The 72,089-nt window shown below is 30.9% G+C and overlaps 3 protein-coding genes and 1 long non-coding RNA gene across 5 annotated transcripts; 1 reads left to right on the forward strand and 3 right to left on the reverse strand.

Annotated features, from left to right (window-relative positions):
* Positions 1-7,240: 7,240 nt before the first annotated feature.
* LOC124934311 lies at positions 7,241-11,859 on the forward strand. Of its 2 annotated transcripts, none has more exons than XM_047474822.1 (11): positions 7,241-7,435; positions 7,637-7,765; positions 7,860-8,014; positions 8,135-8,228; positions 8,400-8,470; positions 9,229-9,335; positions 9,668-9,789; positions 9,996-10,084; positions 10,988-11,047; positions 11,241-11,348; positions 11,467-11,859. In XM_047474822.1, exons 1-11 carry the CDS (start codon positions 7,315-7,317, stop codon positions 11,584-11,586), a joined length of 1,176 nt encoding a protein of 391 aa, XP_047330778.1. In that variant the 5' UTR covers positions 7,241-7,314; the 3' UTR covers positions 11,587-11,859. The 2 variants fall into 2 exon arrangements, with proteins under 2 accessions (XP_047330778.1, XP_047330779.1); XM_047474823.1 differs by having other exon boundaries at positions 7,242-7,435; positions 7,640-7,765.
* Positions 11,860-26,973: 15,114 nt separating this feature from the next.
* LOC124934969 lies at positions 26,974-36,917 on the reverse strand. The gene is made up of 2 exons (XM_047475447.1): positions 36,775-36,917; positions 26,974-27,607 (listed from the first exon to the last, which is right to left on the reverse strand). The coding sequence occupies exons 1-2, from the start codon at positions 36,915-36,917 to the stop codon at positions 26,974-26,976; spliced, it is 777 nt and encodes a 258-aa protein (XP_047331403.1).
* A 7,378-nt stretch (positions 36,918-44,295) lies between these two features.
* On the reverse strand, positions 44,296-45,125 carry LOC124933436. The gene is made up of 2 exons (XR_007098965.1): positions 44,791-45,125; positions 44,296-44,708 (listed from the first exon to the last, which is right to left on the reverse strand). It is a non-coding gene; the product is annotated as an uncharacterized LOC124933436 (long non-coding RNA).
* Positions 45,126-62,169: 17,044 nt separating this feature from the next.
* Positions 62,170-62,950, reverse strand: LOC124934970. The gene is made up of 2 exons (XM_047475448.1): positions 62,946-62,950; positions 62,170-62,803 (listed from the first exon to the last, which is right to left on the reverse strand). Exons 1-2 carry the CDS (start codon positions 62,948-62,950, stop codon positions 62,170-62,172), a joined length of 639 nt encoding a protein of 212 aa, XP_047331404.1.
* Between the last annotated feature and the right edge of the window lie 9,139 nt (positions 62,951-72,089).

A 72,089-nucleotide genomic window follows, 5' to 3' on the forward strand; every position in this document is an offset into this window, starting at 1 on the left:
TTTATCTTTCTCTCCAGCATTTGAAGAATCTCTGTAAAGCTTTATGGCAACATCAAATCTTTTTTCTTGTTCTACTTGTATTCTTCATTATATGCATTAGTTCTTAATCAGTTTTCACTAGTAAAATATAGAGCAATAACGACAGTAAATACCGTCGTTATTGCTTAAACTATTGTCGCTAAAGGTTAATGGCCACAGTAATTATACCTGTCGCCAACCGACGCTATTACTTCCGTAGCTAAAATATAGCAACAGGAACCAGAACTGTTGCTACTTCAGTAGCTAAAATATGGCAACAGGAACCAGAACTGTTGATATTGACTGGCTACAGTAAATAATTACTGTGGCTAAAGAAGTGACTAAGGGATTTATTTACTGTCACTAAAGAGTAGATACATTAATTTAAAATAATTACTAATTTATTTTATAATTTACTAAATTTAACATAAATGAAAATTTTCAAATATCTTGAAACAAGATTTTTTATTAGTAAAACAAACCTACCTAATTTCTATAAAATACAAATATTGTTTTTCAATTTATAAAATAAAAATAAAATACATCAAATATAAGTTTGAACATCTACTCTCCATTTATTTCTAAAAAATATCACTGCATAATCATCAAATTAGTTGACTTCCCAAACACTTAAACCTGTCAAATATTAAACAATGAATGAAAAGATACAATTATCACCCTATCATCGAAAGAATATTATCATTTACTCAATATAGTCATAATCATGTTCAATCATTTGAATCACAATTAAATCAAATTCAAAACTCAATTCAATCTAATTTAAAACGCAAATAAAATTAAGTTAGAAGAGTTTTGATCAGTCTAATGCATTTTAAATCTAATTTTGTGTTCACACGAATTACATACCAAGACTAGAAAGAACTTTTAGACATATAAGTTAAGAAAAGATCACCCCATCATATTCATCACCATGGTCACTACTTTCTACTGTAAATAATGATTTGAAGAATAATAAAAGACTCACTTCAAAGTATTGTGAGAATTTTTGTGGCTTTCGTTTCACTAGCCAAAACTAAACAACATTATGCTCATCTTTTGTTTACAACAAAAATGTTATCATCACTAAATCAAGTTTATTTTTCCTACAGTCTAGTTTTGATAACAAAACAACTAAGGAAACTCACCATCTTCACAACCAGTGCATCTAACAATCCTTTTATCTGTCTCCAATGCATCAATGTTCTCTGATCTCTATCATTTAGAGATTATCAAAATAGAATCCATTCTTGTACATTAACATATGACAGAGGAGACATTAACAATCCTTCATTCTTTTTGGCTTTCATGAACTGTCTTCTTCATGATCTCCAACATTTCATTTGTCAATAGGATATGACCTAAACAAAAAAGATAAGATTCATTCTAAAATTCTCTAACAGATTTCTCATTCAGATGTGGATTTAAATAGAACCACAATCACAAACTACAATCAATAAAAGTAAGTTGGACACAAACCTAAATGATTTGTGGCAAATTGTAATTCAATATTATCTTGGGAAAGCGTGAATAGAGGAGTCATTACACCTGCATTATTACTTTAAACCAGGGAAGAATAAAATAAGACATACGAGAAAGAAAGATAAGTAATGCTGTCCTAATAAGATTTTTTAATATAATTGAATATTGTTTACCCAAATCAAAATAAACAATAAAATAAATAAGCATATATTTCTCTTTTAACTGATTAATCAAAAAAGTAGTAGTGTACCTCTTAAAAAGTCATTGACGATGAACTATTAAAATATAAATCAAATAAATTGGGAGATAAACCATCAAATACTTTTTGAATGTTTCAATTAATAACGAAAAAAAATGTCCACCACATTATTGATTTTCATATATAATCTGCACAGTATTTGTCCAACCAAATTCAATTTCAATGCCTAACAAACAAGATTATACTAAAAAAGGCTTCATACCAAGCATTGAACTTTCACCTTTGATCTGAATCAATGACTAAACCTGTATTACTCTTATAATAATTCTTTATTTCATCCAAACTACTCAGTATTAGTACCAACAACATGTCATCTCTTTCCCACCGCCATCCCATATGTAAGTTGATCACTTCTCTTATAATTAATCAAAATTCAAGGTTTTCTAGATACTCACAGAATTTGGGGGGAAAAATATAATTCTTTTAAAATGTAAGTGATTCTTACATATGGTTGAAGACAAATTATCCATATTTGAATACATTATCTTTCCTGTCATATATCAGAGAAATGTGATGTCGGATTAAATCCAAATTCAAACAACATTAACATTTGAATAATAAAATAGTCAATAAATTCAAATGATTTCACTTCAAAAGGTTCTTAATTATTCTGCAACTATCTACTTAGAGTAATGATGGAGCTCTCAAGTTAGAATAATTACTAGAGTAAGTGTGTGCCATAAATTTTTAAATAACCAATATAAGTAGTTAAAGACATGGATAAATCTAAATCATGACCAACAAATCAATAAGATTAATGTATAAAAAATAAAAATATTGTGTTTGTAGTTTAAAGAATATTAATAATGAATAACTCAATAGTTAAAAGAAAAGGAGCAAATGATAATAAAAACGGATATCCCATAGAAATTGATGTGTCTTCAATATAAATTTCAAAGGATAAGTCATCATTTATATATATAAAAAAGATTTGTATTCATTACTCAAATTAGATTACTCACTTTGAGGCCTCGACTAGAGCCAAACGATCCCCTTAGCATAAAAAGTATTAACAAAACATTAGTATCATAAATAATAGAACAATGATAATGAACAAATAATGATTCTCATATATGTCTTCTGTAAAAAGACCAACTCTACAAACTAAGTTCAATATAAACAACCAAAATCTGATAGTTATGTCATAAAAGACCTCTCAAACTTCTAAGAAACAGAGCCATTAGAAAGCGGTCCTCAAATTGGACTTCAATTAATAATCATACTATAGACAAAAAGGCCACATTGTTTTTCATACCATATGATCCATCAACGTGTTGCTGAAATTTGCACCTGAATATTCATTCAATGTGCACACAAACCCATGAGAATCAACTAATTTTAAGTTTAATCTGATTTTTTGAATTTACAAATAAAAACAATGCATATAAAGTACCGTAAAATTGACATTGAATTTAGTTATTTTCTTCATGTATTTACCAGCAAAGATGGATCCAATTTCAGATTCTCTCGTGTCTGCAAATGTGAAATTCGCGCTTATATATCATGCATACACAATTCCACATTATAACTTGATAACTGCAACATTGAATATTTTCATAGAACATGGATTGTTTTTCTACGAGAGATAATTTTTTAATGTTTAGATTTAACACACTATTTTGGCTTCAATGAACTCTCAAAGTAGAATTGTTTAGATTTGTAATACCATGAGTACCTGGTTTGTGAATGTACGAGGGGATTGAGATGCAGCAAATGTAGGAACATGGCAGGATTTGAAAAGGCCTCCGGTTCAGAGAAACATACCAATGTGACTAGTACAACTGTCAATTCATCTGTTGAGAAGATTTCAATTAGAGATCCCAACAAGTCAATTTCAGCACTATTTGAGTATCTAGAAGGGGCTCTGTTCAAATTCAAATAAAACAAGTGAGTTTTCAAATGAAATGTGCTGACAGTAGGAAAACTACTAGTCTACATTCCTAGAATGATAAATTTATTTTGGAGAAAACATAAACAATTAGACTACCAAAGATCAACACATAGGTCTTGTTTCATATGGGTTATTTGTGATTAATTTCCAATAATCCACTATCCAATCAACAATACACTAATTATTCAACCAAAATATCCTATCCCTCTATTTATACCCCTAATATAATTTTTTATCTAAATAAATAACTTCATTTTTAATAAACAGCATCAAACAATATTATTTAAAAGTAACCAATTGATTATTCAAATAACCCTATATCAAACATAATAGAAGACTCAGTATAAATTGGTTTTCTTCTAATTAGCTAGAGCAATATATTACATCAACTTAAGGATAAAATAATTTAAGGTGATTACTCCAAGAAAGTTTTGACAAATTTAGATTATTAATAGTGAGAGAGATCAATTGTACAGTTTATTTATTCCTACCCAATATCTAATTAGTGCAATTATAGAACATAAATATATCTCATCACCGTAAAGCAGGAGTGACAGATTCCACAACTACTTGTTCACTTACAGGAGAACTTGATGTTCTAGGAGAAGATGCTGCTGAAGTTTCTCCACCCCTTCAATAATTCAAAAAATTTAAAACTAGTAGTTAAATCAACTCCATCTAGCAAAGTTCAAATATAACTTATGTTGAATTTTGTAATAGAAATTTATCTTTGTCTTTCCATTTGAAAATCTGGTCTTAATTACCTAAGTCAAATCTTGAGTATTTCCGTGTAGTCACATTTACATGGAAATAAATGTCTAATAATGTAAAGATGGTTTACTAAAGCAGGAGAGACCGATTCCACAACTAGTTCACTTACAGGAGAACTGGATGTTATAGGAGCAGATGCAATTAAAGTTTCGTCACACATTCAATAATACTAACATGAGAGAAGCATTTACCTTACTTACAAACGATTTGATGTGTTCTTTAATTACCCTGTCTAAACCATGCACAAGAATGGAATTTGATAGATTTGAAGCAGGACAGGAAGGGAAGTGTCACCTCTAGTCCAAAGAGATTTGAAATTAACCAAAATTGGACTCTGTGAAGAGAGTTCAGTATCTGGATTAAGTAGAGGGCTTCTCTCATTTACAGTGACAACAATCTCCTTCTTCTTCTTGAAGCTATGAGATTGATGTAAATTCTTGCCGCTATGGTTACCGGAAAAACCGAAGCGTCTGGGCGGCACCTAAAGAGAGGAGAGGCCTGATTGTCTCGCATTGAACATTGAAGTTACAAGTTCAGACTGTTCAGTTTGATCGATGTGCGAACTAGTCTGCATTAGTTGTGAAACCGTAGAAACGAAGAAAATAACAGTGATTTGGTGCGATTCGGTAAGCTAAGCTAATAATCTAGGTATTCTGAATAGAGAAATCTGAATAACTGGGGAAGAAAAGCATCTGTAGCTGCAGAATCACATGCAATATCGACGGCGTCTGCATTATTCCTCTTCTCTTCCTCCTTGGATGAATTTCAGTTCAGAGAAGGAGCGATTACACAAAACCTAGCAATATATACTACTATAAGTAACACTTATTCAGGATCATAGCCCTACATTCCTTTCAAGTAGCAGCATCTAGAGCTTCCTCTTTCTTCAAGTAGCAGAATCGTAACTTAAAGAAGATATTGCTAGCTAGGTTTTCTTCCTTACATTTATTTAAAATATAATTTATTGATAAAAATACAATTTGGCTACCGAATAAAAATCCCGTGGCTATTGAGGTATATTTGATGTCCTACAGTTTTTTCTTTTATAAACAACGACGGACATATTAAACTGCCATCATCATTTTTACTAGTAATTTCTTTTTGACAAGATCGTGTATCACATGACTACCGATTCTTAAAAAGAGGATGCCGAACCACATCGTTGACGTACTTGTGCTAAATAAATTTATTAAAAAATAAAGTCATGTTGCTAACTCAATTCAAAATAAGTTTAAATAATAATAATAAAAAACTAAAAAAATTATAATTCTTTTAACAAAATATTTATTAATTATTTAAATATAAAATTATAAAATTATAATAATTAATATTTTTATTTTTAATATATATTTAAATATGAGAAATGATTAGGAATAGAATTTGGGAGAGGATTTTAGAGGGAATGATGAACTGAAAAAATAACAAATTCATTCTGATATATATATTAAAAGTATTTATTATATTTTATGAAATTTTTATTTTTGTAATAAAACTACTTAACATTATTTAAATTAAAAAAATTTTAAAAATAAAAAACTTAAACTGAGTTTATCTAATTTATAAAAAACAAAACAACAAGACAAATGAATTACATCACAAACAAAGCATACAATTCAAACTAACATAATTTTATGAATTTATATATATATATATATATTAATTAGATAGAATGATTAATAATTTTAAAATATTAATAAAAAATATAATAATTAATAATTTTAATTTGGATTATTAATTATGAGGAGGGATAGAGAGAGGGAATTTGGTGAGAGAATGACTTAGCATCACCACCTGATTTGAAAATGTAAAAGTGGGAGAAATTGAAAATGTAAAAGTGGGAGGAAAGAGAGAAATATTTAATTTTTTAAGCGAATAAATTATGCCAAGTCATTACCAAATTGTGGGTCAGTATACCTTAATATTTTATCCATACCTTATACCTTACCTAAAATTTCGGTATGCAAAAAATGCATACTTTTACCTTACCTTGATTTCGGTATACTTTGTTTTGATATACCTTAATTTATACTTTAATTTTGGTATAAAAAAATTTTATACCTTTACCTTACCTTAATTTCGATATACTTATCGGTATTATATACTTTGATACCTAAAAAATATATTAATTTAAAAAAAATCAATCCTATTTCAGTATTTCGGTATATCTCGATATACCAAAATTTTAAAAATCTCATACATTTATTGTACCAATAATTACGGTATCGGTATCATACCTTAACTTTTTTCGGTATACCTTAAAAGTCGATATTTTCGATATATTACGGTACAGTATTTTTGATATATTACGGTACAGTATTTTCGATATACCTTCAATATATGTAATTTTCACCACCATTCATAATAAAATAATTAATAGTATTATATAAATATATATATATATATCTAATTTTTAATTTTAAATAATTTATTATATTTTAAAAAATGAGAATTTTTTATTTATAATGAAATTATTCCTTACAAAATCAAATTTAAACTATTAATTATTTTTTATAAATATATAAAATAAAAATAATTTTAGTGAATTAAACCTAATTTTTTTATTTACAAACATAACATAGAAACAAACTTTATTACTTAAATTATAGTGATCCTAATTAAAAATACATTTTATTTATTTATATATTATGCATATAGATTCAAAAAATATTTAATATATATTTTTTTAATTTACAAAAAACTTTAAAATAAAGATAATAAAAATGTTGGACCAAAAAGAAATATATGTTACCCAATTGACACATTTTATATAAATCAGGTACAGATTTATATAAAATGCAAAGTTGAATCCTTCCTTCTCCTTCTTTCTTCTTCATCTTCCCCGCCGTCGCCCAAATCCGACCTCCATCCTCCCTTCATCGCTCGTGCTCTCTCAAGAATGCAAGTCCTCTCGAGAGCTCGCCGCCTTGCTCCGGCACTCAGACAACCACGGCTTCTCTTCTCCGGAACTCCTTCCGAAGCCTCGCAATCTCCCAAGCGATCCACCGATGTTTTATCAGGCATGTATCGCATTTTCTCTCTTTATTTATGTTAGGACGTCGTTTAAACTGATGTAAGAACATTTCAATCATTCGCGGAAACAATGACTTTCTGATTTTGATCTTATACATTGTAAATGTAAAGTGATACTTATACATGAATGAACTGAAGCTGAAATTAGAAAATTAATAGGTAATCAACTAAGATTAAGGAATGTGTAGTAGGTATTCATCATAATCGTGGTTTGCCGTGCTATACAATTCAAAGTGTTGCAAGTTCATGGACAATGATGCAGAAGTCATTTTACTCATCGGAGACGACGACGAGTGTAATTCCTGGAAATTCAACTGGTACTTTTTCTTGTTGTTTGGATTCAATTTCAGTTTCTAGGGATTTGAAGCGAGATGATAAGAAAAAATTGTTGTATAAATAACTTTACTGCAGACTCTGTGAAGGAAATATATGATAAGATTTTTAAGTCTGTGGTGGAAAAAAGAACTATGTCTCCGAATGCTTGGCTGTGGTCACTCATGGAAACTTGTGCCAACCGCGATGATATCAAGCTTCTCTTTGACATGTTACAACGGCTTCGAGTCTTTGTGAGTTTGTTTCTATGTAACCTTGTGATTATCTTTCTTTCTTTGTACATAATACGATTGGACATTGTTCTTGTCTGACAGGGAGTTTTGCAGCATTTCTAACTTCTGTTTTCTGTGCAGCGCCTGTCGAATCTTAGAATTCATGAAAATTTTAATGAAAGTCTTTGCAGAGAAGTCACCAAGGCTTGTGTAAGAGTAGGGGCTATTGACTATGGTATGCTATGTTTCTTAGGTTGCACTTTTTTTCTTTTTTGACATCAAAGAGAAGTCCTCACTTTGATGGCAGCGTTTTATTGATCCAGTTAGCTTCAGATTCCAAAATGTGTTCTTTATGATCCAGTTATTCCTGATTTTCATATTTAAAACCTATTCAATATGTCTACAGGCAAGAAGACCTTGTCAAAACATAATTTATTTGGGATATCTCCTAGCATTCCATCTGCTCACCATTTGTTGGTACTTTTCTCATATTCTTCTAATGATATTTGGATAGTTCATAGTTGTCAATAGCGCCCGTAGCGCTAGCTATAGCGAATAGCGTAGCGTAGCGCCCCCTTGTAGCTATAAGGCGCTATAGGCTACACACTTTCAAATAGCGCCGCCTTTCTAGCTATAGCGCCCATAGCGCCAATAGCTATAGCCCTCTTATAGCGCGCTTTTAAAATATATATATATATATATATATATTATTTATTTGACTTTTTCAAATTTCCCAAATTATCTTATTTTATTTCCTTATTTTATTATTTTTTCCTTATTTTTTTTATGACTCTTCGTCTTCTCAATGTTCTTTTCTTTTATTTTTATCTCTTGTTCTTTTTTCTCTTAAGACTTTTCCAATTCTTCTCTTTCTCTTCTCTTAAAAAAGTGAAGAAGAAAATGATGCCAAGCATTATGCAATTTCAAATGAAGAAGATGATCTCGATCTTGATGAAGAAAATGATGACAATGAATTTTAGATTATGTTTTGAACTTGTTGTAGTTTAAGAATTAATGGTTTTTATGTTTTAAACTTTTAATTTTGTGATGTTTTTTATTTTTGATATTTACATGTTTTAGCGCTTTATTTTCAAATAGCCCTCGCTACGCTATTCGCTTTACGCTATAGCCATGAGAAGCTTTGGCGCTATTTAGCGCTATACGCTATTGACAACTATGGGATAGTTGATTCAAATTTGCATGCCTATTTTTATTTTTTATTGTTTTAATTGCAGATGTATGCAAAACAAAAGGATGATGTCAAACTAATGGAAGATGTAATGAAGCTTATTAAGAGAAATGATTTGCCATTGCAGCCTGGTACAGCAGATATTGTCTTTAGGTAAATATGGAGTCTCCATTTGATATAAACCCCACCCAAAAAGTGAAAGAAAGGAGATTCTTGAAGTATTAATAAATAAACTTTCATTATTGTTCTTTTAGAAAGGAAAATCCTGAAGTTGACTACTTCTAAAACTTCTGCGGCAATTTCTGAATTCTTTTGTTTGTGTTGATTTTGATGAATTCTACACTAAAAAGGAAAGAACAACCATGAGGTATTCTTCATGTGATGGTTGAATGTGCAATTTGACGTGCAATTTGTCTAATTCCATGAAATTTGTGAACTGATTTTCATTTCTTATCTAAAGGAAAGAATTTTATGAATTATGGCAGTATTTGTTCCAACACGGATAGCTGGGAACTAATATCTAAATATGCAAAGAGGTTTATCAAGGGTGGGGTGAAGCTAAGAAGGACCTCATTTGATACATGGATGGACTTTGCAGCAAAACGAGGTTCTAAACACACTTCATTTTCTTGAATAACCATACTACAGATACATCCGTATTTTGTTTTCTATTTGACCCTATCTAATCATCTTATGTTCGCATAATTTTTTTTCTTATCTTCCATACCTTCATGATTGATACCCTGAGATCATCATATTTGTCATGCTCTGTTAATGGATCTATTAACACTTTGAAGTCCACTCAATTTATAGGAGATGTTGATTCTCTGTGGAAAATTGATACCTTGAGGTCAGAGACCACAAAGCAACATACTCTCGTGAGCGTGTTTTCTTGTTCCAAGGTACCTTACTGTTCATGAATCATAAGATTTGTTTCCAACATACATATAATGACAAGATCATTTTTAGTTACTGTGACTCTCCTATCAAGAAATCATAGGCCTATTGTAATTAATATATCTTCTTCCTATTTACTACTCCATCTGTTCAATTTTGTGGGAACCTTACGGTTTTGGGTGAATTTCAAGAAAGGTTGATATGAGATTTTACTTAGTACGTACTAAAATGTTCTTAAAAAGTAAAGAGAACGATAAAAAGTAAGTAATGGTTATAAGTGGCAAGAGACTTGGAATAAGGGGCACTAGCTTGGGCTATCATGTTCGAATCTCAAAAGAAATTACCCTGATTAATATTGGGGTTAATGAGATAAAATATTATTTATTTGAAAAAGTAAAAATAGATGATTATAATAATTTGAAGATTGTCTTATTAAATTGTGAATGAATTCATTGAAGAGATCAAATCATTTGGGACTTGCTTTCTAAAATTAAAGATGCCACAAATGGGACGCTGAGAGTAGTAAATATGGATTTCTTTTATGGCTTTTCAGAGGTGATGCATTATTATGTGCCATGATGAAAGTTGTTTGTATGATGATGAGCTTTTTGTGAAAATTTTGAGAGAAATAGGGAAAATTGGATTGACCTATGGTGCACCTGCTAAGTTTAACAACTTATCATATGTAATTAGGGTTTGTATTATCATTATTATTTCTTTTTTGTGACCCCGGTTTATTCTTGTGGGTGATCCCTCTTTAACTTAGAGGAATTGAACTTGAGACCTTCGATGTCTTAGGTAGGAGGGTTTGTATTATTATAATGTATTACATATGCTTATTTTGAGATTCGATGTCCCGGGAGCTTTTTTATATGGAATAATGTAACAACTTTTTCTTGCATTTGCAGGGTATGCTACTTGAAAATAAGCCGCAGGAAGCTGCTACTTTGATTCAAAGTCTCAACCAGGTTTCAACTAAGAACAATATTTTAGATAGAATTTATGAACAACTAGATAGTTTATGGTTATTTTCTGTAGTTGCTACTTTCTAAATCACAACATGTTACAATTGATGGATATTGAGGCACTCTTAGTGTTATATCTGTTCTGTTGGTATACTGTTTTCATTTTCTGAGATTTTCTGGTTATTGAAATATGCAGATATTACCAGATTCCAAGAAGCCTGATATAATGCTTGAACTTCAAAAGCTGGTTAACAATTGGCCTTTGGATGTTATTAAGCGACAAGAAGACGACGAACACAGGAAGGTAATCAATTGATGCTATTTCCCCATTTTGCATGAACCGAATAATATTGAATGTCGAAAAAGAGATTCTAATTGAAAAAAATTCTTTCCATTTTTTTGTCCATTTTGGTATGGTCCAGGCCTTGGCAGTTGCTTTACAAAACACCATCACAACAATGCTTAGTAGTCTAACAGGCATGGGTGTAAAAGCTGATGTAAAAATGGAAGATCTGACCCAGAAAGTAGCTATTCTTGGTTAAGAGAACGGTTATGGCCAAATTCAAACAACAGCTCAATCATTTTTCAGTTAGGAAGCAGGCGATCGACGTTATACGCTTAAGGGTAGCGTTAACTTTTCTGATTTATGTAATTTTATAAATGCTAGCTCTTTTCAAGAACATAAAACCCAGTGCAGATGGTTTTTGATGCATCAAATGAAAATGTTGTGTCTAATGTTGAACAAACAAAAACATTTCAGTTCATTTGCTGAGTTAAACAATGTTCATGTCACGTATTCGAGACTTTGTATTATTTATTAAAAGTCGCTAATACAAACTATTAACTTTTTTTTATTTAGAATAATTTAATGATCTATTGCTTTAGAAACATTTAAAATATAATTAAACATATTTTAAGCAGGTATATCTATATATTTACTAATGTAAAAAAACAGAAAATAGATAGATTTTTCTTTTAATTATTGAGAACTAGTCCCCTTCATTCGAAATGATTATACAACATTTTGATCGCCTTTAAATTAGATTTTGTGGGTAATTTTTTTATTTGAAAACAATATTTCTTTAATATAATTCCTTCCCAAATTATTTCTCTTGTTTTTCTTTATTTGAAATATAATAATCAAAATAAAATATTCAAAAAGAAATCAAAATCAAACAAGCCCGTGGCAAACGGTGGGTGCATGCAGAGAGATGTTTAGACACGTGCAGTCCGATCCGATCAGCCTTAATAAATAATCGTCGGAAAATGGTGGGGCGGTTGGTAATTTAATTACTCTCTCTTTCTCTCTCATAAAAATGAGTTGGTCATACGGTGGATGGGAAAATCAATATCCGGCGCCGGCGGTGGCGCCGGGAGGAGGAGAAAGGGGATGTTTACTGGGTAACTTTGTTCATAACATCTGTTACACCTTTTATACATGGTTTTTATCTCTTTCTCTTTCATATATACACAATTATTAATCATGTATGTATGTATATATGGATGAGATTTGATTATTAATTAATTTGTTGCAGCACGAACTGCATATGTTGTTGCTGGTGCTGGCTGCTGCAAGATTGCTTCCATGTCCATGAACCAACGCCGGCATACCCTTCTCCGCCGCTTCTACCTTCTCCTCCACCACCACTCATCCCTGGCCGTTGGCAATAGCTAGCTAGCTAGCTTTATCCAGACAATTTTAATGATTTCTTAGTTGGCTCTTGTTTTTACTAGAGCGAGCTAGCTAGGCTTGCTTGTTTGATCTGGGTTTATTTTCTGAAATTTTCTCCTTTTCGATCTGTCCAAACATGTATAGTTCTGAATATCAAATCAATGGAAGTATTATGTTTTCCTTGTGTAAAATCAAACCCAAATCCATTTATTTTATAGCTTATCAAGGTTTATTACAAGACCTAACTAGCTATCAACCAAAGTATCATTAACTGCCCTTTAATATTGGTCCTTATTCTATAATAGTCTATGTAAAAATTCACATTTTGCTGTAATTAGGATCTTAATCAAATAGAAAAATCAAATTTGTATTTCTTTTTGTTAATTTACATAAGATTGTTTTTAGACTTATGATCTATGTGATATTATTTTACATACATTATTTTATCATTTATTATTAAACATTTTCATAAGTAAGAGAATATCATCTTTAATGTGAAAAAGAGGTAAAAACTCTCGGTTTTGACCTTATATCTTTCGATACAGACTCAATATCGAAAGTTTAGGTGACTCTCGCCATTCATCGGTATTGATTCTTTCGTTAAAAACAATTGGGCATTTACCGAGAGATATCGTAGAGTTTTCGGTTTAGATACCCGAGAGAAAAACCGAAAGTTAATTGGAAAATTTCGATTTTTCCATTTGAAGAAAACCGAAAGTTAATTGCAAAACTTTCGTATTTTTTCTTTTAAAGAAAAACCGAAAGTTACCTAATTAACTTTCGATTTTTTCCTCTAAAGAAAAACCGAAAATTTCCAATTAACTTTCGGTTTTTCTATCGGGTATCTAAACCGAAAGTTTTCCTCATAACTTCATCAATTATCCTATCAATCTCTTTTCTTGCAACATTCTCAATTTTTTCCAGAATAAATTCTCTTATTTCTTTATATTTATTACTTTTGTTCTTCATCTTCCCCATGATGACAGAAATAGAGTAATAGAACAAATAATTATAAAAACCTTAAGAAATGATCACAGATAAACTACAATCGAAGACAAATTTCAGCGGCGCTAACAAATGCACAAGAAACCCTAGATTAGAAACACTCAATGGCTGACTTACGGCGTAAGACTATATCGTGCCGATCGTGCGACACATATCGTGCCGCAAGTGCCGATCGTGCTGTGTCGTTTGTGCATATCGTGTCGCCTGTGCTGTGTCGTCTATTCCGATTGCGCTTCCTTTAATCAATGGTGATTTTGATGACTTACAATGCAAAACAAATCGTACCGCCCGAACACTAAGAGTATTATGTATTATTATATTAGTCAATAATTTTAATATATTGAATTTTATAATTTGATATATATTAAATAAAAAATAATTAAAGTAGATACTAATTTTTTTTTAAGATTGTATATTAAATTATTAATTTATAATTTTTTATATAATTCATGAGAAAAAAAGTTTATTTTAATTGTAGATCCAAAAAAATGGAAGACATAATACAATTATATATATTGCAATAATTTTATAAAATTTAGAAAGTATAACTCCAGAAATCTCTTGTCCCGAAAATGTTCGAGATTCGAACAATTTTAACCTCATTGTGTGTGTCAATTTTTTTTCAATAAAACATTATTTTAAAAGATTTATAAAAACATGTTTTTGATAATAATTAATTTTTGTGACCCATTCAAATAAATTTTTAAATTTAAAATAATCAAATTATAACTTTATTTTAAAAGAAATCTGTATTTTAAATTAATTTAAAATAATTAATTTAAAAAATTATTTATTTGATGAAAACATGGTCAATTGATTTTTAATTTAAAATCAATAAATATTTTGTTTACAAACTTATTTGACTAGAGATTTTTTTTAAATTTGGCTTTTTGTTGATACTCGGGAAAGATTTTGCAATATTTCCTCTTTAAAAACTGTCTACTTTATAAAATTATGGTTTTGAAAAATTGGTTTTATTACGTTTTTACTTAACCAATTATTCTTCAAGTCATAAGCATGCATAAAATATTAGAAGTCAAAAATAAATCAAAATAGGGCCTTTATCAAAATATTTTTTTATAAAAATATTTTGAAATTGTTTTCTATTTTTTTTTTATTTAGAAAATGATTTAGGACTTTTAATTTAAAAACAAACAATTTTTAAAATTTCAAACAAATGGACCCTAGGACAATTCCTCTGGATCGAGGCTAAGACCTCTCGGTCGAATCTTCGGTCGAATACAGGGGAGTCCTTAGTCGAGACTAATATCTCTCGGTCCGATGTGAGAGCTCTAAATCGGGACTAGAAATCCTCGGTCGAGTGCAGAATAGTCCTCAATCGAGGCTAAGACCTCTTGGTTTGATACGGGGATCTCGCGGTTGAGGTGCGGGGAGTTCTCGGTCGGGGATAGAAATCCTCGGTCGAGAACCATGCCAGACTTGTTTTCTCGATCAGGTGCAGGGGATGGTTCGATTTTCTCGATCGGAAATTGAACTTAGGTCGAACCCTCGGTCGAACGTTAAGAACATCAAAGTGCATGTTTGATGTTTTTGACTAGGGCCTTAATCATCGATCTACATGCATGAGGAGGTTCGTCTAGTCCCGATGATCATATATAAAATCATCCCAATGCATCATTTGAACGAGATGATGTTCCATTTGTTCAAACAATTTCTTGAGTAAAACACGTGTTTTTGATTTTAAGAGTTTATTAGGGTATAAGGAACTTGCCAATAGTTTATGTTAGATAAAATTAGACCGGTTCACAGAACTTAACATAAATAAACCTTCCATGCAGGAACAAGGAACCGGACCGGTCAAACAAATGAACTGGCTAAGAAGACTAATCGGTCAAGCTATTAAACCGACCAGGAACATTTGGAACATCACCGCACAAAGAAAGGATCGGCCAGAACTAAAAACCGGAAACACCAGACAGCCGATCAGCCACAAGACAAAGGAATAACCGGAAGCTGTCCGGTTAAACCAATCACACCGGAAGCCATTCGGTTAAGTCAAATGACCGACCAGTATAAGAAGACAATTCAGGTATCTGTTGAAGATGATACCAAAGGAACAGACTGAACACCTTCATATCCATACAAGTCTGAGGAAAGTCTGCAGGCTGCAGAAGACAGTCCTACAGGATCTTTCCACTTCGGGATAAGTCAGAAAGGAGATCTTCCAAGTACAGACAACTGTCTAACCAACAGTTACCACATTGAGTAAAAGACAAACCTAGCAGGTTTGTCTTACACACCGGAAGAACAGACTGCCAAGTCTGTGAAATTGACCGTCAGGTCTGAACAATTGACCGCCAGGTCTGTATCAATGAACCTCTGCTCAGCCAATCAAATTCAAGGAAGTGAAATATGACCGTTGACATATTTCACCTATAAAAGGAGCAGTTGAAGAAGAGTAAATGTGGGACACAACACGAGACAAGTGAGATAAAGCGGGACACAAGCAATATAGCGAGCATTTAATTTACAAGTGAAAACAGTGTGTTCTATCTCTAGAGAAAGCCTAAGTGCTAAAGTTGAAGTGTGTATTTTACAATTTCGGTGTAAATTGTAAGGGTGTTATCGAGCAGAAAATAAATCTCGATCGGATTGTATTTGTATTCCTTAGTGAATATCCTTCTCGCGGTTTCGAGAGGAAGGGGTGACGTATGAGTTTTATCTCCGAACATCTATAAAAATCTGTCTTGTTATTTCCTTTCCGCCGGTTCTATTTTCTAACCGACCTGTACTAACTTACCGACACCGCCCAAACCTAATTGACTCTATCCAAACCGGATCACCAGGTTACAAAAACCGACCCATCAATTTTTAAACCTTCATCATCCGAAACCGGTTCTGCCTATCATACAAATGTGCTGCTTCAACCTGAAACAAACCTCTTTCGCGCTTGAACCTAGTTCAAGGGTTTGTGACAGTTTGTGTAGTATTGAAACCCCGGTGTTAATCTCTAACCGGATTAATCACCACCCTTTGCGTGAAACCCGCTAACCGGCCCAACCCCGGTCCTCCAACGGCGACCTAGATTTTAACAATTGGTATCAGAGCAGTTAGTTTCAATACTCAAGCAAGCATGTCTTTCGATAGGCCTCCTATGCTAGAAGGTGATGATTTTGCCAACTGGAAGGCACGCATGCACCTACACTTAATCACCTTGGATGATGAGATGGAGTCCATTCTGGCCGAAGGACCGATAATCATTGATAAGGACAGAAAGGAATGGACAACTGAAGACAGGAGAAGAAATAACCTGGATAATCATGCCAGAAACCGGATCTCCAACAGTGTGGACAGAAACACATACTGCAAGATCAGAGACTGCAAAACCGCAAAGGAGACATGGGACACGGTTATTTAGATCTTTGAGGGAAATGAAAGAACCAAGGAAAACAAGGTAATGGTGGCTACCTAGAAGTTTGAGAGCATCAAGATGAAACCGGGAGAAACAATAAAAGAGTACAGTGACCGGTTCACTGGTGTGTTAGATGAGCTAGCAACTCTTGGCAAGAGGTATGACAACAAGGAAGTCATCATGAAAGCTTTAAGATCTCTTCCAAGTGCATGAGACATAAAGACAATGGTGATGAGAGAATCAAACTGCCTAAGCAAGATGAAGCTGCATGATGTATTCGAAGATCTTAAGGCATATGAGTTCGAAATGAGATCTAGAACTGAAGAAGAAGTCTCGCCCTCAACCTCAACCAGAGCACTAATCACATCCACAGAACCGGTTGCTCCTGCACCTGCACCGATCAGAACCTCCGAACAGTTCACCGAGGATGCCATGGACCGATGCACCATCGTGAGACCGCGAGCTCGGCTACAAAAGCTAACCGTACGTATCCGGAAGCTTAAGGAAAGGTACGTCGAGGGGACACCGGAGGCTAACTTACAGCTCTTGGTGTTAGAAAAACTTGAGATAGCGAAAGGAGAATTCGCAGAAGAAATTAATCGGCTTGAGGCGGTGGTCAGACAGCGAGAAAAACCGCACTCTCCAGCCCCTAAGACCGATGACGGCCAGAATCATGGTGCAACACCTCCTCGGGCGGATCCGGTGATAAACGAAACCAATGAAAGGACGGAGACTCCTCTCGCCGGACAACTTGAAACTGAACCGGCGTCACAGAAGAAAGGTTCAAGACCCTTATTCAAGAGTTCGCAGACTCAACAGTTCACCCATTAGAGGAGAAAATCAAGAAAACCGTGCACCTAGCACTCCGGTTCTCCGAAAAGACAAGGAATGATCTCGTAAAGGCACAGGACCAGATCACAGCCATCGAAGCTGATTATCGGGACGAAACGGTTTTGCGCAACAATCATCTTCGGCGAACCGAGGCCTTGGAAGAAAAGACCTCAGGGATAGTGGATGACTTGGATCAGCTTGAAAGGCAACGATTAACAGAGGTCACTGAGGATCTGGTCGGCTCGACACTCGACAGGGTCTCAGAACTAGAAAAGAAAAATGCAAGCCTTGAAGACCGCAACGACAAGCTCGAAGCCGACCTCAAGGCGCTCACTGCACAAGTAGATGAACTAATCAAGGCCAAGATGAATGCTGATACAGCGGTTGAGGAGGCAAACGCCCGAGCGGCTAAGGAAGTCCAGGATGCGCTGGACGAAGAAGCAAGAATAGCAAAGGAGCCACCACGACTTTCTGAGGAAGAAATAGCCGCGCGCGAACAACAACTAGCGGCTAATAACCCGGCACTTGCAAGGGCCATTGCAGCTCAAGAAGCGGAGGATGCAGAGCGGTTAAATAATGAAAGACAAAGACTCGCTGACTTTGCAAAAGCTCACAAGAAGAAAAAGGAGGCCCCTTCCTCCTCGGTTCCGGCAAAGCGGAAAAGGAAAACATCAAAGAAGGCTCAAGTAGCCGGGCTGCTGGAAAGAATCACTGACACGGTTATTGAAAATCAACCGGACCCGGCTATTCAGAACGAAGATGAAGATGAAGAGCAACTAGAGCAGCGTTCTACAAGACAGCGAGTCTCCAATACGGCCGGTCAACCGCAAGCTGGAGGTTCTTCCTCAAGACCGGACCAACCAAATAAGAAAAAGCGGACCAAGGATATGATGGACGGCTTCAATTTCTCCGATTCAGAATAGGGGCTCCCTTTTCTTAAACTATGTTTATTTCAATGTCTATTTTCGGTTATTTTTCTATATATATAAAGCTATTTTTGAAACCGGCCTATATTTACTTTCTCTACATGGTTTTGATAATTTTAAATAAAATAATCAAAAAGGGAGAAATTGTTAAGATAAAATAAATTCTTCCAAAATTTTTCTCAAAATTTTTCAAAAATTTTTCGAAAAATTCTCCCAAGTTAGTTTCAAAAATCCGGTCAAATAAAGAACCGGCCACGTTTGCAAACTTACAGGGTTTTGATAATTTTAAATAAAATAATCAAAAAGGGAGAAATTGTTAGATAAAATTAGACCGGTTCACAGAACTTAACATAAATAAACCTTCCATGCAGGAACAAGGAACCGGACCGGTCAAACAAATGAACTGGCTAAGAAGACTAACCGGTCAAGCTATTAAACCGACCAGGAACATTTGGAACATCACCGCACAAAGAAAGGATCGGGCAGAACTAAAAACCGGAAACACTAGACAGCCGATCAACCACAAGGCAAAGGAATAACCGGAAGCTGTCCGGTTGAACCAATCACACCGGAAGCCATTCGGTTAAGTCAAATGACCGACCAGTATAAAAAGACAATTCGGGTATCTGTTGAAGATGATACCAAAGGAACAGACTAAACACCTCCATATCCATACAAGTCTGAGGAAAGTCTGCAGGCTGCAGAAGACAGTCCTACAGGATCTTTCCACTTCGGGATAAGTCAGAAAGGAGATCTTCCAAGTACAGACAACTGTCTAACCAACAGTTACCACATTGAGTAAAAGACAAACCTAGCAGGTTTGTCTTACACACCGGAAGAACAGACTGCCAAGTCTGTGAAATTGACCGTCAGGTCTGAACAATTGACCGCCAGGTCTATATCAATGAACCTCTGCCCAGCCAATCAAATTCAAGGAAGTGAAATATGACCGTTGGCATATTTCACCTATAAAAGGAGCAGTTGAAGAAGAGTAAATGTGGGACATAACACGAGACGAGTGAGATAAAGCGGGACACAAGCAATATAGCGAGCATTTAATTTACAAGTGAAAACAGTGTGTTCTATCTCTAGAGAAAGCCTAAGTGCTAAAGTTGAAGTGTGTATTTTACAATTTCGGTGTAAATTGTAAGGGTGTTATCGAGCAGAAAATAAGTCTCGATCGGATTGTATTTGTATTACTTAGTGAATATCTTTCTCGCGGTTTCGAGAGGAAGGGGTGACGTAGGAGTTTTATCTCCGAACATCCATAAAAATCTGTCTTGTTATTTCCTTTCTGCCGGTTCTATTTTCTAACCGACCTGTACTAACTTACCGACACCGCCCAAACCTAATTGACTCTATCCAAACCGGATCACGAGGTTACAAAAACCGACCCATCAATTTTTAAACCTTCATCATCCGAAACCGGTTCTGCCTATCATACAAGTGTGCTGCTTCAACCTGAAACAAACCTCTTCCGCGCTTAAACCTAGTTCATGGGTTTGTGACAGTTTGTGTAGTATTGAAACCCCGGTGTTAATCTCTAACCGGATTAATCACCACCCTTTGCGTGAAACCCGCTAACCGGCCCTACCCCGGTCCTCCAGCGGCGACCTAGATCCTAACAGTTTCCTTATATACTTATAGGGATTGAATGAAATCAAGACATGAACACTCCTTATTCATCTTATTTAATTATGACGATGACTTGGTCTTAATTTTAATTATTTTGAATTTTATTTATTTAAAATAATTCATAATTCTTTTAAAATTTATAAATTAGGTAACTAAAATTTTAGTACTTATAAAAAAAGATAAATTCATCTTTTTAGGTGAATTTTACATATAATTTTAATGAATAAATTAACAAAAATAAATAAAATAAAATAAAATGTATCTAAATATGAATTTTAAGTATTCAATGATTATAATATTTAAAGGTAAAAATTAAATTAACAAATATAAATATCTAAACTTTAAGTACTTAAAATTTGTTCAATATTATCTAAAACAAAAAAATATATTAACACTATTATACACTTATATATTAATTATATTAATCAATAAATTCAATATATTGAATTATATAATTTAATATAATAAATATTAAATAAAAAAATATTAATATTTTTTAATTTATATATAAAATTATAATATTTTAACTTAATATATATATATATATATATATATATAAATAAATGAGAGACTGAATACATATATTTATTTTTAATTCATTTTATTTATATTATATAATTATATTTTTATTTTAGCCTTGAATTTGAAAATATGTTATACTTGTATAATATAATAAAAATGATAAAGAGAATTGGAGTGAGGAAATGAAAAAGAATATGACGGTGAGGCCAATATGATTTCTCTCTTCCTTCTCCTTACATTTATTCTCCCATTTTTTCAGCAGCTAATAACATTTATTCTCTCTTCTATTCCATTAATTTTTCTCCTTCTATTACATCTTTTTATATATTATTATAATTTTATTAAATTTATAATAATAAATTAATTTTTTCGTATTTTTTTAAAAATAACTTATTAAAAAAAATTATTTTAAAAATATACTAAAATTAAATAAATTTTAATATATTAAATCAAAGAATTAAAAATTGTACGTGAAATAATTTAAATTATAAAATTATATAAAATTAAATAAATAAATTCATATATTATATTAGGAGAGACGCAAGAATACATGTCACAATTTTATGATTTTGAAGATGGTCGTATTGAAGGAGAGATACAATATGTGTGTATTAAAATATATTTTTTTAAATAAAAAAATTTAATCAGGTTGCTAACTAAATTAAAAATGATTTTACATAATAATATTAATAATAAAAAAATAAAAATATATAATTCTCGATAACAACAAGAAGAATACCTTTAAAAAGTACTTTTCTTTTAATAATTAAATATAATTAATCATATATTCTTATAGTGTTATAAAATAATTTATAATTTTTAATAACTAAACTTATTAATAGCACTTGTTCATTTTCAATTACTTATTTAATTAGAATATTTAGTGATTTATAATTTTTTCGATTCATTTTTAATTGCTTATTTAACTAGACTAGAGCGATTTATAATTTTTTTCTAAAAATAAAAATATTATAATTAATTAAATATATAATTATAAATAAATGATTATATAACTACCCTGGTTGTTTCTTTATTGTCATTATAAATAAACGCAAAACCCTAATAGTTTTCTCTGCACTCTTCTTCTTCACATCTCTATCTATTTTCCTTATCTTCTCTTATTTATCTTATAAGTTAATTTTTATTCTATTTATCTTATATCATGCATTTGATTGATTGATCTCGTTTGTTTCTTAGTTACAATTCTCTTTTGATTTGATATATTTGCAGATAATCGTAAAGGAACCAATTTTCAAACTAACCTTGTTTGAGGTTCAACTTCCCAAACTAACCTACTTTGTTCATTTATTCCCAAACTAACCTACTTTACTATTCAAACTCAATTTTCATATTTTAATTTTATTTACTTATTTATTTTTATTATATTTAAACTTATTATTAAATATATATATTTAAATTAATCTTTTTATTAAAATATTTTTTTTTTAAATTAGATTATTTATATTTTGACATATATATTTACATTATTATTTATATTTTAATAAATTTTATAATTTTAATTTAAATATATATATATATATATATATATATATTTCAATTCTTATTTATATAATATAATAAATATTCATTCCACGTCCTCACAAATAATTGATAAGTATTAATATATTTTAACCATAACCATATATAATAGTTTTTATATATATAATAGTTTATAAAAGTAATTACAATCATTCTTTTCTAAATTATTGACAATTTTATTTAATATATATTTGTCTACATAGAACGTCCAATATTGATTTTTTTAAGCACATCTAAAATTGAAATCGTTAACACTATATTTTATGTTATTAGGTTTATTCGTTGATAAACATTTTTTATTTATGTTTTTATTATTATTTCTCAAATACTTAATCTATTTATTTTCCTATTTATTTGTGACACATTGAACAATCATGTTTTTTTATAATGTTTTTGTCATTATATTTAAATAATTCTTATTTATATAAAATAAGATTAAACTTTTTAAAATAAAAATTATATAAAATAATAATTAAAAGTAAATATATATTAAATATAAATAATTAAATTCATAAAATTAATAATTTAAAATATTAATTTAAATATATAAATTAAAATATAAATAATCAAATTTATAAAAATAATAATTTAAATATTTTAATAAAATAATAATTTATATATATATATATAATAATAAGTTTAAATATAAATAAATCAAAAAAATAAAAATAAATAAGAAAACTGAGTTTGAATAGTAAAATAGGTTAGTTTGGGAATAAATGAACAAAGTAAGTTAGTTTGGGAAGTTGAACGAATAAACAAGGTTAGTTAGGGAATTGGTTCTATTTGAAGCATATCTATTGCAAACTAGATAAGTTATTTTATTTTGTTTTCCTTAATGCATGTGAACTATCATTACAGATCTGTAAGATGTGTAAGATTATAGACTAAAACTCTTATAATCTTACAGATCTGAAGTCAAATTATTTATTTTTATGATTTACTAAACTTTTGTTTATGGTTGGTTTTACTATTACTTAAGGTTTTTTTTTAAATGATTACATATTTCAAATTTTACTTGGCCATTTGAAAGGTTATATTTTGAGATTCTATCTATTTCTTTATCAATGAAAAAATATCTCTCCTATTTCATAGGTATAAGGTTATTTTTAAAAAAAAATTCTTGGATATATATAGAGTTTTTTTTTTTAATATTTAAAAAATATATTATTTGATAAAAAAAAGGGTATGTTATTATTTTAGATTTGTTTAAGATATTGTATTTGAAGTGAATAGATAATTAAAATGCTAATAAGATGTAGAAAATAATTTATAAAAAACACACACAAAATATATATATATATAATCCAAAATAATTCAATATCAAACTGAGATTTTATTGGACTGTTCAAATCTTTACATAATCTAGTAATTTTTTGTTTTGTTTTGTAGGAAGCTAACATGATAGTCTTTTATCATCTTTAAGTTCATCCCATTTATTATTGAATATTGAAGGTATAGTTCCTTTATCTTCCTTCCACTAACTCTAAATAAAAAGATTCTAATGAAAAAATATATATTTATTGTTATCACTTATTTAATTGTATTTTAAAGTGGTAAAGAAAGCTGTAACCTAGTTAAAATAAATTAAGATAATAAATATATACATATTTAATTGTCTTTAAAGTAGTAATGAGATGATAAACTTATTTAAAAGCATTTAAAGTGGTAAATAAGTAATAGTTAAAATAAATTAAAATTAATATATATATATATATTATAATACAAAATAAATAATTAATATTAGTTTTAAAATTAATATTATCATCATTGAAATTTATGTGGTAAAGTTTATTTTATGAAATATATATATATATATATATATATATATATATATATATATATATATATATATATATATATATATTATTGTTACTATTTTTTTATTTTATTTTTTTATGAATTTTACATTTACTAATGGAATTCAGCATATATATTGTTTTATCTTAAAAAAAAATAATGTTTGGTTATTTGAAATTTGGTTAAAATAAATGATTGTAATGTTCTCTTATATTTAAAATTTAAATTTAATAAGAGTGAAGTAAGATTTTTTTTTATATTTATTGAAAATTAAGTAATTTGATAAATATAATGACAAACAAAACTATAAACATGTTTTTTTGAAAAACACAAAAGAAAAACATAATAAAAATCTAAAATAACTCAGATCAAATTAGCTCCTTATCAGCCACTTCTAAATTGATCATAGATTTAAAGAGAAGAAAAAAACTTCAATCATACAGTAATAAATAAATGTGATGAACATGAAGAGCTGCATCTAGATTCATCGGAGAAGACCATTAGTGAGTGTTTCAAAGATTCCCGAAATGAAAAGTAGAGCAAGAGAAATGGATTAGAAGCTGATATGATTCCTGGTATGCATTTGTACTATTTGATAAATGACAATATAGGTATAATTTTCTTTTATTTTTGAATTTGTTGTTGCTCTATTAATTTGTTGTATGGCAGGTTTAGTAGGAAGAATGATATGAGAAAACCAAATATCTGATAAGCTGGCAAATTTATTTGTAAGTTAGATCTTTTTGTCAAATTTTCATTTGTGACACTTCTGAAAAAACATTTAATTTGTGGAAAAAAATTACAGATACTACTTTCTTTTGAGTTTGGAAATAATACCAACGTAAGAATGTAGAATGTCTTCCATCCATGTTATTAAGAAAGTGAGTCGTGATATCATTATTTTCCTGTCTTTTTTGTTTTGAAATCTCTTTGAGATTGTTTTCAAACTTCACGAAACGGAAATTCATAGTGAAGATTGTTATTAAAACTAAGAAGGCATGAAAATAATGAATTCGTTACTCACTTCCTTGCTAACATGGATGATGAAAGACATTTATTTTAATTTCTAGACAAACATTGTATGTTTCTAGACTAATGAAAGATGATGTTTCCAAGGTTATTAATATGTCATCTCAATCCCGGAGAATTGTGATATTTTACCATAATGGAGTGTCTTGCTCATAATATCCTAAGATGTACAATGATATTATTAGTAGGTCAAAACATCTCAATTGAGATCATCAAGTCTCCAGATGTTCTAGATGCAGCTATGAATATTGGCTTTTCTGCAACTATAAGCTGGCATGATTTTGATCCAGCCGAGATTTACAATCCTGTTTGAGATGATTGTGGTGGAACCGTGCTGCAATTATCTGAAATCCTTTCCTCTTCAGAAAAAGGTTCTTGTCAGTAAGATCCTTAACATTGATCAAAACAAGATTGATCAACTCAGGAAAGCTCTTATGGAGGGTTTTGCCGAGCTGCTATACTGGAAAAGGCTGGTGAAAATAATGCAGCTCAGAATCAGGCTGGTTGATGATATCAACAACTTGTAAATTGAAAGGTATATTTTGAGACTAGTGTTTATCTTGTTTTCAAATGAATAACAAAGAAAAGTGACCGGGTTTGAAAAGTTCATCACATCAAAAAAGAATCCCATGAAACTATACAATCAAGGAGGAAGAATTATTATTCATCTTAGTGTGTGAATTATTATAACTGATTTTATATATTTTATTATTATTATTATTATTATTATTATTATTGTTATTGTTAATTTTGAGTTATGAAAGTTGAATATTTAACAAGAGGCTGACAATAGACTATTTAGCCATTATATTCAGACGCAGCTATAGTCGAGTAGTTCGTGGGCTTCAACACCAGCTACATGCAGAATCCAACGAACCCATCAAGTTCTAAAAAACGCTGTAAATCATGTTAACGATTCGAATCAAAATTTTTTATATACGTGCATACATGTTTTAAATTGCCCATATATAGACTAAAAATGGAAATCACATCATCATCAACTATGAATGTAAGCTTAGTTAACAACAAAAGTTCAGATCGTTTTTAATACGAGAAGAATGGAACTAAATGAAATCAGCCAACAACCAAGATATCACGTTCTACTTTATTAAGTTTCAAAACAAATATACATAGATGTTTAGTCAAATTGGAAGGCAAACACTTAATTATCAAACTGTCATTTTATCAACACTATCTATCCAAACATACACTAAAGTCATATACAAACCATTAGACTCTTAGAATTTTGCACATCAGGTTAAGATTGAAATCAAACATATATAACATTGATGTGCACTCAAGAACTCAATAACAGACCCTCAACATTTGGAAATACCCCTAATGATTTAATTTATATTTTTTTTTTTGAAAAACGACTTATCGGTATTTTATTAAAAAATCCCAAAATAGGAGAAAAATATGTTCCGTCTATCTTTCTAACAACCTATAAAGATAAAACCATAGTTTAAAAGAAAAAAAACAAACAATCCAAATAACAAGTTCATGACTTTAACAAGTGAATTATAAAAACAAACATATTAAACTCTTATCTCGCTTTAATTTTTTTTAAAGAAGTGACTTCCTCGTATGATATCTTTCAATCCCGAAAAAGATTCCATGCGCGTTTGCCTTTGGGGATCCTCCTCCATGCCCTCATAAGTGCCCCGCAATCAAATACAATATCACTCCAAACTTGGTCAATACTTCGACGCACTCTTTCAAACACCCGTGCGTTACTTTCGGCCCAAACATGATACACGATAGAGGCAAAATTGTACTTAAAAATATTTGCTGGAAATTTATTTGCCCTAGTTCTATCTTGGGCAGCAACTATAATTTCCTCCCACGCCTCCAACATCGCCGAAGTGAACTTATTCCACACATGCCTTGTAAACGGACAACCCCCGAGTAAGTGATCAATCGCCTCCACATTTCCATCACAAAGTAAGCAACTAGCATCTGGAATGTCCATGTAAACTTGAATTCGATCCCGAGTGCTAAGTCTTCTACGGAAAGTCAACCAAAGAATGAAACGATGCATCAGGATGACTTTAGAAGACCAAACAAGAGCTGCCCAATTAACAACTTGACCTCTTTCCCTTATGACATTCCAAATCTTGTTAGACTTTAACTTTCCATCCTCTTCGGCATTCCACAAATGAACATCAGCCCTATCGTTCAATTGGATACCACTCAAATGATTAAATACTCTTCTTCCCTTCGTAGTCCGCCTAAAAATAGAATTTCAAAGCCCACCGTGTATATCTTTAACCGTGGCAGCCACATAATCTCTCCTAATCCTCATCCCTCAAAACTCTTCTCTATCAATAAGTGGCCGACTCTCAAACCACGGATCATGCCAAAAGAGAGTACCTCATCCATCCTCGAGTCGAGTGTCAAAGATTGAAGCAACACTATTTTTCAATTTCAGAATCTTCTTTAAAGACCATGCCATTTCATCCTTCACTTTGCTTGTGCATATATAAGTTCGTTTTTCATGAACCTCGAGTGAACCTATTTAACCCACAACGACTCTTTCTTTCCTTGGATCGCCCATAAGTGCTTATATGTGACAACTTTATTCCACTCCACGCAATTCCCAAACTGATTCCCCCTTCACTTTTAGGCATGCATACATCGGTCCAATTAACTTTCTTACCCCCGCGGCCTTGGATGCCCCAAATAAAATTATGTATCAAGGTCTCAAGCTCTTTCATAAGAATCATAACCTTCTTCGGGAGGACAATCTGTTGAGACCAATTCCAATGAATCCCATAACAATGCTATCCACCAATTCAATTCTGTCCGCATAACCAAATCTCCATTATATTCTTTTGTTCTTCGGTACAATTACACTCCTGAAAATAAATGTTATAAATAAATACAAATTATTTTATTTTTTTAACTTATTATCAATAAAATTAAATAAATAATTTCAAAGAAAATTATATTATTATTCTCATCCTTTTTTTTATTCTAGTACCCCCAACTAAAATTAATTTTCATGTTAATAAATAATTGTGTACTTGCTATTAACCAAAAAAAACATATAAATATATATATATATATATTTTAATATAAGATAAAAAAAATTATTGATAAATAAACAGAGAAGTTCTTAATATTTTTGATAATAAAAATACAAATTTTATATTACTTATTAATTTGGTACAAAAAAAATTATAAAATCATTTACATTACTTGTTAATGTTTTATAAACTTGTATTAAAATCTAAAATTGTTTTAAAAATCAATATTGAAAAATGTCTCAAACTAAGTTTTATTATCATTATCTTAATCTAGAATGAGAAGAAAATAACAGTCTATGAGTTTTTTTATAAGTCTATAACTAACCTTGTATTGCAGATGGGACGAATAGTTTTTCAATCATTAGTATGCTTAAAATATTATGTTAAATGTCGATTACATTGTGAAATAAATTAAGCATACACATGATATTCACTTGAGGATAAAGTAGTGTTCTAAATGAGAATAATTAGAAAGTTCACAGGCCGACAAAGTAATGTTCGAAATGAGAATGATGAGAACGAAGTGTGATTGTTGATCTTTGGGTCTCACTAACTTATAAATGGATGTTCTTGAATAATAATAATGCATTTTTCTTTCAACCATGATTACTAGCTAAAGAAAAAGCTGTGCATGATAACGATGCATGATTTGTTAGTAGTTAAGAAATAAATATAATAAAAGACAATTATATAAAAAAAATATACATACATTCTTCTTGTTCAGTTTACAGATGATAAAAAAACATGGTATTCTTTTTCGAGAAGAAGAATAATAATAATATAAGAAAAAAACCAGGCATGTAAGTAGTTATATATCTAGGGTCAAATATAAAGTACTTTTGGCATGAATTTTGGATCATTCATTCTTCATGTCTATAATTTGTTAGGTTTATGTTTTTCTAATTTAATTTTAGAGATCTTATTAACTAACTATTAGTTTGATTAATTACATTTTTTAAATCTTTCATTGCATTTGGATGCATATAAATAATCTCACGGTGGTATATTTCACTACTTATTTAGTTTTTTCTTTATTTAAAAGTTAAATAGCAGCTAACTATCTATTTTTAAACATTAAGCTATATAAATGTATTTAATTCTAATAACAAAGATCTCTCGGTTTAAAATAATTATATAATAATCTGATAATTAAAACATTAATATATATCATTAATCTTAACAATAAACCCTAATGAATATATATTAATTATAAAAAAATTAATTTGAATATAAAAAACTAAATATGTATTCTAAGCTTTGATAAGACATATGAACAATTAAATTTGTAGAAATGAGTGTTTTTTGAATAGTTAAAATCCATATGTTGTTTGGTTAGGATATATTAAATATATAAATATTTTCATTATTAATTTTGTTAATAAATTATCTTTAATAAAAAATATATTAAAAAAAATATTTGTTCTTTTTTCAAGTCTTTCATTGATTGTACGATATTCTCATCATTTTGTTGACACATAAAATGTGTGTTCTTTATAAAAGGAAGGGACAATTTTTTTTTTATAAAAGGAAAGGACAATTCTTTTAATAACACTTGTAAAAATTTAGTTAAATAATAATATCAAATTAATCGATGTATAAATTTGTGAAGAGAGGATTAATAATAAAAAAATATATTTGGATAATTTTTATATTTTATTTTTGTTCTTTCTTAATATGACATCCATGATATATATAAGTAGAGTAAGGACACTTTTATTTTATTATTAAATCATACCATATATTAACTTTGAATTGTACAACAAATAATATACTTAACATTTTAAAAAATATATACAATTTATTTATTTATTATTTTTAATGATATTGATAAAGAAAAAGTTGTTTTGAAATTAATTATTAACTTTTTTTAAAAAGTGATTTGTTATAATAAAAAGTTATATTGATCTTGCAAGTAATTTAAATATTGTTTTTAAAAAGGATTATATTGATCTTGCAAGTAATTGGTAAACATGTTTAGTTTTCTAAGAAAAAAATATTATTACAACAATTGTTAATAAGATTAATTTTTTTTATTTAAATATAAATTGATATAAATCACTATATAAAATATATTAATTAGGTAAGAAACATATAAATTAATAAAAAGAAAATATAATACTAGAAAATCAAATTTTGAAAGTGTAAGTGAAAACCACGTTTAGAAAGTGACACATACAATCATAAATTAAAACTATATGTAAATTAATTGATTAAAAAAATAATTATTGGAAATTTATTTAAAATAATTATTATTTATTTAAAATTTAAATTTAATAAAATAAATAAAAATATGTTAGTATTTTAATTAATAAATTAAATAATTATGTAATATATATATATATATTTAATTTATAAAAAAAAATCAAAATACCACATGCAAGCAAGCACCATTAACTATATCAAATCAGATAAAACAAAATTATGGGCCTGAGTTAGCCCAGATAGCACAAATTATTAATTACTCATATCTTAATTTATATATTTTCTCTTAATCATAAATGTAAATTAAACTAAAGAATTATATATTTAAAGTCAAAATATAATATAAAAGTAACAAATATTAATAATGTATAATTAAGATATTATATTGATATATATACGATGCAATTAATTAATTAATCTTGAAGTTTAATAATCTTTATGTAAAATATATAATTACTTTTCTATATATATATATTTGTTTACATTTTCCTCTGAGTCATTTATTATTCTTTTTCTTTACCCTCCCTAGGTCATATTATTAACTTTATTACTTATTTATCTATTACCTTTATAATTCTCTACTCTTTAGCATCTAAATTTTAATTTAGCTATTCATTATTTTCTTTATTACTTAAAAAAATAAAAAATATTGAATTTCTCGGTCTTGGATTAGGAATCCTCAGTCCGGGTGTGAGATTCCTTAGTCGAGGTGTGGGAGGTCTTCGGTCGGGTGTGAGATTTCTCGGTCGGGGTGTGAGGAGAGCTCTCGGTCATGTGTGATATTTCTCGATCAAGGTGCGAGGAGCTTTCGGTCCTCAGCTGAATTTTCTCGGTCTAGATTAGAAATTCTCGGTCGAGTTTAGGGAAGGGTTCAATTTTCTCGGTCGAAAATCGAACTCAGGTTGAGCCCTCGGTTGGACATCAATAACATCAAACTACAAGTTTGATGATTTCGACTAGGGACATGGTCTTTTGATCCAAGGGCATGGGGAGCTTTGTATAGTCCCTGTGATATTTTATAATATCATCCCGATGCATCATTCGATAGGGATGATGTCTCACTTAACTCAAACAATATTGATTAAAAACCGTGTTTATGAGCTTTAATGTTTAAAGATGTGTAAGGAGCTAACTAATAGCTTCCTTATACTTCATATGGTTTAATAAAACCAAAACATGAACACTAATTATTCATTTTAACCGATTCAAGAATTGAAAATTTTATTTTTTTATAAAAAATAGTTTTTGATCAAACATGATCGGGATGACGTGGAATTGGCTTGAATATGCTTGAATATGCTTCTAATATCCTTAGAAACGTATTGAAAATATTTGTGAGTTGTTGTTCTTGAGTAATAGAAACCCGATTTTGATAAAATTCAAAATTAAATTTGAGTATTTCTGATTTAGGTTGATTGATTCAGTTTTGTTTCGATAGAAAGCTTATAAATGATTATAGGGTCGTTTTCCAATCAAAAAATCAGATAAGCAAGTTGTATATGAAACTGATCAAACTGAAATATAAAAAAAAAATCAATTTAAACATGTAAATCAAATTACAGTATGTTTTTCAAATTACTATGAGTTAGAGAACACTCATGAACACTTTAAGAAACTTTCTGAATGTCAGGTCTGAGTTCTACAACCTTACACAAAATTTCCAAAATTTTAAAAAAAGCTTGAAAATCTATAATGACAGATTTCTCTTGGGATTGATTGAGGGATTATGATTGGATTCATTGCCTTCAGTTTGCCAAGGGGAAGCTATTTATAGCCTCCCAAGTCGGTTGATCAACAAAGTGACTTCAGCTTAGTCAAAAGGTCATTAATGGTCTTTTATTTATTCTTCAGCCAACTGTCCGTATATGCAATGATATTGCCCTAGGTTGTAGGTGAAATGATCACCGGAGTAGGGTGATTATTTCAACGTTTAAACGGAGTCAAATAGTGGAGAAATGACAAAGTTCCATCTTTGAGAAATCAAATATGAAAATTGTTCTTATCTAGTTCGTCGTTGCGAGGAAGAAGACAAAGTAGGCCGAAAACGGCATCGTCTCCTCCTTCAGCATTTGAGCGCCGATGAGGGGCCAAAACGACATTGTTTCGAGCCTAAGCGCGGATGTTGGGCAATCCATTAGCGCTTTATTGACGATGGGCGATCCGCGCGCGTTTGGATTGAGGTCGTTGGAGGCATTTGTCTACTGATTCACTATTGCGTGGAAGCGTTATTGGCTACGCAGAACGTTCATGGGCGTCGAATGGAGCATGGGTGCTCATCTCATGGATGTAACGTCTGCTACATTGAATCTTCTAGATTTCAGTTGTAGTAGATTATGTCCCATCTTCAGCCTTAGGGCTTATTAGACCTATTTGAAATTAATTTTAAAGAAACATTCAATCTCCCACCTTATAATGCTTCTTGTGTTCAATGTATCACTTTATGGACATTAAAAATATTTTCTATATAAACAAGATCAAAATATTGTAGGTAACTCAAATATATTAGAAGAAATTATTAAAAGTGTTATTGGAATTAATAAAGATGATATCGATGAAGAAGATGATGAAAGTTCTACAATAGAGCCCCATTCGTGAAACGAAGCTATTAAAGCAGCAATCACATTGAACAATTTCTTGTTGAGCTATAAGAAAACAACACCAGAAGTTTTTTACCATGCTAAGGAAAATTAGAGACGAGATTTAAGGGGAAATTGATTTCAACAAAAAAACACAAGACAATTGAGTCATTTTTCAAGAAACCTTCATAAATCATTCATGTAATATGCTATATATAAGGAATTATTAATTTATATTTTATATGGGGTATAAAGAAATTATCAAAAATGTATTATCTTATAATTTTAGCGAATTATTTATTTAGCACCCTATCCCCGAGTCGGGACCGACCAAAAATATTATCTTAGAGAGTTTATTAAATAATCGAGTATTAATTTATCGAATTTCTATTGTATAGAAGTATAAATTCATATTCCTAGTAAAAACTTTACAAAGATGATATTAAATACTTTTGCTAAAATATTACTTCTATAGTTGTATTAACTATTAAATAATATGATAATCCAAAAGGATATATTTCAGAGAATGAATTGAATAATGGACTATGGTGTGTCTCGTGCATTTGGGACAGGTTGAATATAATGGCGGGGTTAAATGTCATCCGTTTTAAGTGTTTAATAAATTCAATGTCATTTTTTCGTACAAATAAAATAAAAAATTACATTTGTTACAGATTTATTTAATTAAGTTTATTCGTTTTAATGATCATTTACGTATAATAATATTCAATTATCGTTATTGTTATCCGCAATCGTTTCAAGTTGTCATTTTTATTTGTTTCAAATTATTACACTTATTCACTAAATATTCAAGTATATTTAATTTTATTTATACAAGATAACTTATTTATGTAAATTAGTGTAACAACTTATTATATAATCACAATTTATTTGTGCTTAAATCAAACTAGCCTTATAATAGATGGGCCTAGGCAATAACATATGTTTTATTAAAAAAAAACAAGGTATATATTTTTAATCATATATTTATTTTTTAACTCTCTTTTACTTATCTTTTTTGCTAGGGAAAATTAAACCCCAAAAGTTCTATCCATTAGAAGTATCACCACTTTCTTTGTATTCATTTGGGAAGACTTCTTCAGTTTGAGTTATATCAATAATAAACACTAAACATATCAATTTACTCTAGTTCTAGTATATATTATATGATCACTCAATGTATTAATCAAAATATTAAAATAATTTTATTTTTATTTTTTTTATATTATCATCATATGTTATTACTTTTAAATATTTTACCAAAAAATCCACGTACTCAAAATCATCCCAATTATAATCAATTGTGATGTTCTCATTAATAATGTTAATGTCCAAAAGTGAGAATCTACCTATATGTTTAAGCAATGCCAATTCTTCATGTTGTTATCTTTATGGTAAACTTGGTTTCATAATTAAGGTCATCTTTGAATATGATCCAAACCTTATGATAAATTTGTTTTCATTGAAATATTAAGAAAATTATTTTGAATATTCATTCTTTAATTGATTACAAGTAAAACTGACAATTATAATATTACGAAGAACGATAGAAAATATCATTTTTTTCGAGATCAAAAACCTTATGGGACAATTGCGTTGGAATTACGACCATCAACACGCTCAGCACAATCGACACGATCAACACGTTTGGCACGTTCGGCATAGTCAGAATGGTCGCACAAAATTTAGTTGTTTGATTTGGTCGCAGGTTACGGGAAACGTGGTTACAGTCACGATCGTCGGCACATTCGACACAATCGGTATGATCGACACGTCTGACACGTTCGTTTGAAAATTATTTGCTTGTGTCGCAAATCTTGGGTCAGAAAATCGGAAATACGGTCGCTAGGATTGTTTGAGAACATGTCACTTGGGTCGTAATTGATTTCGATCGTTAGGGCGTTGAGTTGTGAAACAGGGTCACTAGTTCACTATTCTACGATCGTTCATGGTCGTAGGTTATTCTAGATTGTAAGTAATTTGGGTTTGGTTGAGTTGTCTGCATTCTTGCTTTCTTGTATTATCTAGTTCTTCTACTATGATGGGGAGAAAGAATAGGAATAAGGAAAAAGAAGTGCATGACTTCGTGAAAATCGATTCAAGCAAGAAAACGATAGATGAAATAGAACATAAACAGCGCTCTAAGAAAGCGAAAATGCAGAAACAGAGCTCTCAGAAGTGTAAGGAAAAAGTGTATAATGAAACTGAAAGTTTGAAGTTTGAAATTAAAAAGGATAGAATATGAAAGGTTGGATAGAAAAAAGGGCAAATCTCTACGGACTCAAGAATCAAATTACAAAATTTTTATTCCAAACAAAGAACAGAGAGATTCTGCTTAGTAAAAAAACACATCAAACTACTATCCAAGTCAATATTCACTATCTTCAGGATTAGAACTTACTAAAACAAGATAAATACAAGAAGATAGTTAGCTGGTGTGTGGAAATAATAAGGGAGCTTATGAAGTGCCCCAAAACGAAGACCTACACTATCAGAAGTAATTCCAACTTGAAAATTAATGAAGTTTGGAAGAAAAATGTAGGACAGAAAGCTGATGATCAGGAGAAATATAAAGGCAAAACTTACCTAGTAGTTTTTAAACCAAAAGTTGAGATTCTTAAATCCCTTTTCGAGTTTAAATTACCTATTGAAGTGGATGAAAATGCATTAAAAATGGGAAAATGTAGTTGTTGGGAACTACATAGGTATTGTAACCACCGAGAATCCTGTAGCAGTGCTCATGGTTGACACGTGGTATGCGGGCCAAGAGTGGCTCGAGGTTCAATGATTTCAACCTTGGATTAGACTAACCTGAAGCTATGTTTCTCAGTCGAGGTGTATGAACCTAGGGGTGTAAACGAGTCGAGTACCATACTACTCGAACTCGACTCAAATTACATTATAAATACTCGAACTTGAACTCGATTGAACACCAAAATTTATAATCAAATTCGACTCGATGACAATTCGAGCTACTTGAGCTCGAACTCAAAAACTCTAAAATTAAATTTTATTAATTAAAATTACATTTTACTACCACTATTATATCTCAAACATATTATAATATATATTTGATAAACTATACATATATAATTAAAATATTATTTTAAAATAACAAATATAAATACCATCAAATAATTTAAAGATAACAAATGTTCATTCAATCACAAACATCATTTAAGAATTACAAACGAAATTGAATATTTAGAATATGTTCATCACAAAAATAGTACAAGTTATAAAATAAAAAATTGTTGAATATTGAAAGACATTATCACAAATGTCATTAAGACATTACAGAATGAAAACGAAGTCATTAATCATAATCTTACAATAAAGTCTCACCAAAGTAAATTATAAAGATCTTGATTGACATGAGAATAATCAAAATTAAGCTTTAAACCCTAAAACTTTGAAGGGAAAAATTTTAATATAGAAAATTGGGGTCTTACATAAAACAGAGATGATTCTTGTTGCTTCATCGTTCAAGGAATTTGAAGCGCAATTTCTTTAATCTATGGCTCTTTGTGTACACAAGAAAATACATTTAAATTTAAAAATTATTACAAATATTTAAATGTAAAAACTTACCTTTGTCTTTTTTTCGCTCCATGAAGGCACATATACCAATCTCCTGCACACATTAATACTTGTACTATTTCTGGAACTAATGATGAACGATAAGCATCAATGACCCTCGCTTCAGTACTAAATGGTGATTCAAAAGACACCATGGTTATTGGAATTGCCAAAATATCTCAAGCCATCTTCAACAATATCTTATACGTTAGCCTACTCACTTTTCACCATTCCAATCAATTAAATTTATCTCGATTAACCTTTGGCTCAACACGTTTGGATAAATAATCATTCAACACGTTTGTAGGGCGTAAACCTATATTTGTATTTATATATTCATCCAAATCTTCTTGTGGTTGACCATCACCTCCAACTTGATTGCCACTATAATGTCCCCTTTCTTCAATATTGTTTGCAGTCACATAATCATCGTAGAGATCATATAAACTTTTTTAATCTCTATAATTTTTTTCTTGGGCATCAACATTCGAATATATTCTTGATAAGCAAAATTCAACACTTCAAATTTTCAACCTAGGATCCAAAATAGCTTTAATGGCCTACAATAAATTGTTCTCTCCCTAATATTTGTCAAATTTAGCTTTCATTCTTTGAATCATTGCTTGTACAAAACCATCCGCAACATTAAAATTTCTATCTAACATCATTTTAATATTTTTCACTTCTTGAAGGAACAAATTTGATGTTGGATATTCACTTTCAGAAATAACTTGTGTAGAAGTCCAAAATATTGTAAAACTGAGCATACTTTCTCAACCTATACCCAATCTTCTAAACTAGGACAACAATCATAATATGGATCTCGATAAGCAAATTGTGGAAACACTGGTCAATATTTAAGTTCACAACTTAACATCTCAAATGTTGAATTCCACCTTGTTCGACAATCATGGATTAACTTTTTTCCAGGCAATTGCAATTGCTGCACTATTTCTGAAAAAGAATGATTCTTCCATCCGATCAATTAATATAATTCACAATTTCTCTTATCTTTCTAGTGATGTCAATAATCTCTCTCAACCCATCTTGAACCACAAGATTTAGAATGTGTGCACAACACCTCACATAAAAAAGTTTTCATTCGCATAACAACTTGTTAGCCTTTAAAAATTTGTCTTTCAATAAACGAATAGTTGATATTCTCCTAGAGGATATACAAACAATCAATCATACAACTATCTGCATCATCCAAGAGAAGACGACGAAAATATTTCATTTCATTTGTAGAACTTTTGATTCTTTATGCATAATATGAACTACTGCACATTTATATATATGTTACCATGTTTGAGTTTTGATGAATATTTTGTTGTTGCTTATTAATTTGATAGATAAAATATGTGATTTTGATTGAGAATAGATTGATTTATTATGTGGTGGGTGACTTGACAGTGAAAATAATTAAAATGAGCATGGATAAACCAGAATGATCAAATGGAAGCAAGAAAAGTAAGAAAAATGACTGATAATTAAATTCTTTTGATTTATGTTTTTGAAGTTTTAGAATATTTATGTCTTGTTAATATAGTTGTTATTTTTAAACATTTTATGGTTATGTTTTAATATATTGATGTCTTATGTTTTTGGCTTACAACACTTTGTTGTAATATTTATTCATAGTTTTGGTTTTATAAAATTTAATTATATCTTTAGTTTGATAACTATTGCAATTTCTTAGCTATTTTATCTTTGGAAATTATTACGAATAATGTTGTTGATGTCTTGTTTAGTAAATAATTTTCAACTTTCAACTACAATATATCACTAAATTGCTGTAATATTTGCAATATCAATAATATGTATTGTGGAGAAACCTATGACGGATCGAATGGTATATTTGGTAAATATTTTTCAACTATTGCATAGAAATTCCTTGTATTATAGTGCAATAATTTTTACATTAATCCATGTTAATCGCCAAATTACTTTAATTTTTGTAATATCGATATTATGTATTGTTGTGAAACCCATTATAAATCGAATGTTGTCGTTAAGTGTAATGATATATCAATAATGAATTTTGATATATATATATATATATATATTTATATATATATATATATATAAACTTGATGAATAAAATTTAGAGATTTTAAATAAGAGTAATGATATATACAACCCCCTTACATAGCACATTCATACAACACTTACTTCAATTGGAAAGAAAGAGAAAATATATCTTAAATAAATCATCAAATATACATGACAAACTAACTTAGAAATTATATTTGTATAAAAACTCTTTAGGAACAAAAAATCCAAAAACAATTTATTATAAAAATGTATTTTCTTTTGCAAAGATAAAATTATATAACTTAAACTTGAACGTGATACATTGAAAATACTTTTTTATTTTTACCAAATCTTAAACCTCTTCCAATACAAAATTTTTTATCGTTTGGGATGGCATAAAATGATGTTAATTAAACGAAATTGCGTCTTAATTGGATAAAACATATGCCTTCTCATTATATCCCATCTAAGTTAGAACAAACTAAATTTCATTTCAATAACATTTCTTGCAGCAACATGTTTCATGCTGAAAAATTCTTCGCAGTTAGAAGGTGTTCGTGCAACATCCTAAGATCTTAAATGGTACTTGTGTCATTTAAAAATCCTTCTTCATTTGTGTATCCAACTTCTACTAAGTAATAGTAACATGTAATAATGTAATTATTTATTAACATTTTTACTAAGTAACAATAACATATGTTAATGTCTAATTTTTTATATGAATAAATAGTTATATATTCCTTATCTCGAGGAACTTTTAAATCATTGTTTCTACTAATTGCATCTCATAAAATTTACTATCAACAACAGAATATTCCCAACCATGTAATATATAAATGAACATCATATCATGAGAGCAAACCCCTAGCATGTCTGTTGTAATTTGTTCTTTTCGAATTATATATGTTTCTTTTATATCTTCTCCCGTAGAATATATGTTCCATCTATAACTCCTAAATAATTTTATTCATATATACAAAAATAAAATAAAAAACATGTATTTTATTAGTATATAGAAACAATACATTTATTATTTACCTCAAACCATTTCCATCTTTCATTTGTATGAGAATTTTGGAGAGTCTTTGACTTTTTTTAGTAGGTCAACTTGAAGATTTATAACGAATTTTAACATTTCATGCACATATTTACTAATTGTCCATCTGGAACGATAAAATGCAAATGAAAAATTTCTTATCTTAATATGATGAGCTAGAATATATAGTAATATATCTATCTTTTCTTAAAAGATACACTTTTGGAGTTAGATAACCTTAACACCTCCATCAAATTGCATAAACGAAGGAAAGTCCTTCTATCCTTTATCATTGAGTTTTGTCATCCTATTTATAGTGTATGTTTTTAGTTGTGCGGTATTGATAGATTGATAAATAGATTAGAAAGTTGATAAACATCGCTCATAAGCAAGTAGCATGACCATTCTTTGCAAAAAAAAATTAGAGATCATTTTATATCATTTCAAAAACATACAAATTGCATTATGATCGTCATAATTATCTACTTTGTCACTATAATATTCATCATCAGTAGAATCCATCTATTTATAGTGATAATTAAAATCTAATATTATTAGTAAGAAGATGTATTAATCTAAGCATACATCAGTCACATCTCAAACAAAACTCAAGACTAATAAAGCAATATGAGTTATTGGGTGGTGGTCTCGCTTATGGGGTCAAATCAATATGCTCTAAAAAAAAAATATTATTCTTATCGATCTTATAAGTATCATAGAAAATTCCATTAATCGAATAACTTTTTCGAGAAAGATGATACATCTAAGTCATACAAGTAAAGAGGTCTATTCATTGATAAAAAAAATAAAAAAACGTGAATGGGTATTGGGTTGATGATAAAATAGAATCATGAATCGCGAATAGTGATTTGATTGGTGATAAAGAAACAGAATTCTTGGTTCAGATCGGGAATAAGTCCGATTATATTTCTATCTTTGTGCATTCCGTTTGAAGAAAGAAAGGATCCCGAATAATCAATCTTTCTTTTAGTTGTTGAATCTCTCTTTAATTGATCAATGGGAGCAAGTTTGAAAAATGATCTTAGAGTGTCTAGGGCTGGGCCAAGAGGGTTTCTTAACGCCTTCTTTTTCTTTTTCTTTTCATCAGAAAGACTTTTCATGGTAAGGAAGAAGGGGAACAAGCACACTTGAAGAATTAATAATAAAGTAATTTAACAACTTTTGGTTAAGACAAACTCAAGACTAATCAAACAATATGACTCAAAAGTGAAAGTTTATATTTGGTTCTTATCAATATGTTATGTTAGATGATATCATTATTAGTTTTTCATATTCACTTACTGTAAATGTTTTTTATTTTTAATATGATATTTTAGAAAAATGTCATCTCAATCAATGTTATTATTGTTTAAAGATTATATTGTACATGATGGATTAATCAATTCATAGTTAGAACAGATTGATTAAAATCATCTCTTCTAATTAATGTAATTTTAATTTACTTCAATTAGTTTTGTTTATCTCTTCTAATTTATCTTCATTTTCATAGAGTAGCAGATGATTAAAATCAATTATTATTATTATTATATATTCATTCAGAATAAGGAATCTTATTACCATGTAACCGATTCAACTATCAATTAAGAAAAAGAGCAAAATCATTCAAATAAGTATTCAAGGAAACAATAGTATTTACAAATGAACCTGTAACGAGTATTGGTTTGATTCTCTCTTAAAGGTTAGAGAAAGATCGGAGAACAATTATAAGACTAAAATGATATATTTTCTATTTTATTATATAGTTTTTCTAAACTAGTAGATAAATCAGTCGTTTTGAGATCAAAAGATAGAAAATTAACTTTTTCAAAAAAAAATTATTGTGTATGTTAAAATCTTGTATTCTTAGTCTTGTCTTCAAACAATGGGTTCGTCCTCAACTTCCTAGGTTATCATCTTATACGAATTTTCTCCAAATATCCCCAAATATATGCTTTTAGAAATGTGTTTCCTTAATCTTTTCCGAATTTCCCCATATCTTTGCTTGTAGAAATAAGTTTCTTGAATTTTCTTTGATTCTCTCCAAATCTATGCTTGAAGAAATGAGTTTCATTTCTTCTCTGCATCTCCTTAAATTTATGTTCGTAGTAATGAGTTTCCTTAATCTTATCTGAATATCCCTAAATCCATGTTTATATAAACGAGTTTAGATGAAAAATAGTTCAAGAAAATGAAAACCATGGAGAAAAAGATTTTAGATGAAAAGAGATGAAAAGAAAAAATAAGGAATTACTATATAGACGAAAAAATGAATGAACTTTCTAAAAAAAATATTAGGGAAGAAAAAACTTAATAAAAATAAAAGGGTACATATAAAAGTATTATTTTTATACTAGTTTGTAACGGTTTCTAAGTACAAATTTGTACCTAAAAAATATATAAATTTTAAATAATATTTATATAAAATATTTCAACCAAGCATTTAACCAAATTTAATATAGTTATTAGTTAAATATTACCTAACAAACATAGCCAAAAGACCACTAAATCACAATCATTCTTTGAGTCTATATACCTAACAAAAAAAACTTGAAATTGCAAAAGCAGGACATCTAACTCATGAAATGGATGGATTTTTATATAAATTGTGATAATAATCTCATTGCTTAAACTAACAATTTGTATATATGTAATACATTAATATTTAAAATAATTCTAACTAATTTATGTTAAAATGAGATTCAAATTTATAGCATTTGAATAATTACATTGAGTTTTGAAATATGTACATTTATCGCTCGTATAGGAAACAAAAAAGCTTATTTATACACAAATAAAAATCCATTTAAATATACATATATATACTATCAAAATTGACTAATTTAGCCTATATTATTAAACAAAGTTTTTTTTTAATTTATTTATTAATTATATATTCATTTTTTTTTTATTTTTTTATAAATTAATTAATCAATTTCTTCCTCTTATTTTTTATTTATTTATTTATCTCTTTCTATCTCTTTTTTATTCATAATATTTTTACGAAAATTTTCTCTTTTTAATGATAATGTTTTGTAAAATTTTTCTCTTTTTATTCATAATATATTTGTTAGATTTTTCTTTTTTCTTTTTTTAAATATAAAAAAATAAAATTAATAGTCTTTTTATTTAAATTTTTATTCGTGTTTATAATAATAATAAACAAAAACATTGAGTTATTGTTTTTTTTATAATCTTGATTATTACTATTATGTTTGATAAATTAATATACATTATTATTCAAATTAAGTGATATTTTGCTGTTAAAGAGGATGAGTCATTATAATTTGACTAATTTTTAAGTATTATCTCCTTAAAAAGATAAATAATTTTAAAATATTCAATGTTGATATGGTAATTTAGAAAAATAATAAGAAAAATATAAAATTAAAATAATTAAATATGAAATAATTTAAAAATGTAGAAAAATATATAAATAAATTAATTAATTAATAAAGAAAAAAGTAGAATGAAAAATTAATTAATTATTTAATAATAAAAAAAGGAAAAAGAATAAAAAATATTTAATTAATAAATATATAAATTTGTAGATAAATAACAAAATTAATTAATTAATAAAGAAAAAAGTAAAATGAGAAATTGATTAATTATTTAATAAAAATAAGGAGAGAGAAAGATAATAATATTAAATTAATAAATATATAAATTTATAAAAGATTAATTGTGTTAAATGAGTCATCTTTATACTAAATTTGTTTTAAATATTAAATAAAAATTTTGTTATTTTTAGACCAGTTATACAGAGCTACCTTGTGGCGAGTTCAACAATTCTAACCTAAATTTGACATATTTAATATTTTGGGTAAAAAATCTCTAACCTAAACCTAACCTGTTTATTTATGTTTGACCATTCTGACCCGTTTGACCTGTTTGACCTGTTTGACCCGATTTACTTAACCCAACTCGAACTAAATTCGATGTAATTAATTCATATCTCACTATTTCAAATTAAAATGACATCAATACAAAATAAAATAAAGTTAAATCACAAATTCACTTATACAAAATTTTACAAAAGAAAATGAGTGAGTGGATAAAAAAAATAACACAAAGCTCAACAAAAGAAACTTGTAAACGGGTTATCGAGTCTATTTTGGGTCATGTCATGTCGACCCGATTTTGACATGTTTATTAATTAGATTAAACATGTCGATCTGATTTTGACCCGAACAAAAAGATACCTAACTTTGATTTTTTCGTGTTCGACCCGGGCCGTGTATTCTTGTCGTGTCAAAAATTGCTGGCCCTATTTGTGTATGGTCTTAGTGAATTCATATTTTGATCTAATTATTGTTATAAATAATTTTGATTTACATTTTTTTATTTTTCTTAAATGTTGTTTACTTAATATTAAATTTGACTTAATCTTATTAAGTATGTTATCATTACTATAGATAAATTTAACTTAAAACTTATTGCATGAATAAAAGTACTATATCATTCAGTAAAGGGAAACAAACTACAAATCAAGGTTTCATTAATGTTCAAAATCACAACCAAACCAAACACATAATTAGTTGGAAATAAAAAATAACACCAATGAAAACCCTAATTTTATACCCTATAATTTACACATCTTTTTATTCCTCTCTCACCCACAAAGAGGTGTTCTTTTGCGTCGGTCTCTGTCTCTGCCTCTGCCTCTACTGCGTATTTCTTGAGGCATTTTGGACACTTCCAATTCTTCTCTAGGCCGTGTTTTCTGCGTATTGCTGTGATATCGCCCAAAGCTTGTTTCGGGTCGTGATGTTTGCAACTGCGCTCAGGACAAATGTAGACTTTTCCCTCACGTCCTCTCCCCTATTCAACGTCGTCTCTTGGAACTCAACGTCAGGTAACAAAGCAATCACCTCAGCATCTGGATCATAAGAAAAACACAAATCAAGAAACAAATTATAAAACATTTGAATCGTAAACAGCACTTAATTAGGAATTCTCACCATGCATTCCAGGACGGTTTCTTCTCCTCCTTAATTAGCACTAGTTTTTCAAGTTCTATATACGCCATCGTAGGCATGAAGTGGTCGTATTCTGGTATCACTCTCGTCCTTGAGCATCTGAATTGAAAACCCTTTTCAATGATCATTTTCTCACCTTTCATCTTCTAATCGGAACTCAGTCTGAGAATAAGATAGATGAGAATAAGATAGATAGAGAAAAAAAAGTTAGATTAAAATTCAAGATTTCTAATCCGTATACAAAAAACTTTTCAAAGAAAAGATTCTCACCTTTCATCTTCCAATCAAAATTCCATTGATAATCTTAATCTTCTGTAACATCTATCAATTACTTGTGTTCTATTACTTGTGATAACAATCTATTTATAGATTTTGAAGTGAAGCCGCCGCGGCTAGCTAGAGAAAATGTTCCTAGGTTAAATTCCGACATTTCTTATGGGCCCGGTCGTTCGGCCCAGTTGTGTTGTGTTTAGGGCAATTAGGTAGGTATAAATTATATTGAAGTCCTAGATAAATTTAGATTTTAAAATTTAATCAATTATTTGTTAGTGAATTAACATTCACCTCCAACTTATAATAAACAGGATATACAAATATTTGTTATATTGGGTTTGTCTAACAAAAAAAACAACGAAATTATTTTCAAATTGAAATTATTCATTTAGTTCAAAAAAACATTTCTCTAATATATAAAATAAATATTTACGATTTCAACACCGAAATCGAAACCTTTTATCATTGAAATTGTTTCTAAGTTTAGTAAAGTGTAATCTATAATAAATTAAAAGATCAGAGACTACGACATGACTAGGAGAGGAAGACGACATGATTAGAAGAAGAAGACGGCTTGAGATCGGAGCTGGTTCATTGATTTGAGATGGGAAACTATTATAAGAAGGCGAAGGCGGCGGCCAGATGAAAAAGAAAGATAATTAGGGTAGAATGACTGTGAAGCTTTCGGTTTTTCTATTGGGTATCTAAACCGAAAGTTTTCTTCATAACTTTATCAATTATCCTCTCAATCTCTTTTCTTGCAATATTCTCAATTTCTTCCAGAATAAACTCTCTTACTTCTTTAAATTTATTACTTTTGTTCTTCCCCTTCCCTATAATGACATAAATAGAGTAATAGAACAAATAATTACAAAAATCTTAAGAAATGATCACAGATAAACTACAATCGAAGATAAATTCCAGCGGCGCTAACAAATGCACAAGAAACCCTATATTAGAAACACTCAATGGCTGACTATATCGTGTCGCAAGTGTCGATCGTGCTGTGTCGTTTGTGCATATCGTGCCGCCTGTGTTGTGTCGTCTATACCGATTGCGCTTCCTTTAATCAATGGTGATTACGACGTTGATTTGATGACTTACAATGCAAAACAAGTGCAAAATAAATCTTACAGCCTAAGAGTATTACGTATTATTATATTAGTCAATAATTTTAATATATTGAATTTTATAATTTGATATATATTAAATAAAAAATAATTAAATTAAATACTAATATTTTTTTTAAGATTGTATATTAAATTATTAATTTATAATTTTTTATATAATCCATGAGAAAAAAAAGTTTATTTTAATTGTAGATCGAAAAAGATGGAAAACATAATACAATTATATATATTGCAATAATTTTATAAAATTTAGAAAGTGTAACTCCATAAATCCCTTGTCAATTTTAACCTCGTTTTGTGTGTCAATTTTTTTCAATAAAATATTATTTTAAAAGATTTATAAAAACATGTTTTTGATAATAATTAATTTTTGTGATCCATTTAAATAAAATTTAAAATAATTAAACTATAATTTTATTTTAAAAGAAATATGTATTTTAAATCAATTTAAAATAATTAATTAAAAATATTATTTATTTGATGAAAACATGGTCAATTAATTTTTAATTTAAAATCAATAAATATTTTGTTTACAAACTTATTTTGACTGGAAATTTTTTTAAATTTTGTTTTTTTGATACTTGAGAAAGATTTAGCACTATTTCCTCTTTAAAAACTGTCTACTTTATAAAATTATGGTTTTGAAAAATTTGTTTTATTAAGTTTTACTTAACCAATCATTCTTCAAGTCTTAAGCATGCATAAAATATTAGAAGTCAAAAATAAATCAAAATAGGGCCTTTATCCAAATATTTTTTTATAAAAATATTTTGAAATTGTTTTTTATTTTTTTTATTTAGAAAATGATTTAGGGCTTTTAATTTAAAAACAAACAATTTTTAAAATTAAAATTTCAAACAAATGGACCCTAGGACAATTCCTCTGGATCGAGGCTAAGACCTCTCGGTCGGATCTTCAGTCAAATACAGGGGAGTCCTTAGTCGAGACTAATATCTCCCGGTTCGATGTTAGAGCTCTAAATCGGGACTAGAAATCCTCGGTCGAGTGCAGAATAGTCCTCAGTCGAGGATAAGACCCCTTGGTTTGATACGGGGATCTCGCGGTTGAGGTGCGGGGAGTTCTCGATCGAGGCTAGAAATCCACGGTCAAGAACCATGCCAGACTTGTTTTCTCGATCAGGTGCAGGGGAGGGTTTGATTTTCTCGATCGGAAATTGAACTTAGGTCGAACCCTCGGTCGAACGTTAAGAACATCAAAATGCAGGTTTGATGTTTTTGACTAGGGCCTTAATCATCGATCTAAAGACATGAGGAGGTTCGTCTAGTCCCGATGATCATATATAAAATCATCCCAATGCATCATTTGAACGAGATGATGTTCCATTTGTTCAAACAATTTCTTGAGTAAAACACGTGTTTTTGATTTTAAGAGTTTAATAGGGTATAAGGAACTTGCCAATAGTTTCTTTATACCCATAGTGATGGAATGAAATCAAGACATGAACACTCCTTATTCATCTTATTTAATCATGAGTCTTAATTTTAATTATTTTAAATTTTATTTATTCAAAATAATTCTTAATTCTTTTAAAATTTATAAATTATATAACTAAAATTGTAGTACTTATAAAAAAAAGATAAATTCATCTTTTTGGTGAATTTTACATATAATTTTAATGAATAAATTAACAAAAATAAATAAAATAAAATGTATCTAAATATGAATTTTAAGTATTCAATAATTATAATATTTAAAGATAAAAATTAAATTAACAAATATAAATATCTAAACTTTAAGTACTTAAAATTTGTTCAATATTATCTAAAAAGAAAAAAATATATTAACACTATTATATACTTATATATTAATTATATTAATCAATAAATTCAATATAATGAATTATATAATTTAATATTATAAATATTAAATAAAAAAATATTTTTTTTTTAATTTATATATAAAATTATAATATTTTAACTTAATATATATATATATATATATATATAAATAAATGAGAGACTGAATACATATATTTATTTTTAATTCATTTTATTTATATTATATAATTATATTTTTATTTTATATATTTAAAATTAATCTAATAAAGGGAAAGAGAGTTAACCTTGAATTTGAAAATATGTTATACTTGTAATAATATAATAAAAATGATAGAGAGAATTGAGTGAGGAAATGAAAAAGATGGTGTGGCCAATAAGATTTTTCTCTATTCCGGCTCCTTACATTTATTCTCCCATTTTTTCTCTCCTTAAATATTATTTTCCCATTTTTTCTGCCGTTAATAACATTTATTCTCTCTTCTATTCCACTAATTTTTCTCCCTCTATCACATCTTTTTATATATTATAATAATTTTATTAAATTTATAATAATAAATTGACTTTTTCTTATTTTTTTTTAAAATAATTTATTAAAATAATCATTTTAAAAATATACTAAAATAAAATAAATTTTAATATATTCAATCAAAGAATTAATAATTGTACGTGAAATAATTTAAATTATAAAATTATATATAAATAAAATAAATAAATTCATATATTATATTAGGAGAGATGCAAGAATACATGTCACAATTTTATGATTTTGAAGATGGTCGTATTGAAGGAGAGATACAATATGTGTATTAAAATAAATTTTTTTAAATAAAAAAATTAAATCAGATTGCTAACTAAATTAAAAATGATTTTACATAATAATATTAATAATAAAAAAATAAAAATATATAATTCTCGATAACAACAAGAAGAATGCCCTTAAAAAGTACTTTTCTTTTAATAATTAAATATAATTAATCATATATTCTTATAGTGTTATAAAATGATTTATAATTTTTAATAATTAAACTTATTAATAGCACTGGTTCATTTTCAATTACTTATTTAATTAGAATATTTAGTGATTTATAATTTTTTCTATTCATTCTTAATTGCTTATTTAACTAGACTAAAGCTAAGTACCCTGGTTTTCATTCTAAAGAAACGAAAAACCCTAATAGTTTTCTACGCCGCACTCTTCTTCTTCACATGCACTCTTCTTCTTCACATCTCTATCAAGTCTGTGATTGATTGATCTAGGCCTTTGATTAATTGAACTCCTCGTTTATTTCTTAGTCATAGTTCTTTTTTGATTTGATATATTTACAGATAATCGTATTTGAAGCTTACCTCTCTTGCAAACTCTCTCAGATTGATGTTTTTTATTTGATATATTTGCAGAACTCTATCAGATTGATGTTTTTGATTTGATATATTTACAGAACTCTCTGAGATTGATGTTTTTGATTTGATATATTTGCAGATAATCTTTTGATTTGATATATTTGCAGATAATCGTATTTGAAGCATACCTCTCTTGCAAACTCTCTCAGATTGATGCATGTGAACTATTAGGCCAAACTCTTAAGCTATTTTTATTTTGTTTTCCTTAATGCATATGAACTATCATTACTCTAATCTTACAGATCTGAAGTCAAATTGTTTATTTTTATGATTTACTAAACTTTTGTTTATGGTTGGTATTTTTATGATTTACTAAACTTTTGTTTATGGTTGGTTTTACGATTACTTATTTGACTTATTAATGAAGGCTTTACATAATCTAGTAATTTTTTGTTTTGTAGGAAGCTAACATGATGATAGTCTTTCATCATCTTTAAGTTCATCCCATTTATTATTGAATATTGAAGGTATAGTTCCTTTATCTTCCTTCCACTAACTCTAAACAAAAAGACTCTAATGAAAAAATATATATTTATTGTTATCACTTATTTAATTGTATTTTAAAGTGGTAAAGAAAGGTGTAACCTAGTTAAAATAAATTAAAATAATAAATATATACATATTTAATTGTCTTTAAAGTAGTAATGAGGTGATAAACTTATTTAAAGGCATTTAAAGTGGTAAATAAGTAATAGTTAAAATAAATTAAAATTAATATATATATATATATTATAATACAAAATAAATAATTAATATTATTTTTAAAATTAATATTTATCCTCATTGAAATTTATGTGGTAAAGTTTATTTTATGAAATATATATATATATATATATATATATATATTATTGTTACTATTTTTTTATTTTATTTTTTTATGAATTTTACATTTACTAATGGAATTCAGCATATATATTGTTTTATCTTAAAAAAAATAATGTTTGGTTATTTGAAATTTGGTTAAAATAAATGATTGTAAAGTTCTCTTATATTTAAAATTTAAATTTAATAAAAAGTAAGATTTTTTTTTATATTTATTGAAAATTAAGTAATTTGATAAATATAATGACAAAACTATAAACATGTTTTTTGAAAAACACAAAAGAAAAACATAATTAAAATCTAAAATAACTCAGATCAAATTAGCTCCTTATCAGCCACTTTTAAATTGATCATAGATTTAAAGAATGTGATGAACATGAAGAGCTGCATCTAGATTCATCGGATAAAACCATTAGTGAGTGTTTCAAAGATTCCCGAAATGAAAAGTAGAGCAAGAGTAATGGATTAGAAGCTGATATAATTCATGGTATGCATTTGTACTATTTGATAAATGACAATATAAGTATAATGTTCTTTTATTCTTGAATTTATTGCTATTATATTAATTTGTTGTATGGCAGGTTTAGTAGGCAGAATTATATGAGAAAACCAAATATCTGATAAGCTGACAAATTTATTTGTAAGTTAGATTTTTTGTCAAATTTCCATTTGTGACACTTCTGAAAAAACATATAAATTTGTGGGAAAAAATTACCGATGCTACTACTTTTGAGTTTAGAAATAATACCAACGTAAGAACGTAGAATGTCTTCTATCCATGTTATTAAGAAAGTGAGTCGTGATATCATTATTTTCCGGTCTTCTTTGTTTTGAAATCTCTTTGAGATCGATTTCAAACTTCACGAAACGGAAATTCATAGTGAAGATTGTTATTAAACTAAGAAGGCCTGAAAATAATGAATTCGTAACTCACTTCTTTGCTAACATGGATGATGAAAGACATTTATTTTAATTTCTAAACAAACATTGTATGTTTCTGGACTAATGGAAGATGATGTTTCCAAGGTTATTAATATGTCATCTCAATCACGGAGAATTGTGATATTTTACCATAATGGAGTGTCTTGCTCATAATATCCTAAGATCTATGTACAATGATATTATTAGTAGGTCAAAACATCTCAATTGAGATCATCAAGTCTCCAGATGTTCTAGATGCAGCTATGAATATTGGCTTTTCTGCAACTATAAGCTGGCATGATTTTGATCCAGCCGAGCTTTACAATCTGTTTGAGATGATTGTTGTGGAACCGTGCTGCAATGATCTGAAATCCTTTCCTCTTTAGAAAAGGTTCTTGTCAGTAAGATCCTTAACATTGATCAAAACAAGATTGATCAAAACAAGATTGATCAATTCAGGAAAGCTCTATAATGGAGCCCCCTTCGCGAAACGAAGCTATTCAAGCGGCAATCACATTGAACAATTTCTTGTTGAGCTATGAGAAAACAACACCAGAAGTTTTTACCATGCTAAGGAAAATTAGAGACGACATTCAAAGGGTAATTGATTTTAAAAAAAAAATAAAATACAATTGAGTCATTTTTCAAGAAACTTTCATAAATCATTCATATAATATGCTATATATATGGAATTATGAATTTATATTTTATATGGGGTCTAAAGAAATTATCAAAAATATATTATCTTATAATTTTAGGGAATTATTAATTTAGCACCCTATCCCCGAGTCGGGATCAACCAAAAATATTATCTTAGAGAATTTATTAAACAATCGATTATTAATTTATCGAATTTCTACTATATAGAAGTATAAATTCATATTACTAGAAAAAACTTTACAAAGATGATATTAAATACTTTTGCTAAAATATTGTTTCTATAGTTGCATTAACTATTAAATAATATGATAATCCAAAAGGATATATTTCAGAGAATGAATTGAATAGTGGACTATGGTGTGTGCAATTGGGACATGTGGAATATAATGGTGGGGTTAAATGTCATCTATTTTAAGTGTTTAATAAATTCAATGTCAATTTTCCGTACAAATAAAATAGAAAATTGCATTTGTTACAGATTTATTTAATTAAGTTTATTCATTTTAATGATCATTTACGTATAATAATATTTAATTATTGTTATTGTTATCCGTAATCGTTTCAAGTTGTCATTTTTATTTGTTTCAAATTATTACACTTATTCACTAAATACTCAAGTATATTTGATTTTATTTATACAAGATAACTTATTTATGTAATTAGTGTAACAACTTATTATATAATCACAATTTATTTGTGCTTAAATCAAACTAGCCTTATAATAGATGGGCCTATGGCAATAACATATGTTTTCTTAAAAAAACAAGGTATATATTTTTAATCATATATTTATTTTTTAACTCTCTTTTACTTGTCTTTTTTGCTAGGGAAAATTAATCCCCAAAAGTCCTATCCATTGGAGGTATCCCCACTTTCTTTGTATTCATTTGGGAAGACTTCTTCACTTTGAGTTATATCAATAATAAACACTAAAAATATCAATTTACTCTAGTTCTAGTATATTATATGATCACTCAATGTATTAATCAAAATATTAAAACAATTTTAATTTTAATTTTAATTTTTTATATTATCATTATATGTTATTACTTTTAATTATTTTACCAAAAAATCCACCTACTCAAAATCATCCCAATTATAATTAATTGTGATTTTCTCATTAATAATGTTAATGTCCAAAAGTGAGAATCTACCTATATGTTTAAGAAATGCAAATTCTTAATGTTGTTATCTTTATGGTAAACTTGGTTCCATAATTAAGGTCATTTTTGAATATGATCCAAACCTTATGATAAATTTGTTTTCATTGAAATATTAAGAAAATTATTTTTAACATTCATTCTTTAATTGATTACAAGTAAAACTGACAATTATAATATTACAAAAACGATAGAAAATATCATTTTTTTTTTTGCGAAAACCTTATGGGACAATTGCGTTGGAATTACGACCATCAACACATTCGGCACAATCGACACGATCAACACGTTTGGCACGTTCGGCATAGTCGGAATGGTCACACAAAATTTAGTTGTTTGATTTGGTCGTAGGTTACGAGAAACGTGGTCACAATCACGATCGTCGGCACATTCGACACAATCGGTATGATCGGCACGTCTGACACGTTCGTTTGAAAATTATTTGTTTGTGTCACAAATCTTGGGTCAGAAAATTAGAAATACGGTCGCTAGGGGTTGTTTGAGAACATGTCGCTTGGGTCGTAATTGGTCTCGATCATCGATTGATTTCGATCGTTAGGGCGTTGGGTTGTGAAACAGGGTCATTAGTTCACTAGTCTACGATCATTCATGGTCGTAGGTTATTCTCGGTTGTAAGTAATTTGGGTTTGGTTGAGTTGTCTACATTCTTGCTTTCTTGTATTATCTAGTTCTTCTACTATGATGGGGAGAAAGAAAAAGAATAAGGAAAAAGGAGTGCATGACTTCGTGAAAATCGATTCAAGCAAGAAAATGATAGATGAAATAGAACATAAAAACGCTATAAGAAAGCGAAAATGCCGAAATAGAGCTCTAAGAAATTTAAGGAAAAAGTGCATAATGAAACTGAAAGTTTGATGTCTGAAATTAAAAAGGATAGAATATGAAAGGTTGGATACAACAAAAGGGCAAATCTCTACGGACTCAAGAATCAAATTACAAAATTTTTATTCCAAACAAAGAACAAAGAGATTATGCTTAGTAAAAAAAACACATCAAATTACTATACAACTCAATTTTCACTATCTTCAGGATTAGAACTTACTAAAACAAGATAAATACAATAAGATAGTTAGCTGGTGTGTGGAAATAATGAGGGAGCTTATGAAGTGCCCCAAAACCAAGACCTACACTATCAGAAGTAATTCCAACTTGAAAGTTAATGAAGTTTGGAAGAAAAATGCAGGACAAAAAGCAGATGATTAGGAGAAATATAAAGAAAAAACTTACCTAGTAAATTTTAAACCAAAAGTTGAGATTCTTAAATCCTTTTTCGAGTTTAAATTACCTATTGAAGTGGAAGAAAATGCATTAAAAATGGGAAAATGTAGTTGTTGGGAACTACATAGGTATTGTAACCACCGAGAATCCCATAGCGGCGCTCATGGTTGACACGTGGTATGCGGGCCAAGAGTGGCTCGAGGTTCGATGATTTCAACCTTGGCTTGCGTTCCAGACATCTTTTAAAATAAAATATTACTTTTAAAAGATTTTGAGAGTACGTGGTAGATTTTAAAATCAATTATGTAAAAATAATTTATTTGATTAAAATTTCAATAATATGGGGATTTGCTATAATAAAATGACGATTTGATTGTTATGAAATCCGGTTTAAATTAATTAAACAGAATTAATTTAAAGACGTTTATTTATTTGAAAGATAGAGTCGCAAATTGATTTGAAGAAAATTAATAAAAAGGGTGTACGTGTACAAATGCATTTTACATCTAGTTTCGTTTGGTTCAAAGTTTGGTGATACTCAGTAAAAGGCTTTCGCGCATTATGTCCTCTGTACCCGTTAAAAGACAGTCTCTACTTGATGAACTTTCTTTTTAAAAATCGGTTGTATAACGCTTATTTTTAACCGATTATTCTTTCATTCTTAGTCATTCTTCTAAGTTTTAGCATTATTTGAAATATTGAAACAAAAATATTAAAATGCTAGTATATATTGTGGATGATCACCATGGAGGATTAATTATACCTGAAGAATTTCAATCATTTTTTAGGGCGTTAGAGTTTGTAAAAAAATACCAAATGAACCTTGGTCAAATTTTTTTTTTGGAAACATCTAGAAATATTTTAAAGTAATTTTCCAATCTCTCGAGATTTGTAGAAAATAGATTGGGGTCCCAAAATAAAAAAATAATTTTGGATTTTGAAGAGTGGAACCAAAAAAACCTTAGGACCGGAGTCATAAGGTTCAGGTCTGATTTTATCAGTCGGGGTTCAAAGACCCTTGGTATGGGCTCACGAGTTCTCAGTCTGAGTACCGGAGTCCCTCGGTCAGGGTGCCAAGGACTCGATCCTTTGCTGGGATTTACCGGTCTATGTGTAAAAATCTATTAGTCTTAGACTAACCTATAACTATATTTCTCAATCGAGGTGTATGAACCTAAAGGTGTAAACGAGTCGAGTCGATTCGAGTCGAGTACCATACTACTCGAACTCGACTCGAATTACATTATAAATACTCAAACTTGAACTCAATTGAGCACCAAAATTTATACTCGAACTCGATGACAATTCGAGCTACTCGATCTCGAACTCGAAAACTCAAAAATTAAATTTTGTTAATTAAAATTACATTTTACTACCACTATTATATCTCAAACATAATATAATATATATTTGATAAATTATACATATATAATCAAAACATTTTTTTAAAATAACAAATATAAATAAAATAATATAATTTAAAGATAACAAATGTTCATTCAATCACAAACATCATTTAAAAATTACAAACGAAATTGAATATTTAGAAGATGTTCATCACAAAATAGTACAAGTTATAAAATAAAAAATTGTTGAATATTGAACGACATTATCACAAATGTCATTAAGAAATTACAGAATTAAAAACGAAGTCATTAATCATAATCTTACAATAAAGTCTCACCAAAGTAAATTATAAAGATCATGATTGACCTGAGAATAATCAAATTTAAGCTTTAAACCCTAAAACTCTGGAGGGAAAAATTTTAATATAGAAAATTGGGGTCTTACATAAAATAGAGATGATTCTTGTTGCTTCATCATTCAAGGAATTTGAAGCGCAATTTCTTTAATCTATGGCACTTTGTGTACACAAGAAAACACATTTAAATTTAAAAATTATATTACAAATATTTAAATGTAAAAACTTACCTTTGTCTTTTTTTTTTCGCTCCATGAAGGCACCTACACCAATCTCCTGCACACATTAATACTTGTACTATTTCTGGAACTAATGATGAACTATAAGCATCAATGACCCTCGCTTCAACACTAAATATTGATTCAAAAGACACCATGGTTATTGGAATTGCCAAAATATCTCAAGCCATCTTCGATAATATCTTATATGTTAGCCTACTCACTTTCCACCATTCCAAGCAATCAAATTTATCTCGATTAACCTTTGGCTCAACACATTTGGATAAATAATCATTCAACTTAGAACTTGTAGTGTGTAAACCTTGATTTGTCTTTATATATTCATCCAAATCTTCTTGTGGTTGACCATCACCTCCAACTTGATTGCCACTATAATGTTGCCTTTCTTCAATATTGGTTGCAGTCACATAATCATCGTAGAGATCATATAAACTTTTTTAATCTCTCTATTTTTTTTCTTGGGCATCAGCATTCGAATATATTCTTGAGAAACAAAATTCAACACTTCAAATTTTCAACCTAGGATCCAAAATAGCTTTAATGGCCAATAATAAATTGTTCTCTCCCTAATATTTGTCAATCAAATTTAGATTTCATACTTTGAATCATTGCTTTTACAAAATCATCCGCAACATTATAATTTCTATATAACATCATTTTAATCTTTTTCACTTCTTGAAGGAACAAATTTGATGTTGGATATTCACTTCCAGAAATAATTTGTGTAAAAATCCAAAATATTGTAAAACTGAGCATACTTTCTCAACCTTTACCCAATCTTCTAAACTAGGGCAACAATCATAATGTGGATCTCGATTAGCAAATTGTGGAAACACTTCAAAATATTTAAGTGCACAACTTAACATCTCACATGTCGAATTCCACCTTGTTCGAAAATCATGGATTAACTTTTTCCCAGGCAATTGCAATTGCTGCACTATTTTTGAAAAAGAATGATTCTTCCATCCGATCGATTAATATAATCCACACTTTCTCTTAAATTATCAGTGATGTCAATAATCTCTCTCAACCCATCTTGAACCACAAGATTTAGAATGTGTGCACAACACCTCACATGAAAAAGTTTTCATTCGCATAACAACTTGTTAGCCCTTGAAAATTTGCCTTTCAATAAACGAATAGTTGAATCATTGTTTGAAGCAATGTTAACTGAAATGGAATATATTTTATTTTGAATGCCCCTATATTTCACAAATTTGAAAATGACATCTGATATTTGGAGACCTCTACGAGGGAGAGAAATGTGTATAAAGTTGAGTACTCGCTTTTGCAGCTTCCATTCAGAATCGATCCAATGTCCATTCATCACTATATATTCAATCTTTTGATTTTTAGACTTCCACGTATTGTTGTTAAACTCACATGGTCAACCTTACTTAGTTAATTCTAGAACTTCTTCTTTTCTTGTTCATACACAACCACATAATCAAATTTTCTAGTGACACGTGATATTTTTTTCCATTCAGGCACACCCAACTTTAATATCATATTAAATCCTTATTCTTCTAAGATAGTGAAAGGATGTTCATGCATCAAAATCCAATAAGCAGATGCCTCTCTCATTTTTCCCATATCAAACTTTATATAAACAAAAGTAGGCTGAAATGATGCACAATTGGTTGAATTGTAACTAAATAATGTTTTATGGTGATAAGATCGGCTTTATCGATAGAGACGGGGGTTTGGCTAAGGATGAAGGCTTATGAAAAACAGTTTGAAAGAAATCCTGTTAGGGATTTAATTCGCTTTCTATTCTACGCAAACTTGTGTAAACACTTGAAACAGATTCAAGGCGGAATTGTTTACTTGAGTTTGAAGAACAAGATGAAATATGAAAAGATGACAGAAATGAAGAACACAACAATTTGTTTATGGATGTTCGGAGAAACTCTTCTACGTCACCCCTTCTTCCAACCACCGGAAGGATTCACTATATGATGAGAATCAAATACAGTTTACACACACACTTAGCTCACTATTGAACAGAACACTTTCTGTTCAATTATAAGAAAATGAAGAATATCACTCAGCTAATGGTGTTTTGATTCTCTCTCTCTCTCTCAATTCACACACAGTAGAATCAGAAAGAAGCTTCACGAAATAAGTTCAGTAAGCAAGATGATTTAGTAGTCTCTCTCTGCAAAATCAGAATGCTTGTTTGTAAGATTGGTTGAGGCAAAAACTCGTTGTTCGTCCGTTGCTCTAAGGATTGATTAAATATAAATAAATTAAAAAAATAAAAATAAATAAGAAAACTGAGTTCCCAAAAGTAAGTTAGTTTGGGAATAAATGAACAAAGTAGGTTAGTTTGGGAAGTTGATCGAGAAACAAGGTTAGTTAGGGAATTGGTTCTATTTGAATCATACCTTTTGCAAACTCTGTAAGATAAGCTATTTTATTTTGTTTTCCTTAATGCATGTGAACTATCATTACAGATCTGTAAGATGTGTAAGATTATAGACTAAAACTCACTATAATCTTACAGATCTGAAGTCAAATTATTTATTTTTATGATTTACTAAACTATTGTTTATGGTTGGTTTTACTATTACTTAAGTTTTTTTTAAATGATTACATATTTCAAATTTTACTTGGCCATTTGAAATGTTATATTTTGAGATTCTATCTACTTCTTTATCAATGAAAAAGTATCTCTCCTATTTCATAGGCATAAGGTTATTTAAAAAAAAAAATCTTGGATATATATAGAGAGTTTTTTTTTAATATTTAAAAAAATATATTATTTGATAAAAAAAAAGGGTATGTTATTATTTTAGATTTGTTTAAGATATTGTATTTGAAGTGAATTGATAATTAAAATGCTAATAAGATGTAGAAAATAATTTAAAAAAAAACACACACAAAAACAATATATATATATATATATATATAATCCAAAATAATTCAATATCTTAGATTTTATTGGACTGTTCAAATCTTTACATAATCTAGTAATTTTTGTTTTGTTTTGTTTTGTTTTGTAGGAAGCTAACATGATAGTCTTTCATCATCTTTAAGTTCATCCCATTTATTATTGAATATTGAAGGTATAGTTCCTTTATCTTCCTTCCACTAATTCTAAATAAAAAGACTCTAATGAAAAAATATATATTTATTGTTATCACTTATTTAATTGTATTTTAAAGTGGTAAAGAAAGCTGTAACCTAGTTAAAATAAATTAAGATAATAAATATATACATATTTAATTGTCTTTAAAGTAGTAATGAGGTGATAAACTTATTTAAAGGCATTTAAAGTGGTAAATAAGTAATAGTTAAAATAAATTAAAATTAATATATATATATTATAATACAAAATAAATAATTAATATTATTTTTAAAATTAATATTATCATCATTGAAATTTATGTGGTAAAGTTTATTTTATGAACTAAGAATATATATATATATATATATATATATTATTGTTACTATTTTTCTATTTTATTTTTTATGAATTTTACATTTACTATTGGAATGCAGCATATATATTGTTTTATCTTAAAAAAAATAATGTTTGGTTATTTGAAATTTGGTTAAAATAAATGATTGTAATGTTCTCTTATATTTAAAATTTAAATTTAATAAGAGTAAAATAAGATTTTTTTTTATATATATATTGAAAATTAAGTAATTTGATAAATATAATGACAAACAAAACTATAAACATGTTTTTTGAAAAACACAAAAGAAAAACATAATAAAAATCTAAAGTAACTCAGATCAAATTAGCTCCTTATCAGCCACTTCTAAATTGATCATAGATTTAAAGAGAAGAAAAAAACTTCAATCATACAGTAATAAATAAATGTGATGAACATGAAGAGCTGCATCTAGATTCATCGGAGAAGACCATTAGTGAGTGTTTCAAAGATTCCCGAAATGAAAAGTAGAGCAAGAGAAATGGATTAGAAGCTGATATGATTCCTGCATTTGTACTATTTGATAAATGACAATATAGGTATAATGTTCTTTTATTTTTGAATTTATTGCTACTCTATTAATTTGTTGTATGACAGGTTTAGTAAGAAGAATGATATGAGAAAACCAAATATCTGATAAGCTGGCAAATTTATTTGTAAGTTAGATCTTTTTGTCAAATTTCTATCTGTGACATTTCTGAAAAAACATATAAATTTGTGGAAAAAAATTACAGATACTACTTACTTTTGAGTTTGGAAATAATACCAACGTAAGAATGTAGAATGTCTTCCATCCATGTTATTAAGAAAGTGAGTCGTGATATCATTATTTTTCGGTCTTCTTTGTTTTGAAATCTCTTTGAGATTGTTTTCAAACTTCACGAAACGGAAATTCATAGTGAAGATTGATATTAAAACTAAGAAGGCCTGAAAATAATGAATTCGTTACTCACTTCCTTGCTAACATGGATGATGAAAGACATTTATTTTAATTTCTAAACAAACATGGTATGTTTCTGGACTAATGGAAGATGATGTTTCCAAGGTTATTAATATGTCATCTCAATCCCGGAGAATTGTGATATTTTACCATAATGGAGTGTCTTGCTCATAATATCCTAAGATGTACAATGATATTATTAGTAGGTCAAAATATCTCAATTGAGATCATCAAGTTTCCAGATGTTCTAGATGCAGCTATGAATATTGGCTTTTCTGCAACTATAAGCTGGCATGATTTTGATCCAGCCGAAATTTACAATCTGTTTGAGATGATTGTGGTGGAACCGTGCTGCAATTATCTGAAATCCTTTCCTCTTCAGAAAAGGTTCTTGTCAGTAAGATCCTTAACATTGATCAAAACAAGATTAATCAACTCAGGAAAGCTCTTATGGAGCGTTTTGCCGAGCTGCTATACTGGAAAAGGCTGGTGAAAATAATGGAGCTGCTATACTGGAAAAGGCTGGTGAAAATAATGCAGCTCAGAATCTGGCTGGTTGATGATATCAACAACTTGTAAATTGAAAGGTATATTTTGAGACTAGTGTTTATCTTGTTTTGAAATGAATAACAAAGAAAAGTGACCGGGTTTGAAAAGTTCATCACATAAAAAAGAATCCCATGAAACTATACAATCAAGGAGGAAGAATTATTATTCATTGTGAATTATTATAACTGATTTTATATTTTTATTTTTATTTTTATTATTATTATTATTATTGTTAATTTTGAGTTATGAAAGTTGAATATTTAACAAGAGGCTGACAATAGACTATTTAGCCATTATATTCAGAAGCAGCTATAGTCGAGTGGTTCGTGGGCTTCAACACCAGCTATATGCAGGAATCCAACGAACCCATCAAGTTCTAAAAAACGCTGTAAATCATGTTAACGATTCGAATCAAAAAATTTTATATACGTGCATACATGTTTTAAATTGCCCATAGATAGACTAAAAATGGAAATCACATCATCAGCAACTATGAATGTAAGCTTAGTTAACAACAAAAGTTCAGATCGTTTTTAATACGAGAAGAATGGAACTAAATGAAATCAGCCAACAACCAAGATATCACGTTCTACTTTATTAAGTTTCAAAACAAATACACATAGATGTTTAGTCAAATTGGAAGGCAAACACTTAATTATCAAACTGTCATTTTATCAACACTATCTATCCAAACATACACTAAAGTCATATACAAACCATTAGACTCTTAGAATTTTGCACATCATGTTAAGATTGAAATCAAACATATATAACATTGATGTGCACTCAAGAACTCAATAACAGACCCTCAACATTTGGAAATACCCCTAATGATTTAATTTATATTTTTTTTTGAAAAACGACTTATCGGTATTTTATTAAAAAATCCCAAAATAGGAGAAAAATATGTTCCGTCTATCTTTCTAACAACCTATAAAGATAAAACCATAGTTTAAAAGAAAAAAACAAACAATCCAAATAACAAGTTCATGACTTTAACAAGTGAATTATAAAAACAAACATATTAAACTCTTATCTCGCTTTAATTTTTTTTAAAGAAGTGACTTCCTCGTATGATATCTTTCAATCCCGAAAAAGATTCCATGCGCGTTTGCCTTTGGGGATCCTCCTCCATGTCCTCATAAGTGCCCCGCAATCAAATACAATATCACTCCAAACTTGGTCAATACTTCGACGCACTCTTTCAAACACCCGTGCGTTACTTTCGGCCCAAACATGATACACGATAGAGGCAAAATTGTACTTAAAAATATTTGCTGGAAATTTATTTGCCCTAGTTCTATCTTGGGCAGCAACTATAATTTCCTCCCACGCCTCCAACATCGCCGAAGTGAACTTATTCCACACATGCCTTGTAAACGGACAACTCCCGAGTAAGTGATCAATCGCCTCCACATTTCCATCACAAAGTAAGCAACTAGCATCTGGAATGTCCATGTAAACTTGAATTCGATCCCGAGTGCTAAGTCTTCTACGGAAAGCCAACCAAAGAATGAAACGATGCATCAGGATGACTTTAGAAGACCAAACAAGAGCTGCCCAATTAACAACTTGACCTCTTTCCCTTATGACATTCCAAATCTTGTTAGACTTTAACTTTCCATCCTCTTCGGCATTCCACAAATGAACATCAGCCCTATCGTTCAATTGGATACCACTCAAATGATCAAATACTCTTCTTCCCTTCGTAGTCCGCCTAAAAATAGAATTTCAAAGCCCACCGTGTATATCTTTAACCGTGGCAGCCACATAATCTCTCATAATCCTCATCCCTCAAAACTCTTCTCTATCAATAAGTGGCCGACTCTCAAATCACGGATCATGCCAAAAGAGAGAACCTCATTGTTAGATAAATTCATACCGGTTCGAATAAACCTAACTTAAACAAACCTTCCATACAGGAACAAGAAACCGGACCGGATGAACAAAAGAAAACCAACTGAAGAAACCGAACCGGTCAAGCTACCAAACCGATCAAGAGTATTCGGTACGTGACCGCACAGAGGAAGGATCGGCCAAAGCTCAAAACCGGAACCATCATACAGCCGATCAATCCATAAGGCAATCATAACCGGAAGAAGTCCGGTTACTTCACTATCAAAAGACATTCGGCCAAGTCAAGCGGTCAACCTAGGCCAAGTCAAGTGGCCGACTAGTACAAGAAAACACTTTGGGTATCTGTTGAGAATGATACCAAAGGAGCAGACTGAATACTTCCATATCCATGCAAGTCTGAGGAAAGCCTGTAGGCTGCAGAAGACAGTACTACCGGATCCTTCTACTTCGGGATAAGCCAGAAAGGAAATCTTCAAAGTACAGACAACTGTCCAAGCAGACAGTGCCTACATTGAGTAAAAGACAAACCCATCAGGTTTGCCGTACAGACCGGCAGGTCTGAAACAGGACACCAGGTCTGAGATTGACCGTCAGGTCTGAGGAGATGACCGGCAGGTCTGAGACACTGAATCACTGCATCTCTGATCAGCCAATCAGATTCAAGGCTTCGAAATATGACCGTTAGCATATTTCACCTATAAAAGGAGGCAGTTGCAGAAGAGTAAATGTAGTTACTAAGAGTTACCAAGCGGGACATTAAGTGAGACAAGTGAAGCGTTGAAAGCATTTATTACAAGTGATAACAGTGTGGTATTCTAAGAAAGCCTAAGTGCTAAATTCTAAGTGTGTGCTATAATTTCGGTGTGAATTGTAAGCGTGTTATCGAGCAGGAAATAAGTCTCGATCGAATTGTACTTGTATTCCTTAGTGAATATCCTTCTCGCGGTTTCGAGAGGAAGGGGTGACGTAGGAGTTTTATCTCCGAACATCCATAAAATCTGTTGTGTTATTTACTTTCTGTTGGCTTCATTACATAACCGACTAATTTATCCATACCGCTCCAAACCGAATCTCTACTTATCACACCGAACATCCAGATTGCCAAAACCGACCCACCATCTCCAAATCTCCATCATCCGAAACCGACTCCGCCTATCATACACGTGTACCGCTTCAACCTGAAAGCAAACCTCTTCCGCGCTTGAACCTAGTTCAAGGGTTTGTGACAGGTTGTGTAGTATTGAAACCCCGGTGTTAATCTCTAACCAGATTAATCACCACCCTTCGAGTGAGAACCGCTAACCGGTCCAACCCCGGTCCACCAGCGGCGACCTAGATCCTAACAATTGGTATCAGAGCAGTTAGTTTCAATACTCAAGCAAACATGTATCAGGATAGGCCTCCAATGCTAGAAGGTGATGATTTTGCCAACTGGAAGGCACGCATGCATCTACATCTAGTCACTTTGGATGATGAAATGGAATCCATTCTGACCGAAGGACCGATATTCATTGATAAAGATAGAAAAGAATGGACGGCTGAAGATAGGAGAAGGAACAATCTGGACAACCATGCAAGAAACCGGATCTCCAACAGCGTGGACAGAAATACATACTGCAAGATCAGAGATTGCAAAACCGCGAAGGAGACTTGGAACACGGTCATCCAGATCTTTGAGGGAAATGAAAGAACAAAGGAGAACAAAATAATGGTGGCCACACAGAGGTTTGAAAGCATCAAAATGAAACCAGGGGAAACTATGAAAGAATACAGTGACAGGTTCACTGGTGTATTAGATGAGTTAGCAAATCTGGGCAAGAAGTACGACAACAAAGAGGTCATTATGAAGGTCTTGAGATCTCTTCCGAGTGCTTGGGACATAAAGACGATGGTCATGAGAGAATCAAAGAGCCTACGTAAGATGAAATTATACGATGTATTCGAAGATCTTAAGGCATATGAGTTCGAGATGAATTCCAGAACTGAAGAGGAAGTCTCGGCCTCAACGTCAACCAGAGCACTGATCACATCTACGGAACCGGCTGCACCTGTTCCTGCTCCTATATCTACATCTGCACCGGTACCGACTCCTGCACCTGCACCGATCAGAACCGCCGAACAGTTTACTGAGGACGCCATGGCAATGCTTGCACAGAAGTTTGGGAGGTTCATGAAAAGGAGCCAACCGACAAACAACTACTATGGTGACAAATCCAATGTAAGATGTTATAACTGTAACTGTATGGGACATTTTAAGTGGGAATGCAGGAAACCAAGGAGAGATACACAGAAACCAGACTACCAAAATAACCGGAACAACTATCAACAAATCGGTGACGGAAGTGAAGTACCGAAAGCATTGATAGCCGATGATGGAGGAAGCCTATGGGCTCACAGTGACAGTGACGATGACCTCACATGTCTCATGGCAAATGAGGAACAGGTATTTGACTCTCCCTGTGAAGAATTTACTAAAGATGAGTTATACAATGCATTGAATGACATGGTAGAAGAATATAAGAACCTATTGACCATGTTACCTAAGCACCTCAACATCAAAACCGATCCCATAGTACCTATCCCAGTAGAACCAGAGGTACCCATCATAACCGAACCGGAGGTCATACAATCTGATGATACTCATACCCTAGAAACCGAATTAGACCCTAAGATCGAACAACCTAGTGAGTCGACTAGAGAACTAACCGAGAAAGAGAATGCCAGATTTCAGTATACGATGGCCGCCTATAGGAGATCTAGCGATATAGTAAAGAACCTGAATAAAGAATACAGGCATCCACGTTGTAAGAATGGCCTAGGATACCCATAAAACAGATCTAAAAACCGAAAATCCATATGGAAAGCAAAGCTTACAAAAGGAAACCTTCCCTTTATAAAATTCCTTAAGAGCACCTGCACAGCTGAAGAAGAGGAGACCGCATATTATAGGGAAGAAAAGACAAAGTATGACTATGTTGGCCCAACCGATTCATGGCTTGACCTTGAGAAAAGGAAAGCAGAAATCCTCAAATATAAGAAAGACTTCCCTGAACCACGTAGATCAAACTATAGATCATCAAACCAAAGACCATCATCATTTAGGTCATCTGTAGGGAAACCGAAACACACCAGACCAAGTGTGAGGAGAACAGTTGAAACTTTAGCAAAGAAGACCGTTCGATTTATCAAGGTTTAGGTACCTAAGGGACTAATCGCATGTGGACCCAAGTAAACGTGGGTACCAAATAGTTGTAAATATGTACATTTTGCAGGATCCAAAGAAACGGCTAGGAAACTCCGAATGGTTCTTGGACAGCGGTTGCTCCAGACACATGACCGGAAATAGCAATCTGCTAACCGACATTAGATCAGTAACCGGTGCTCCTATCACCTTCGGTGACAACTCTAAAGGTAAAACCGTGGGAAAGGGTAAGATTGTCCATGGTAACCTAACTATTGATAATGTACTTCTAGTTGAAAACCTACGTTTTAATCTACTTAGCATTAGTCAGATGTGTGATGCTGGATACACGGTAGAATTTCTTAAACATGCATGCTTAGTTAAGAACTCTCAAGGGATAGTACTACTAACCGGAAATAGGATAGGTAACATCTACAAGGTAGACTGGAAAACTAGAGTAGAACACCCTATATGCATGATAGCTAAGACTGATCAAACCTGGCTATGGCACAAAAGACTAAACCATCTAAACATGAAAACCTTAAACTACATTCGTGGTAAGAAACTAGTTGAAGGCATCCCGGATATAGTATTTAACCAGGATAAGGTTTGTTCAGCATGCCAAATGGGTAAACAAACTAGGTCATCGTTTAAGAGCAAAGGAAATCTCCAATCTAGCCGATGTCTAGATCTTCTTCACATGGATTTATTTGGACCAATTCAGGTCATAAGCCTAGGAGGCATGCTTTACACCATGGTAGTTATTGATGATTACTCTAGATATACATGGGTAATATTCTTACCATCTAAACGTGAAACGGTTTCAAACCTAATCAACCTCCTTAAGCGTTTGCAAAATGAAAAATCAACTCGTATTAATTGCATTCGAAGCGATAGAGGTACCGAATTTACTAATAGCACATTAACTGCATATCTTGATGAATCCGGCATTAGACACGAGTTGTCTAGTGCTAGGACTCCTCAACAAAATGGCCTGGCCGAGAGAAGAAACCGGACTCTCAAGGAAGCCGCACGGTCCATGATAGCCGACTCCGGCATTGCTCAGAAATATTGGGCTGAAGCTATCAACACTGCATGCCATACACAAAACCGGTCCTTGATTAACAGATTTCACAACAAAACACCATATGAGGTTTATTTTAACAGAGTTCCTAAACTTAAATACCTCAGGATTTTCGGTTGTAAATGTTATATTCATAATAATGGTAAAACCCAACTCACCGCTTTTGATGCAAAGACCGACACCGGCATTATGCTAGGATACTCGTCTGTAAGTAAAGCATATAGAGTATATAACAATAGAACTGCAACCATGGAGGAAACAATTCACGTTGTTTTCGATGAATCGGTTGAGAGTAACACTACTTCATGCTTTGACCTACACAACAGATTGGAAAACAATGATATCCATTCTGATAGTGAAGATGAGACTCCGGTCTTCAGGCGATTTGTCCATGACCTAATGGGTAATATTGATACCCAGCCGGATCAAGCTGTTCCACAACAGGGAGCTGACACTTCGGTCCAACCCGAGGAAGCCGGTCGGTCTGACAATCTCGGTCAGCCTACCGACATGTCTAGCCTTGATCAAATAAACGGTAATTTGGTAGACACCCCTGAGCTGAATCTCAGAAGAAACAGTAAACATCCTCCTGAGCAAATTATAGGTGACCCTTCAGAACCTGTTCGAACTAGGAGTCAACTTCTGGAAGGATATTTTAACTCTGCTTTTATATCCCAGATTGAACCGAAAAGAATAGATGAAGCATTGTCAGATCCGGATTGGATCTTGGGAATGCAAGAAGAACTAAACCAGTTTGAGAGTAGTAAAGTCTGGTACTTAGTTCCCAGACCGAAAGATAAATCGGTCATAGGAACAAGATGGGTATTCAGAAACAAACTCAATGAGGACGGTTTGGTCACGAGGAACAAAGCCAGATTAGTGGCTCAAGGCTACAAACAGGAAGAAGGCATTGACTTTGAAGAGTCATTTGCTCCTGTAGCCAGGATTGAAGCCATTAGGATTTTTCTTGCCTTTGCTGCTTTCAAAAAATTTCAAAGTTTTTCAAATGGATGTTAAAAGTGTATTTCTGAACGGTGATATACGTGAAGAGGTGTACGTTGAACAGCCACCCGGTTTCAAAAATGCTGCATTTCCAAACCATGTATACCGGCTGAACAAAGCTTTATACGGTCTAAAGCAAGCACCAAGAGCCTGGTATGATACGCTAACCGCATTTCTATTAGAGCATGACTTCACCATCGGTTCAGTGGATAAAACCTTGTTTAAGTTTGAAAAGAAGGAACATATCCTACTTGTTCAAATCTATGTAGATGATATTATTTTTGGTTCCACCGATCCAAAGCTCTGTGACAAGTTCTCAAAAATGATGACTGACAAATTTGAAATGAGTATGATGGGAGAATTAAGTTTCTTCCTAGGTCTTCAGGTTAAACAACTCAAGGAAGGAACATTCATCAGTCAACCTAAATATACCAAGGAGCTGCTAAAGAAATTCGGTATGGACACATGCTCCTCGGCGGCCACTCCAATGAGCTCATCCATTAAACTGGACAGAGATGATGAAGGCCAATCAGTAGATCAGATTGCATACCGAGGCATGATTGGCTCCCTATTGTATCTGACAGCGAGTAGACCGGACATCTTGTTTGCAGTTGGTGTGTGTGGGAGATTCCAAGCAAATCCAAAGCAATCCCACTACACAGCCGCAAAGAGGATACTGAAGTATCTAAAAGGCACTCCTGATGTCGGTCTGTGGTATCCAAAGGACTCATCCTTTAATCTAACAAGCTACTCAGACGCAGATTATGCAGGGTGCAAGATCGATAGGAAGAGCACCAGCGGAACATGTCAGTTCCTTGGTGACCGACTGGTATCATGGCCTAGCAAGAAACAGACATCAGTGGCTACATCAACCGCAGAGGCTGAATACTTGGCGGCCGGAAGCTGCTGCTCTCAACTCCTCTGGATCCAACAGCAACTGAAGGACTTCGGAATCATTGCCGAAGAGTCCCCAATCTTCTGTGACAACACAAGTGCCATTGCGATTACATACAACCCGGTTCTCCACTCCAGAACCAAGCACATCGACATAAGGCATCATTTCATTCGAGAGCATGTCACGCTGAAGCATATCCGGCTGGAATACGTACCGACCGACCAACAAGTAGCCGATATCTTCACAAAGCCTCTACAGGAAGCTAAGTTCTCTCACTTTAGACTTACTCTCGGTTTAACCGACATCAGTCAGATCCTTCCTAAGGATACTTAAAAGGAAATCTGGCTTCGACAGATAAAACAGGTAGTTCTTCTTAAGCTGTTGACTTTTGAATTCTCAAGATACCTATGGAAGAACCGCCCAGCTCATCAGAAAGAGTAAACCGACCGGCTACTTGGTGGAAACACCAACTAACCGCATCGGGATGAACAACTGATGACTGACCGGTTCGGAAGCAGGTCATCCTAGATTATTTGAATTTCACAGATGTGGAACAACTACCAATGTTTGTAGATATCTGTTCTAAAATGTTGCCTTTTTAAAGAAAACTGGTCGCGCCTAAAAAGACGTGAAGATCTTTTGATATCTTTCATGGTTCAGGCCTATGACCGACACCTAGACTGCAAACATACCCATTTTGGTGAAAAACCTTTTATCCTGCAGTTAATACATGTCATTCCATTTAATGCCTGGACAATAGGTTAGCCCCCAAACTAGTATTTAAGAGAGGGAAACACTCACCACAAAACTCACAAGTCACAAGAATATTCTCTCACTAAGGCAAACTAACCATGTCTCAATTCCCAAACATCCTCCAAGTAGATTTTGAATCCTGTACCGGTACCGAACACTATGAGGTGTATCGGATGATTAAGAAGTTAGAAGACACTGGTCTCCAGTATTTTCTGGATGATAAGCAAATCATCTACCCTGCATCCGTCATGGAATTCTACTACAATGCCAAGGTATTCCGAGGCACACCCCATTTTGAGACCCACATCCAATCCAAGGTTGGGGGTGTAATTTTCGATTTCACCGAGCAGGACTTTGCTCGGTGTTTCAGTCTGCCTAAGCAAGGGATCACAGATCTCAATCCTCCTGCAGACATTAAGGCTGAGGTATCCCTAGCCTTTGCCCGGTCGGATGAACCTGTCAATGATCATGGTTCTAAATCTCTCTTGAGGGCTGAGTACCAGCTCCTCAATGATGTGTTAGGAAGGGGCATCTTTGGAAGAGATGTCACCAATACCTATTGCGTGGCAAGTTTCAATATGATGGCCGCCATCATTACTGGCACACCGGTAAACTGGTCCCGGGTGCTGTTCGACACCTTAGTTTGGATGATTAACGTCCAGTCAGTCGATCTCATTCCCCAAATGAGCACCCTTCTGGTGGAGCTAGGCGTTCCAACTTGTCCTGGCGAAGGCCTGAACCAGGCTCAGGTGCTAACTAGGGAAATGACCGACTCTTTCTACAGTCGGTTTGAAAGAGAATGGAGGAGGAGGAACTTCAACCCCCCTCGTTAAGTCACTTCGTCTGGCATCCGGTCGTTTTGCTGCATGTACCGGATGTATCATTAACCTATTCAACTTTGACCACATCGGCTTCATCCATGTCCATTTCGGTTTTATTTGTGCTTTTCTTACCTTCATCATTTCTGTATGTCATTTTCGGCATTGTCTCTATCATTTTCGGTGTCTATCTAATCAATATCGCTTAAGTGCATTTAATGTGATAATCCCGATTAATGCAATTAACAAAATAACTCCCAACCACCCGCACATTTAATTTCCAACTAATCTGGTTGCTTTCCAACGAACACTTACCTCGGGCTTTGCAAACCGCCGCTTCCCCATGCACCTTGAAAAGGAAAAGATTCTCTTCCTTAATAAAACAAAACTGACCATCAATGCTCAGATTTTCCCTCCAAAACCGATCCTATATAAGGAGGTATCCTCTTCTTGTTTCATCACATCCAAAAGTACAAAATCACTATCCCCTCTTGAATCCCGTTTCTCTCTCTCAATACCGAAATCATGCCAAGCAGAACTCTGGTAAATTTTCTATGCATCGATTTCGACTCGTGCACGAACATAAGGGATTGTAATGCTAAGACGAGAATCATGTATGACTCCCTTGTTCAAACCGGTCTTCAACCGTTTCTTGAAGAGGCCGGTCCCATCCTTCTAGATGATGTCAAGGCCTTCTTTCGAAGCGCCTGCATCAGGGGGAAGTACATCGTCTCGACTGTCCGAGACCACACATTCTGGATCGACGAGGATGAATTTTCTTCACTCTTCAATCTACCCGCTGAAGGTTTCTCTGACTTCCCGGCTGTTCAGGACCCTGCGGGATTTGAAACCGCACTTTACCTGTCGGCCACCCCTCTTCCGGTGGAACAGTTTGGGCCAAAAACCCAACTTGCCAGTCACGGTCAGCTCTTGCTCGAAATTGTGACCAGGTCAATCCTGTGTCAATCACCCAATCAACGGTATTCCAAGAATACCTACAACATCATGACCAACATTCTTCGCGAATCGGCCATTAACTGGTCATCGGTCATCTGGGAAAATTTGAAGGATATGGTGCTGACCAAGAAGGGTCTCGGGTATGCACCGCATATCAGCAAGCTGATTCTTGGGTATCGACCGGAGTTCGGACCAGGCACACCGGCTTCCTCTTCAAACATCCTCAACAGTGGTTCGGCAAGAGAACGACTCTGGAGAATGCCTGTTGAATAGGCTATATTTTTCGTTGTTTCTATATGCCTATTCCTGTACCGAATCTTATAATCGGTTTTCTCCTTCTGATATTCCCTGAATTTCATCATCATTTCAGTTTAAATGACCGAGTCTTCTTAAATTCCTTGAACACTTATCTAAGTAACCGGTTTCTATCTATAACCGCTTACTTGTCCGGTATTA

Source organism: Impatiens glandulifera, chromosome 4 (genome assembly GCF_907164915.1).
Source record: "Impatiens glandulifera chromosome 4, dImpGla2.1, whole genome shotgun sequence".
Lineage (NCBI taxonomy): Eukaryota > Viridiplantae > Streptophyta > Magnoliopsida > Ericales > Balsaminaceae > Impatiens > Impatiens glandulifera.

Excerpts from the sequence above, each read along its gene's own strand:
- LOC124934311 (XM_047474822.1), top strand. The coding sequence starts at position 7,315 with ATGCAAGTCCTCTCGAGAGCTCGCCGCCTTGCTCCGGCACTCAGACAA. Across the intron at positions 7,766-7,859 it reads AATTCCTGGAAATTCAACTG|ACTCTGTGAAGGAAATATAT; the intron begins GTACTTTTTCTT and ends ACTTTACTGCAG. Across the intron at positions 11,048-11,240 it reads TGATTCAAAGTCTCAACCAG|ATATTACCAGATTCCAAGAA; the intron begins GTTTCAACTAAG and ends TGAAATATGCAG.
- LOC124934969 (XM_047475447.1), bottom strand. The coding sequence starts at position 36,917 with ATGGTGTCTTTTGAATCACCATTTAGTACTGAAGCGAGGGTCATTGAT. Across the intron at positions 27,608-36,774 it reads GGAGCGAAAAAAAGACAAAG|GCGGACTACGAAGGGAAGAA; the intron begins GTAAGTTTTTAC and ends TTCTATTTTTAG.